We start from the raw sequence: 72089 nt of genomic DNA on the forward strand, positions 1-72089 counted from the left end.
CTACTAACATTTTTCAACACAATTTTCTCTAGGAACATATCAAAATAAACATATAAAAGCAATAACGCAAGCTATTGATCTTACAACATAATTTGCAAAATACTACCAGGACTAAGTTCATGATAAATTTAAGTTCAATTAATCATATTACTTAAGAACTCCCACTTAGATAGATATCTCTCTAGTCATCTAAGTGATTACGTGATCCAAATCAACTAAACCATAACCGATCATCACGTGAGATGGAGTAGTTTTCAATGGTGAACATCACTATGTTGATCATATCTACTATATAATTCATGCTCGACCTTTCGGTCTCTGTGTTCCGAGGCCATATCTGCATATGCTAGGCTCGTCAAGTATAACCTGACTATTCTGCGTGTGCAAAACTGGCTTGCACCCGTTGTAGATGGACGTAGAGCTTGTCACACCTGATCATCACGTGGTGTCTGGGCACGACGAACTTTGGCAACGGTGCATATTCAGGGAGAACACTTCTTGATAATTTTAGTGAGAGATCATCTTAAAATGCTACCGTCAATCAAAGCAAGATAAGATGCATAAAGGATAAACATCACATGCAATCAATATAAGTGATATGATATGGCCATCATCATCTTGTGCTTGTGATCTCCATCTCCGAAGCACCGTCGTGATCACCATCGTCACCGGCGCGGCACCTTGATCTCCATCGTAGCATGTTGTCATTTACGCCATCTATTGCTTCTACGACTATCGCTACCGCTTAGTGATAAAGTAAAGCAATTACAGGGCGTTTGCATTTCATACAATAAAGCGACAACCATATGGCTCCTGCCAGTTGCCGATAACTTCGGTTACAAAACATGATCATCTCATACAATAAATATAGCATCACGTTTTGACCATATCACATCACAACATGCCCTGCAAAAGCAAGTTAGACGTCCTCTACTTTGTTGTTGCAAGTTTTACGTGGCTGCTACGGGCTTAGCAAGAACCGTTCTTACCTACGCATCAAAACCACAATGATAGTTCATCAAGTTAGTGTTGTTTTAACCTTCGCAAGGACCGGGCATAGCCACACTCGGTTCAACTAAAGTTGGAGAAACTGACACCCGCCAGCCACCTGTGTGCAAAGCACGTCGGTAGAACCAGTCTCGCGTAAGCGTACGCGTAATGTCGGTCCGGGCCGCTTCATCCAACAATACCGCCGAACCAAAGTATGACATGCTGGTAAGCAGTATGACTTGTATCGCCCACAACTCACTTGTGTTCTACTCGTGCATATAACATCAACTCATAAAACCTAGGCTCGGATGCCACTGATGGGTAACGTAGTAATTTCAAAAAAATTCCTACGCACATGCAAGATCATGGTGATGTATAGCAATGAGAGGGGGAGTGTATCTTCATACCCTTGAAGATCGCTAAGCGGAAGCGTTTATCAACGCGGTTGATGTAGTCGTACGTCTTCACGATCCGACCGATCCAAGTACCGAACACACGGCACCTCTGAGTTCTGCACACGTTCAGCTCGATGACGTCCTCGCCTTCTCGATCCAGCAAGACGGGCGAAGTAGTAGATGAGTTCCAACAGCACGACGGTGTGGTGACGGTGTTGGTGAAGAACAATCTCCGCAGGGCTTCGCCTAAGCACTACGGAAACTATGAGGGAGGATAAACTAGAGGGGACGGGGTTACCGGCACACGGCTTGGTGTTTCTTGATGTGTCTTTGGTGCTAGCCCTGCCCCTCTATTTATATGTTGAGCCTTGGGGTCGAAACTTGGAGTAAAAGCCTCCACAAAGTCGGTTTCACCCAAAAGGCAAGAGTCCTTCTCGGACTCTAGGGCCAGACGCCAGGGTTCCCGGCGTCTGGACCCAGACGCCAGGGGCCCCTGGACTCCACAAAAGTTCCTTTTGCGCTTTCCAAAAACCTTGTGGGCTTTCCCCTTTGGCCCAAATAACGTGTTCTCGTACCCAAACATTTCGGGAAACATCCGGAACCCCTTCCGGTGAATTCCGGAACTCTTCCGGAGATCAAACACTATTATCCCATATATCAAACTTTATCTCCGGACCATTCCGGAGTTCCTCGTCATGTCCATGATCTCATTCGCAACTCCGAACAACATTCGGTTACCAACATACATAACTCATATAATACTATATCGTCAACGAAACGTTAAGCGTGCGGACCCTACAGGTTCGAGAACTATGTAGACATGACCTAGAACTTGCTTCCGGTCAATAACCAATAGCGGGACCTGGATGCCCATATTGGCTCCCACATATTCTACGAAGATCTTTATCGGTCAAACCGCATAACAACATATGTTGTTCCCTTTGTCATCGGTATGTTACTTGCCCGAGATTTGATCGTTGGTATCCAATACCTAGTTCAATCTCGTTACCGGCAAGTCTCTTTACTCGTTACGTAATACATCATTCCATAACTAACTCATTAGCTACATTGCTTGCAAGGCTTATAGTGATGTGCATTACCGAGAGGGCCCAGAGATACCTCTCCGACAATCGGAGTGACAAAACCTAATCTCGAAATACGCCAACCCAACATGTACCTTTGGAGACACATATAGTACTCCTTTATAATCACCCAGTTACGTTGTGACGTTTGGTAGCACCCAAAGTGTTCCTCCGGTAAATAGGAGTTGCATAATCTCATAGTTACAGGAACATGTATAAGTCATGAAGAAAGCAATAACAACATACTAAACGATCAAGTGCTAAGCTAATGGAATGGGTCAAGTCAATCACATCATTCTCCTAATGATGTGATCCCGTTAATTAAATGACAACTCTTTTGTCCATGGCTAGGAAACATAACCATCTTTGATAAACGAGCTAGTCAAGTAGAGGCATACTAGTGACACTATGTTTGTCTATGTATTCACACATGTATTATGTTTCCGGTTAATACAATTCTAGCATGAATAATAAACATTTATCATGATATAAGGAAATAAATAATAACTTTATTATTGCCTCTAGGGCATATTTCCTTCAAAAAGTTCACCTCACAATGTGTGAGAGCACTTTCAAATCCGAGATGGACTTATTTTCTCAATCTTGGCAAAAAACACACTTGAGACTCAAAACATGATAGTTCTTTTATCCATGTGGATGGTGCTTGGCTCAACCAAGTTTGAGTGGATTATCATGTAGTTTATGTCCGGGTTTAATGGTCCGTTAGTAACATGCTTATGCATGCTATAGAGTTGTCCCTTGTTTGGCAGGTTCACATTAGTTCGTTAATATTTCAAATATTTCCCTCCTTTTAGTAGGATTAAAGATAGATTTTTTTGTAAAAACAAAATACAATAAAGTTGTCTATATGTATCTTAGGTGCAAAGGCTATGGTAATAAAAAAATGCTTTTCTAAAAATGCCATTTTTATAGAGAACGTTCATTTGTGGTATGTGTAAAGAAATCACAAAATGAACTTTCTCTAGCATAAGTTACGGTTCAAGTTGCGAAATTTGTGCGCCAGAAATGCCATTTATATTTTTTACCTCGGAACATATTCGTTGCGCTTTTGAGTGAGCGGTTTTAGCAAAGAGATATACACGTTTCCATGTGCTTCATGTACCAGACCCTTTGATGCAATATTGCTTTTTAACACCCAAAGTCTCTCCTGAAAGAGTTTTATTTTGCGGGTACATTAATTGCATTACTCAAATCACAGTGCCCATACAATCATCATTGGCTGGCTCTAAAGAAACTACCGTCCGAGAACCAACCCAAGTCATCGTCCTGCCTTCAAGTCTACCAAATTTAGCTAGCTATCGCCAACCTTATTTTGTTTGCGATTTACATGAGTGACACAAGAATCACGAAGACACATAAGGTGTTACGAGTTCCTCAAGTTTAGCAGGAACTTTTTGTCGTTGTTTCTTGTCATAAACAATCGGATATGACAATCTTCCTATGTGTTCAGTCCGATGTGCACCCGCATCAAGCGCGCACCACACCTATTCAATCTTGAACAAGCAATAGCTCTTTGATGTAGCTACACTAAAGAATTCGACACCAACATATAGTAGGAATTGCTCGCTATGCTCTCCATATATGAATGCATGGTTTCCTCAAACTTGATAAATTTGTAGTTATGTGCGAGTAACAATATATATCAAGCTTATGGTTTGTTTGTATCAGTTTTTGCTTGTTTTTCATAAATTAACTGGGCAGTTCTCTTCTTCTTAATTAATAGATGAGAAAATTATTTTGCCTCCAAAAGGAATTCCTAAAACCAGAAGGGTACGTGTGGAATCGGTTGTACCACTATGAGACAAGCAATTGGCAATAATTTTGTTCCCTTCGCCTATTGGAATCATAGGAACTCGTAGAATCAACCCGAGAGCAATAGCAATTAATATATTGCAAATAGGAGATGGACACAAAGTGAATATTTGGACGGATGCTTGGATACCTCAATCACCTTCTAGACTCCTGATCATCTTAAGGGTAAACAATTTCCTGTCCAAAGTTTTGGACTTGATTGATCCTGCTATAGGCCAATGGGACATTTTGTTGGTGAAGCGAACTTTTTGACCGGTGGACGCTCATAGGATACTAAATATACCATTACCATCTTTTGAAATGCCTGACTTTGTTGCTTGGCACCCTTTGAAACGTGGCATATTTTCTATCAAGTCAGCCTATCTAGATGTTTGGAGGAGCCAATACGAATCTAAAGCTCCAAGGACAAACCCCTCGAGCGCTGTTGCACCCAACCAGATTTGGAAGTTTATATGGAAACTGCCATGTCGTGCTAAGGTGAGGATCTTCCTCTGGAGAATACTGCATGGTACTTTGCCATGTCGTGTTAGTCTTGCAGATAGACATGTGAAAATTACCACGAAATGCCTGGCATGTGAAAGTGCTGAAAGTATGAAACATATGTTATTCCAATGCAACAAAGTGAAACAAGTATGGAGGAGACTGGGTTTGGAGAGTATCGTTGAGAAATGATGTGTGGTCGATCGAGCGGGAAAAGCTGTTCTGGAACATCTGCTGTCCTTCCCGGTAGACGAAACTATAGTTCTTGGTCAGAAAAATGGTAACTTGATCATAGCTATCACCTACTGGTTTTTGTGGCGGGAGAGGAGAAAATTGTTGCACGGTGAAATGACACAACAACCAGCTCAGATTGTTCTTTCAATCCGCACCCTTGCTGGTAATTTTCTTGCTGTGACTGCCAAACCAGCGAAGGAGAAGAGGAATCCATCGACGAGACTACAGTCGGGGTACACCAAATTAAATGTTGATGCCTCATTTGATCCGGACTTGCTCCAAGGTACAGTGGGCGCTGTTTTGCGCGAGACTACTGGGAATTTTTTGGCGGCAAGCAATAACATTGTCGGTGTTTGCATGGATGTTCATGGCTGAGGCATTGGCTCTTCGGTTTGGTTTAAACTTGGCAATGTCCTTGGGCCGCAACAAGTTGATAGTCAACTCCAACAACATTGATGTAATCTCAACAATTCAAGACGATGGTAACTTATCAGGATACGTCGGCCGGTATTCTCGATAATTGCTATCATATGGATAGGGATTGCACTTATGTTAGGTATGAACAATGCCATAGAGAAATAAACTCTTGGTTTGACTAGGCACCTTCTGCCATCACTCTTATGCTTGTAAGTGATACGGTTAATAAAGGGAGTGTTGAGAGGTTCAAAAAAAGCAATGAAAGGCGGTAAACAAGAGTACGAGTGATTCATCACACAAACAAAAAAAGCGCTGCTATACGTACGATCAAACTTCATACGATTTTGCGTACGAGCAGACTGTTCTGGTGTAGTGGGCCCAAATGTTGGCAACGGGCCTGTGTCTTGTCGTACAAAATCGTATGGGGAAAATATCGTACACAAGGCAGTTTCAAAACAAAAATTGATGTCTTAATTCATGAACATAGTAATTGTATACTTACAGGATAACACATATCAGATCAACTAATGAGTCAAAAGAGGCAGCAAAGTTCCAATAGACTCAAGGAAATTACTCTCTAGACTCAAACAGTTTTCCTCTTTTTATTTCATCTCCCACAGAGCACTCGAGTAATAATGTCATACAGTAACAAGACTAGAAGAACGCCCGTGCGTTGCAACGGGGCCACATTAACTTTAAGAGTTCAATATTACGACATTGACGACTTTTTTTACCATCAAATCCTCTCACACACACTCTCCCTCCCTCTTCCTCACTCTCTATCCCCCGCTCCCTCTCTCTCTAACACACACACATATCCATCTTATTGGGTACGGGACCATAATTCATCTATTTCACACATACACGCTAGTGCATAACAATATGGATTATGTGTATTGTATTTGCCACCAGAACTGAGGGAATTAATTTCATGAAAATCGACCAGCCACAGCTCCAAGAATACGCGGACGAGGTGGCTCGGGTCGGCGTCGGCAATGCACGTCTTCACAAATATTATAACCAGATGTGAGAGAAATCACATGCATAGAAAAGACATTCTGATAGCAATCCAAATACCATACTCAATTGAATACCTAACCTGGACAATACTCTTATTTCTATGCGCCAGAAAAAATGGAATAGCAAAGCTAAGTATGTCTACATACGCTCAGATTATATATAAGAATCTTGGGTGAACAATTGCAAAAAAGCACTAAGCAGCGATAAATTTAAATAAAAAATCCATTAACTATGCAGGCAGCAGGCTTGTTACAATATAGAGAGATAGGAAAATGTCACCTCCAGTAATGTAGCGCAAAGGAGTGGAACGAAGCATGAATGAGCGGTTGTCTGTTCTTCTCCATGTACATGGATCAGCAGTAGAGGCCAAGTATATAAGTACTTGACTGAACTCCACTCTTCGTGTACGGAGAGCCATGTCACCTTCTCGCCGCTGCAGCATGGGAGGACGGCTGGTTCACGTGACCCTCCAGCTGGGGGATCCATGGTGGCTGACCGTCGAGCTCGAGGCAGAGAAGTTGAGGGCAGCAGTGGCGAGATCCATGCCGGCCAACCGGGCGAAGAGGAGGTCGTCGGGGAGGGACACATCGGCAAGATCCGGTCACCACGCGACCTGAAGAGCAACAGTGATCTCCACAAGCTGTAGGCCGACGGCGTGCTCCATCCCCTGCGATGGGGTGACCATGGCGGTGGCCACAGCTCCTCATGCTCGCCTCGATCTCGGTGACACACCCTGAGTGTAGGAGGCAGCAACGACCTCGACGAAATCATGGCCTCCATCCCGGAACGCATGAAGGACCTCGGCCCCGTCGCTACTCCTCCCGCCTTAGCCGCACGCGGCAGCGGACTGTGGGTAGGAGGGCAGGCGGCGTCGCCTCGGCTGACGGCAGGGAGCAGCGTTGATTTCGGGTAGGTGGCATCGCGAGGACGGTCGCGGCCGCGGGGAAGCACCCCGATCATGCTGCCAGGCCAATCCTTCTCCTCCGATCCCCTATCCCCGAAGATTGCGCCGCCGCCCCGGTCGTGTTGTTTCCATATATTATGCCATTTTTCCTGTACCTAAACGAACGCGGGCGAGCGGATGGCAGAGTTTTGGTCCGCCCTCTAAAATTGCTAAACGCACTTTTGGCGAGGATTATTGTTAATAAATGAATTCAATCATGTCGCTCTAAATGAATGGATTCAATCATGTGACTCTAATTACTTCGGATTGTTATGTGCACACTAAGCGGGGTGCAGTTGGGAAAGAAAATGTTTTTTAATTAAAATGATCGAGTGATTTAAGGTAAGGTTAATTAATTTAGATTTGATTTTTAGTGATTGTTAGTAAAGTATGATGCGTCTTTAAAATCTTTTATTTGTTTCCTTAAAATCTATTATTTGTTTTCTAAAGAAATTTACAACAATGGAAGGTATCGATTGATTTGGATAAGTTAGTAAATTTAGATCCGTGATTGCGTGCACGTTTGGAAAGTGCTGATTTGCAAGGAAAGAGCTGAGGGGTAAATAAACCGGTGAATAAGAAACCGGCATAGAAAAAAATCTACGACGGTTAACCTACGAAAAAAAAATCGGACGAAAGTGATGGGACGAAAAAAACCCTGGAAGCGAGACTACCAACTGCTCCATTAGGAGTAGAGATATTTTTTTTGAGACAACAGTAACAAGATATGGCAACGTATCAAGGGTTTCCAGCTGAACCAGACCCAAAACCACGGCCCTCCCCAAACCCGAAGCCCGATCCATTCCCCGATCCCCGACCATACCCTCCGCCCTCGCCATACCCAGACCCGGAACCAGAACCACCGCCACCTCCACCGCCATAGCCCTGCCCGCCACCGTAACCCGCCCCCGAACCGGCGGAAGACCCCGCCCCTGACCCGGCCGATCCGGCGTTGGACCCAGCGCTTGACCCGGCAGACGAGCTGGCACCTCCAACAGAAACCGAGCCGGATCTCGACTCAGAGGTCGAGCCCGCTCCAGCCACGGAGCCGGAGCCGGAGCCTGATCCGGACGCGGACACCCCTCCCGTGCCCGCTCCAACCCCGAGACCAAGGCCGAGGCCGAGCCCGGCGCCCTCCCCGCCGCCCAGGTCAATGCCGAGGCCCATCCTGGCCACGCGCCGGCTCTCGGCCATGCCGCACCCGAACGCCAGCAGCACCAAGGCGGCAGCGATGGCCGCGCTCCTCCGGCAGCTCGCCATCCTCGCCTCGCACCACACAGACACAAGCTCGAACACCTGTGGCTAGCTGCTAATGGCCGATCACCAGTTGTTCACCACCGTCACCGTGTGTCTCGGTTGGTTGCCTTGGGAGATGAAGAAAGTGGACGCGGCTGGCTGGTTATATAGGGGAAGCCGAGTGCGCGATGCCAAGAGGAACAGGACGCGACGCGATCGTGTCGTCTTGGCACTGGCAGTGCGCGCGCAGGCGCGATCGACCGGGCAACTGGTGGTGGTGGTGCGGCAAAGGTGAACACTCTACGTGATCTGATAAGGGTTAGTGGGGGGAGTGGTTGCATGCATGTGATGTGCCGCGGGCGTGCGCGCATGCCGCCGGCGGGGATGCCCCGCGGTTTGGTTCGGCTGTCGCGTCCGGCATCTCTCCTGTTCAGTTTAGCAGATCGATCGGGTAGGCCGGTCGATCGAATGCTCGGGACTCTTCGGCAATATCCATGAGTAGGGTCTGTGGCCATTGTCGGCTTGTCGCCGTGACCTCGCCGAACCTCGTTCACAAATGTTAAGTGTCGTCATCTTGTGATTAATTACCTAATTGTATCGATAGAATCATCACGCATCTCCTGATTATTCTAACAAGGCCGACACTCCAAAGTCGAATTTTAGCTGACCGCCAGATGCTATGCAACGTTTTTCTCCTGGCCAAGGAAACATCCCGCAATCTATGTCTAAACCTACCTAGGAGTATACGAATAAAAGACTGCGTTTCTTTGAAATTTTCATTCGTCCCACACATAGGATTTCTTGGCCCGTCGCCAACAATTATGCATTCTATAAAGTTAGTTAGCTGAGGGTTTTTTTTTATCAAAAGAGAGTTTCCCCTCCGATTTTCATTAAAGAAACCAGCAAGCATCCGACAGGTATTCATACATTGATCCTCTTACAGCCCAAAGATAGATCAAAGCAAAGCAGAGACAAACGGAGAAATGAAAAACAGGGAGGCCACTGTTTTAGACAGCAGGCACTCGAACTACTACAGAAATGATATGCTGAGCCACCCGCCCAGGCTTCCACATCCTGAGCCGAAACACCAAAATAGAGTCTCCCTTCACTGCTGAATTTGAAGAACGCCAAAACGCCACCCTTGTGTCGCCTTATAGACATCACTTGCTACTTGCTCGATCAGTCTTGCTCCCAGCATTAACATTCTTTCTCTGGGTCCCCTCTCTGCAAAATAGCCCAATCAGAAATCCAACCACACATCGTTTTCACAATCCTCATTGGGTCAGAAATCTTTTATCTATCAAAGACAATATCATTTCTACACCTCCAGATCGCCCATAAAAGTGCTGAGGTGCCAACCAAGATAAGCTTCTTGTTATCTTTCTGGAAAAAAATTAGTCAACTCCCAAGGCAGTCATTAAGGTCACTAGGGGTTTGTTTTAGATCAAAAGCACATCTAACTAAAACCCAAATAATTCTGGCTACAGAGCATGAAAAAAAAACAGATGATCAATTATTTCATCTTTACCACACAGCACACAATGTTTATCTCCCTTCCAGCCTCTCCTTAATAGGTTATCTCTAGTAAGGACACTTTTCCTACCAAGAAGCCACGGAGAAAACTTAATTTTAGCAGGTACTTTAGTTTTTCACAGAAATTTCCTGGGAAATCCCACATCAGTCTTAATCAGATGTCTATACAAAGATTTGACAAAGAATTTTCTGTCTGTAGTTAGCCGAGCTGTACAAATACATCCTTCCGCTGATCGATTCGTCGTCGCTCAGCTGCAGAACTGAATTCGTGGAACACATATGGCTGATTTGGTTCTAATTTAAAAGGGGCTGTGGAAAAAATATATATTTGTGTGGGATGGTATAGGCTGCGGCCAAAATATTTAAAGAAGTGGACATACATGGCCGATTGGCTCTAACTGAACAGGGATTCTCGCAAAAAAAACAGGATTGTGAAAATAATATTCGTGGAATAGGGTGCAGCAAAATTAATCTTTAAAGAAGAGAACCAACCTGTTGGGTATTCAATGCTTCGATGGTACTCCCTCCGACTCAATTTTATACGTACTAAAGTTAGTATAAAGTTGAGTCATCTATTTCGGAACAGAGGGATTAGTTTTAACTAGTGCACGGGCTAGCAATAATGAGGGAGTATCTTACTAGCACGACAAAGGGTGATATGCATATATTATTTTCTAGAGTATGATTCGAGGTTAATTTCGGTAATTCTCAGTACCTCCTGTTATTTTATTTTGTCAATTTTACAATCATAGATACCTGAATCATGGTTCATCAGCTTGAGGGTATAATTTGTCTTTTTAATAATCTAAGACTTTAGTTATTTATTATATGTGAAACATGATCATGAAAATTGTGCACATGAAACCTTTCAAAGAATATAAACTGATCTTCCTCACTTTGTTGTTCATCTTATTTTTTAATCAAAGTACACCAAATATACACATGACAGCCTCTGTTTCCGGAAGCGCCGCCTGGGTCTCCTCGAGCCAGGGCCCGGCGTGTGCCAGCGCCTGCCCATTTAGTATTGGGCCCTCGTCCCACGGAGGACATGTATAAGATGTGCGTAGTGTGCATCACCGCCTCACGTCTTCAATAACAATCATGTGGATCAGTCGGCATCCATCACCGACATGTTTCAATTCTAGGTGCCTCCTCGCAAATGCCCGCCTTGCTCAACCAGTTGCCGCTCCTATCCAACGCACGAGGAGAACTCGATCGGAATCAAAATCAAAATCTAAAAACGCTTGTTGTGTCTGACATAAATTGTTTCAGGTTTTTAAGGACTTACTTTCGTTGTTGTTGCAACGCACTGGCTCTTTTCTGCAGATAGTCCTATATAGCAGCCGCAAAAACTTGACGAGACATATAACAACTACTCCATCCGTTCCTAAATATTTGTCTTTCTAGAGATTTCAACAAGTGACCTCATACGGAGCAAAATGAGTGAATTTACGCTCTAAAATATGTCTATATACATCCGTATGTGGTGGTTCGTTTGAAACCTCTAAAAAGACAAATATTTAGGAACGGAGGGAGTAATAGTTTAAGTGCAATACGACAAATAGAACCGAAACAACTAGCTTATGGTAGTACTCTTATTCCACACTGTTTTTGCTCGCATCACCCATTATATGCTGGGGCGGATTAATATGAAAGACAATTTGACTATGTTGGAAAAGGAGCGGGTGACGCTAGTATGTCTTCTGAAGATCAGAATTTTCGGCAGTATTGCACGCACAGATCCATAGAATGGAAGCAATACGTGCTTGTCAGGCAACATATGCAATCACCGGTGCATAAATGTCGTTTGGCGCACAACCCGTATGGTAGATTAAGCTTCTCGTTGTCCACGTCGGCGATGGTTCGGCCTATGGAATAACAAATGAAACACTGTTATGCAAATTATTTTGGATTCCTAAACAAACAATCAAGAACAAGAAATAAAAGAAAGGCCAGAGAAGTAACCATGCTCATGCTCATACGTTGCACAATAGTAGCATAGCATATGAGGTGCAAGAGCAGGGCTAGTGCAAGGATGCGCCTAGTCCTACGTTAATGATGGTTGTGGATGAGAAAATTGTTGTCTCATATACTCACCAACACTGGACCGACCGGACGAGCTGGCCCCTCCAACAGAAACGGAGCCGGATCTCGACGCAGCGGTCGAGCCCGCTCCAGCCATGGAGCCGGAACCAGAGCCTGACCCGGACGCTGGCACCCGTCCTCCCACTCCAAGGGCGGCGCCCAGGTGAATGCCGAAGCCCATCCTGGCCAGGCGGCGGCTCTCCACCATGCCGCACCCGAACGCCAGCAGCACCAAGGCGGCAGCGACGGCCACACTCCGCCGGCAGCTTGTCATCCTCATCTTGCACGGCACCACAGACACACACACCCGAGCTCGAACGCCTAGCTGGCAATGGCTGCTCACCACCGTCGCCCTGTGTCTCTCGGCTGGTTGCCTTGGGAGATGAAGAAAGTCGACGCGGCCGGTTGTATAGGGCAAACCGAGTGCGCGATGCCAAGAGGATCTGTATCCGTTCTGATGAGGTTCGTTGGACGAGGCGGTAATAATGCTGCGGCTCCTACATGCGCGCATGCAGTGAGACACGCTCTATCCTAAGATGTATGTACAGCCATCAGATTACAATGGATGGTGGATATGGGCAGCTACAGCACCCGTACAGTTTTTACTCAACTGCAGAGGAGCCGAACCCGTACCTCATGTAACTTTTGATGGCAGGAGGATTGGATGCCATGTCGTCTTAGCAACTGCAGTGGGCGTGCGGACGCGATCGACCGGGCAAGGTGGTGCGGCAGAGGTACGTACTCTACGTGACCTATGCTCCCCCCCCCCCCCCCCCCCCCCACTCTAGGAAGGTCGCTAGGCCTCGGAGATGGTACGCCGTGATGGCGCCTGAGGCTTGGGCCACGGCCGTAAAGAACCATGAGCATCGCGTTGGTTCCGCCCCCGCGTTGGTGGCCACAAGGGCAGCTTCTGATTGGGCACTAGCAGAAAGAAGCAATAAGATGTTGTGCGACAACATGATGTCGACTGTGCCCTCAGTCATTCGACACTGCGCCCCTCATGATTCCAACTCCGGCTGGAGCATGAAGAGCCAGAGTGAAAACACGGCCGTCACCACAGCGATGGCTGCCGCCGCCAAGCCAAAACACAGAAGGATGCCAGCAACGATCCTTAGGTGGGATCTTGCGTGGCTGCCGATTGTCGGAGCTCCTCCAACAACATGGCCCCCAGCGGCGGTACCTCCAGCAGCGTGGCCACCATCGGCGGCACCTTCGGCAGCACAAGGGGGGCCATAGCCCCCCTACCCTAGAGAAAGTATATGAAATACTATTAATTGGTAAGCCAAAATTTTAATTATCATAGTTTAAGCAGAATATGCCTTTTTGGCCCCCCATAACTCTGCTTTGCCCCCTCAACAATCTCTGTCGAGCTCCGCCACTGCTGATAAGGGCTAGTGGGGGAGTATTGCATGCATGTGATGTGACTACTGAGCATCGAGAACTGTATGCCGTGGAGTAATGCTGCACCTACTTGAACAGTTTTGAGTAACTTATGTAACGAAACGACTCTTTCGCGGTCGATCGCTGCAGCGAGCGAATCTTTTCTTACGGCAACATCAGCGAAGGAAGTAGGACCCACCAGGTGGGATTGATGAACCAAGTCAAAAGTCTGGCTCCGTGAAATCAGTTGATGGGGCCCACTGTCTCCTACCATAAATCTCTCTGGCGCCGTGATTTCAACCGGTGGGGGGCCCGCTGCGTCATTTAATTAACCCTCACCCAGATTTGTTTAAGGAAACTTGACTTTGTTTAGACTGCTGTCCGAAATCGGGCGTTGGAACGAGCGCGCGCGGAATAGCCATCCCCCTTATGTAATGACTTGCGTGCCATTTTTCTGTTGGTTGAAATTAGGGGAGGGGGGCCCACCCACTTGAATTGAGGGGGGTGGAGAGGTTTGCTAGAAAGGAAGGTTATGTGAAGGGAGCACGTAGGATTACCTAGGTCTAGCATTTTTGGTATGTCGTGTTATCTTTGCGTTCGCCTGCGTGCTAGCTGCCATACGTGTTCTTCGACTCGCTCGAGTCAAGGCCACGTCTCTGGTTTGCCAAGCGCATCTCTTTTCTCCTCCACACACACACAAAAGCCTTCTATTTTCGTCAGCGCCGCCGTCGGTCCGCCCCATCTTAGATGGCCTCTAGGCCATGGACGTGCGGAGCATCTCGGCCCCACGTTCTCGTTCTTGTTAAATTCAGCGTCTTGGTTGGGACTATGACGGTGGTGATGTCCCTTAGTAGGAATAATGTCTCCTACGTTTTATCCCCGTCCCGATTGTGAATCTAGCATCGTCAGAGGGCGTATGCAGTTGTGTCTCTGTCGGATCTCATGGGATTCGATCGGTACTGGTCTTCGATGGATTTGTTTGGATCTGGTCTTTGTTCATCTTCGTTTGGGTGTTCATAGGTTTGATCCTTCTGATCTACGACTTCTTACATCGGTGATGGTTGCTGCTCTGGTGCGCTGATCCTATAGGGTTTTAGCACGACGACTTCCCGACTATCTACTACAATAAGGTTTGCCTGGCTCTGGTAAGGGAGGGACGATGATAGTGACACGTCTTCGACTCACTTCTGCGCTTTGTAGTCGTTGCTAGATGGTCTATAGATATGCTTGTAATTTTTATTACCTTAATTGTTTATTATGCTGCCATGATTGAAAATGAATAGATTATAAGTTTCTAGCAAAAAATAAAGAATTGTATGCCGTGTTAGCTTTTCCACTGCTAGCAAGATGATATGTCACCAAAACCATGTCATTGCTCATGTGCACTGCAATGCGAAAATTTACAAACTACTCCCTCTGTTTTCAAATATAAGTCTTTTAACAGATTCCAACAAGTGATTACATACGGAGCAAAATAAGTAAATCTATACAGTAAAATATGTTTACATGCACATGTATGTTATAGTCCATTTAAAATGTCTAGAAAGACTTATATTTAGAAACGGAGGGAGTACTACAATAAGCGTTTACTATGTAGAATTGTTGTACTTCCCAGGCTGATTTGTATCCATGAATTAGAATAACAGCCAACATGCACGCGGAAGTAGATTGTGTACGGACGAGTGGTGTTGCATTATCCATGGGTAGGGTTGGTAGTCATTGTGGCAGGGACCTCGCCGAACCTCATTAACAAATTCTAGTGTCATCATGTTGTGATGTCTGCGATGGCCTTGCCGGAGGCTAGGACAGCACCAAACCCATTGTAAAGGTAGGAAGCATCCTCGTCGGCTCCGTCCACAGCAGCAGCAGCAGTAGGGAGGAGCAGATTGTCCCTGCCCATCATCACCGTTACTCCGATGCGCGTCTGATGTACTCCCTCCGGTCCTTCGTATATAAGATTTGTCTTAAGTCAAACCTGTAAACTTCGACCAAATTTATAGAAAAAAATATCAACATTCAGAATGTGGAATCAACAACATTAGATGCGCCATGACTTTAATTTTCATATTGTATAAATTTAGCATTGTACTGATTGTTAATATGTTTTCATATAAATATGGCCAAACTTTACTAAGTTTGACTTCGGACCATTCTTATATGCACAGTAAAAAGGACTAGAAGGAGTAATGAATTGTTCATCTAAATAATTATTCCCAATGAAACATCCAAAGGGGACTTAGCAGATTGACGTAATTAAAATGTTCGTGCTCTCCCCTGTCCACTCGTATCGCAGTCGAGGTGTGGGCGGACGGTGTGGATGCTCGCTATATATGGGCCGGGATTTATTATTGGGAAACATGCGCTGCAACTTAGTTGAGATAAGCGTACGCGCATGATATGCTGGTCTTTAGCGAGTGACCGAGTGGTACTCCACTAGTGTGGATATGAAAGGAAAGCTATAGCCTATAGTGGACTCAAATTCGCTTGGCTTCGACACGTGCATGCATGCGCACGCAGAGTCAGTGGCGGAGCTTGGGCCAAATCTTTGGAGAGGCAATGGGCTAAGGAAAGGTAAAACTATGAGATTTAACCTGTTTTTACTGAACATACAACACAAAAACTAACAAGTAGTAGGTGATTTTTTTCTTGGGCTAGGGGGGCCACCGCCCAGGTTGGCCCATGAAGCTCCGCCACTGCGCAGAGTAATGGTCGATGAAGCTTTTCCTTTGCACTCCGAAATAATCGTGCTCTGGGCTGCTCAAAATGTTGATGACCAGGTGGTAGCTCTAGCATATTCGATTTCAAATTTAATTACGCACACATGATTTGATTAGCATTTTCACTTATATTTCATGTGTGTTTCCATAACATACCAACATCAGTTTTCGTGCAAGTCGGACTAATGGGACTATTGCATATTGGACCAGGATTTAAAATAAAATATCAATATATACAATAATAAATAAATAAAATATGAAAATAGTCTTCATGATAGATCAAATATGCAAATTTGGCACCGTAAATATTGATATATTTTTCCTAAAAACTTGGTCAAACATGCATATGTTTGGCTTTTGAAAATATTTTGAAATGGAAGAAGTATTTCCTATTCGTTTGGTGCACTTTTTCCCTCGCAGAAATCATATTGGAAATCTAGAAATTTTGTCTGGTTACCACGCTAGCATTACTCTTTGCTCGCCCAGTAAGCTGCCATGCATGCTTGATTTCCTTAGATCCGCCGCATGAATGATGATCAATTGATCATGTGGAATGGAATCGACCTAAGCATCAGTACTGTCGCTTGGGACCATGGATGAGCCGCACCTATACTCGGTGCCGTACATTGCCTCACATCATGTTTTGGGATTTGTGCCTAATTAACGCCCATCATATTTTATGGCAAGCATCATCAACCATTATTTAACAGCTCTAGTGTTCCTAATAAACCTACTACATGACGAGTGTCATAGGGAATAAAATATGAACTTTGTATCGGTGCATGTAGTTTTCTCCATGTGGTCAACACTGTTCAACATTTTGTATTGCCTCGTTATGTGCAACATCATTGTTTTTCTTTTTTTACATGTCTGTGCACCAACATGGTTATTTGGGTCATCTATATCTTTTGAATAATTTATTAAAAATAAAATCATACCAACAGCAGGATAGAGATGGTTATGCGAAAGCATGTGAAATCTTTCTTTTTTTGAGAGCACAAGAGTTCTTTTCTTCTAAGAACACAAAAGTATGATTTTTGCATGAAAAAATAGCATAAACAGACACACACAAATATCGATGTACCATGTGTACACTGTAGCCATTCTATAAATAAATAACCAAAAGTATACTAGTTGGTTTATTTGCATGAGACAACCTGGATGGGAAGCAGCATTGGGGCACCTGCTTGGGCCCACATAGATTCAGAAAAGAAAGGGCGTAGGCCTGGTCCCTTCTAGAATTAGCTTAACCTTTGAAGTTTGAGTGATAAGCTGGCTTGTATCCCCATGGAAACAGTATTAATCGAACGGCACCGAGCGTGGGTGCGGGTAGACCATGGTCCTTAATCTCGCCTCTCCCTAAGCATTCACGTCGACAGACAAGTACATCCGCTCTGCATGTATTATTGTAGTACTCCCTCCGTCTCAAAATTTTTGTCTTCGATTTGTCTACATACTGATGTATCTATTCACATTTTAGTGTTAGATACATCCTTATCTATATAAATTCAAGACAAGAATTTTGGGACGGAGGGAGTAGCATACAGTACTGTGCACTCGCATCTACTCCCTCCGTTCCAAAATAGATGACACAACTTTGTACTAAACTTAGTATAAAGTTGAGTCATCTATTTTGAAACGGAGGGAGTATGGTTGACATCCTTCAGCTAGTCGCCACTCAACCACAACTAATTTCTTGGCGAGCGCATGCGGCATGCAGCTGCATGCCACGGCGACCACGAGCGCCAACTTTTCTGCGCACTCAGACGCGCCCATCGGCCTCGACCTCGCCATTTTCTCAACCCCGGGACGTGTCGCGCAGCCGCAGCCGTGGTACGCCGACGGTCGAATAGCTCACCGGCAGCAACTAAACCCGGCCGCCCACTACACACGCCGTCCGGGAGCACGATCGCCTGCGCGCCGTGCTGCGCGTTGAATTCTCACCGATTCTCATGGAAAAAGGCACGGCTCCCTGGCCACACATGCGCGGAGGCTAATCTGGAGCATACACGCGGATGATTCAACCACACCACTTCGCCACCATGCACCTTATCGGTAGATTGGTAGCACAAGCGCACAGCCTCTCGCTCTCGTCGACCTATAAATTCCCACAAGGTCTGTCGAACTCGCATCGATCATCACTAGTTCACAATCACCGCTACTCACTCACTCGTTCACTGTTGAGATAGAGACAAGAGAGGGCAGTGGGCACAATGGTCTGCATTAAGGCCATTGCTTTTGTAGTTGTACTTGTCGCTGGTGCATCGCTTGCCCCGGTGGGCGAGAGCCGCTCTGCTCGGAAGGACCTTGGTCTCAACCTTGGCATTGGCGGGGTTGGAATTGGTATCAGCTTGGGTGCTGGTGTGGGCGCGGGTGGTTCTGGCTCGGGCTCGGGATCCGGTTCCGGATCAGGGTCAGGTTCTGGTTCAGGGTCTGGTTCGGGGTCGGGCTCGGGATCAGGATCAGGGTCAGGTGGTCTAGGTCTTGGACTTGGTGTTGGAGTCGGTATTGGTGTAGGTGGTGGTAGTGGTGGTGGTGGTTCTAGTTCCGGTTCTGGATCAGGTTCGGCATCTGTCTCTCGTTCTGGATCAATTCCAGGCATAGGATCTGGTTCTGGATCGGCATCGGCTTCTGGGTTAGGCTCAGCCTCAGGAGGGGGTGGGCTTGGGCTTGGGGCTGGACTCGGTATTGGATTAGGTGGTGGTACTAGTGGCTCTAGCTCGGGTTCAGGGTCGGGCTCAGCTTCGGCTTCGGGCTCTGGGTCGGGAAGCGGCTCAAGCGCTGGATCAGGTGCTAGCTCTAGTGCCGGATCAAGTGCGGGGTCCAGTGCCGGATCAAGTGCCGGGTCCAGCGTAGGCTCTAGTGCCGGATAAGTGCGGGGTCCAGTGCAGGCTCTAGCGCCAGATCAAGTGCAAGGTCAAGTGCAGGTTCAAGTGCAGGCTCTAGTGCCCAATCAGAAGCAGGTTCCGAAGCCAGAAGAGTGCAAGGCCACCATTGACGTGAGCTAGGATGAAGACATGATTCTCTAAATACTATGTTAATTCTACAACAAGGCCATACATATATAATGATTTCTACCATGCATGAAGGAAATGATATTTGATGTATTTAATTTTGATAAAGATTAAACAATTTGGTTATATCAAAACTCGTGTATGCTTTGAATAAAGGATCCTAGATGAATCTCAAATGCATGTTGTTTTTCAATTCTGAAATTATATTCTCATGCTTGGGCTCTTGGGTAATTATGTTCGATGCATGATCTACTAACATTAACTTGAACACCAGAGTTGTATCCTTATGTTGCTAGTCAGGCATCAATACCAAAACCACTATATTTCGAAAAGTTTTTGCCTCCAGGTTTATCCACTTGTGTGAAAGTGACTTTTTGATCAGCTGGATGGCGACATGTGTATTATTTTGGTAGATTGCCGTGTAAAATTATGCGGTGGCCATAGGCCTTCGATGAAAATTTTCTTAACTGATTCGCATTTTCTCGTGTGCACTTGGGGTGTCTAGCGATTCTGGTTCAGATGATTGTTTGATCTTGAAAGCAATCTATGGGCGTTTGGGCTGTTGGCGCATGCATTTTTTTGGGATATGGCTATGTATAAATGCATGTGTGGGAGTATATGCATCGGCTAAATTTTTTGAACGTGCTTGCTTCGCTGCCGTGTGCTTCTAGCCGTTTATGTTGTAATTAAGTCGGCCATGCACTGTGTTGGTTTCCAGTTTTGCTTTCGTCATCGGGAACAGACAAGAAACAAGCAAATCGATGCTCAGCAAAGGAACATGGACAAATCAGTCACGTCATGCATGCAGACCAATCAGAACACAATGCTTGGAGATGCGGCCGACCAATAGCTGTCTGACGAAGCGGTGATCGGGGGATGGACAACTACGTCCAGTTACAAGGCACATGAGCAGGCAGCGGGGCGGGCAACTACATCCAATTACAAGACGATAGAGGGATATGGCCAAGACTGCCACCGCACCGCTCGGGCGCGATTCTAGGCCAGATACGGGACATTCCTGCTGTCTCCCTCGCATGTGCACTACATGCATCCCGTCTAATCCACTGCTTTCATTGCTTTCTTATCTGCCTCACCGCTTACTACTCCTTCATTATCTCTTCTTCTTCTGTATGCCTCTGTGGCTTACTGCCCTTAATGATCGAGGTGTTTTCCGGAAGATTCCGGTTGAATCGTCCACCGCCATAAGCATCTATAAATCTCTCCTTCCTCTTTTATGTGGTCATCACTCGCTTTTGCATCTCAACCGAAGCACCACCGAGAAATAGCGTCGGCACAAAACATCGAGCCTCTCTCCGCTTCTATCATGTGTGATGGAAAGGAGCTACGTTTACGGCCTCGTCGGGCATGCCCCTCCCTCCTAGGCTCCTCCAATTTCTTTGGCGTGCAGTACGGAGCAAGCTCGGCCATCGCGAGATGTGGAGCCGTGCTCCAAGGTTCAGAGTGGCTTCACGCGGGCTGTCCCCACGATGCACCTCTGGGCTTGCCGGGGAGGAGCTGCGTCCAGCCTCCTGTTGGGGAACGTTGCAGAAAATTAAAATTTTTCCTACGGTTTCACCAAGATCCATCTATGAGTTCATCTAAGCAACGAGTCATGGGAGAGAGATTGCATCTACATACCACTTGTAGATTGCGTACGGAAGCGTTCGAGGGGACGGTGATGATGGAGTCGTACTCGCCGTGATTCAGATCACCGATGACCAAGTGCTGAACGGACAGCACCTCCGTGTTCAACACACGTACGGTACGGACGACGTCTCCTCCTTCTTGATCCAGCAAGGGGAAAGGAGAGGTTGAGGAAGAAGGCTCCAGCAGCAGAACGACGGCGTGATGATGGTGAAGAGGCAGTACTCCGACAGGGCTTCGCCAAGCACACAACGGAGGAGAGGTGTTGGGGAGGGGAGGGGCTGCGCCTTGGATCAGGTGTTCAGCCCTCCCCTCGCCCCTCTATTTATAGGGGAAGGGGGAAGGGGGCCGGCCCCCTCTAGATGAGATCTAGAGGGGGGGCGGCGGCCAGGGAGGGGGCTTGCCCCCCAAGCAAAGGGGGTGCGCCCCCCTTAGGGTCCCCCCCCAACCCTAGGCGCATGGGCCCAAGGGGGGGCGCCCAGCCCTCCAGGGGCTGGTGCCCTGCCCCACGCGGCCCATGTGGCCCACCAAGAGGGGTGGCCCCTCCCGGTGGACCCCCGGAACCCTTCCGGTGGCCCCGGTACAATACCGATATGCCCCCGAAACTTTCCGGTGTCCGCATGACAACTTCCCATATATAAATCTTTACCTCCGGACCCTTCCGAAACTCGTCGTGACGTTCGGGATCTCATCCGGGACTCCGAACAGCATTCGGTAATCACATACAAGTCTTCCTAATAACCCTAGCGTCACTGAACCTTAAGTGTGCAGACCCTACGGGTTCGGGAGACACGCAGACATGACCGAGACGGCTCTCCGGTCAATAACCAACAGCGGGATCTGGATACCCATGTTGGCTCCCACATGCTCCTCGATGATGTCATCGGATGAACCACGATGTCGAGGATTCAAGCAACCCCGTATACTATTTCCTTTGTCAATCGGTACGTTACATGCCCGAGACTCGATCGTCGGTATCCCAATACCTTGTTCAGTCTCGTTACCGGCAAGTCACTTTACTCGTACCGTAATGCATGATCGCGTGACGAAACACTTGGTCACTTTGAGCTCATTATGATGATGCATTACCGAGTGGGCCCAGAGATACCTCTCCGTCATACGGAGTGACAAATCCCAGTCTCGATCCGTGTCAACACAACACACTTTCGGAGATACCTGTAGTGCACCTTTATAGTCACCCAGTTAGTTGTGACGTTTGGTACACCCAAAGCACTCCTACGGTATCCGGGAGTTACACGATCTCATGGTCTAAGTAAGAGATACTTGACATTGGAAAAGCTCTAGCAAAATGAACTACACGATCTTGTGCTATGCTTAGGATTGGGTCTTGTCCATCACGTCATTCTCCTAATGACGTGATCCCGTTGTCAATGACATCTAATGTCCATAGTCAGGAAACCATGACTATCTGTTGACCAACGAGCTAGTCAACTAGAGGCTTACTAGGGACGTATTGTGGTCTATGTATTCACACGTGTATTACGATTTCCGGATAATACAATTATAGCATGAATAAAAGACAATTATCATGAACAAGGAAATATAATAATAATCCATTTATTATTGCCTCTAGGGCATATTTCCAACACCTCCGTCGCTGCTACTCCGCCGAGCGAGAAACTGCATCATTGTCGCTACCATGTGGAGGTTGTCGACGTCCACCACGGGACAACGAGGTGTTTGACGGCCGACGGGCACACGGGCGAGCTGGTTCCACTTGGGCGCTTCAAAGGCATGGGTGACCGCCGGCGATGTGTCCATGGCGTCGCTGGACACGGTCGCTTCCCTGGAGTAGTCGGAGATGGTGCACGAGATTGGCCACCTGCTTGGCTCGGTCACTTCTCGGTGATAGTAAAAAAATGTATGAAAGAAGGAAAAAAATATTAACTACATACGGTGTATATATAATTCCGACTATTTGCGTCTTTTTACTACTTCATCATAGGAGCTAATCGAATGGGAGGCTACACCAGATGATCTAATCTCGCAATGACTCAGACCATGTTCGGCAAAATAAATCATCACTACTAGAGATGTGTCATCATGTATTTTCCTATTTGTTCACATGCATCATCCTCCTATCTTTTTTTTCCTACATCCATAGTTTTTCATGCGATCATCTGGCATCCTAAAATAACAACGCTTATTACAAAGAAGAAACATAATCCATATAACCGCACTGTATGGAGGGGCGTGGCGTGCCGCCGCGCGGGGGTAAGCTAGTATATACTATTGAGACTTCACTCTTTGTTAAACCCATACTCTACCATGCGCTCTCACCTAGTTGCAATGGCATCAAGATTATGATATTGCCACCAAGTATTATGGAGTATGTATAAATCTACCAGGAACATATTTAACTTTAGAATGATTAAATTATCTAGTATGGTAAAGATAGAAAAATACATAAGGTCCAACTTTTGGTAAATAGTATTAGCTAACACACAAATATTTGTTGATAGCTTGCATGCACAAATTTTTTAGATAATGGGCAATATCTTCTTCGTTTGGAAATATAAGGCCTACAAGTTTTGTCTGAAGTCGAAGCTCTCCAAATTTGGCCAAGTTTATACGAAATCAACATCTACAATAACAAACCAACATCAAAAAAATCTATAATGAAATATGTTTTATAGTGTATTTATTGATATTGTATATATAGAAGTAATTTTTTCTGTATAAATTTGGACAACCTTCGGAAACTTTGACTTAGACAAACCTTATAGGACATACACCCTCTGTATCAAAATATAAGACATTTTTTGATACTATAATATGGAGGGAGTATATTTTAAAACATATGGAGCATATTTCTGCATCAAGCTAAAACAAATTATGTTGGAGTTCTACAACAACTATTTATCAATGCTTATCATCAGCTCCTAAGGGACTAAGGGCGCACATGCTTTGGTGTTTACACACATGAAATACTTGGTTGATTCGGCATTTCAGTGACGAGATATAATTAGTTAAAAAAATTGTTATGAACTAGATGATACCCCGTACGTTGTTGCGTGAATGTTTTGCAATAAATTTGGTTGTATGAAACATAGATATTTGAGGTAATATGAGAACTATAACTGAAAATACATGTGACTTATTGTGTTTGATTAATGTATAGTTGTAAAATATTTGTTAAATATAAATGACATAATAGAATGAAAATTCTCGTGCATGTTTACATGTTGAGGTGGATCTTTTTTTCATGTATGTTACACGATGTGGTGGTATGCTTGTAACTATTTAAATATACTCCCTCTATACACTAACGTAAGACGTTTTTATAGTTCGAATTGAACTGTACAAGCATATTAGTGTGCAGAGGTAGTAAAAGAAAATGACGAGACCGCACCAGAAACACTTAGTGTTACTATCTTATTTTATGTTCACTTAATCAACGGTATATATATTTATCTCACAATTAAGCTCACATGCAGAGAGAAGCTTTTTTGCGGGGACCCATGTATAGAGAGTTGGAGATTAGTTTGGCAACACAGTTTTTGCAAAACCACAGTATTTCAAAACCTCAGTATTTTAATGTGTGGGCAATAAATACTTTAGTTTCTTAAAATTGTAGTTTTTCTCAGTTTTGGTAAGACTGTGGAGGCGTTTGGCAAATGGCAGTTTTGCGTTTGGCAAATAGCAGTTTTATTAAGTTTCTCTGATTTTGACTGATTGTTCTGTTGTTGCATGGATAATCTTGACCATACCTAAAGCCGAACCTAATTCAGCTGCACTCACGGCCGGATTAACTCGTGCTAACGGCCGCCGTATGCATACTGGGCATGAGCACGTTCTCTAGTACTCCTACATGCTAGTATACATTGTGAGTTATCTCTTGTGATCCATCAAAGACGAAGCATTGTGACAGGCACAGAAGGTGCAGCCCGCGTGTCTAAAAGCAGTGGTAAAAAGTGGCCATGACATAAAGATCGAGGGCTCTCATAGGAAAACGGAACGTGGAAGCGTCATACGGCTGCTCGCCGACCTGTTGAATACCTAGAAGAGATCAGGAGCAACGCACCCCTGTACGTGTTTCCGGCCGGCGCTAAGTCATCCGTGTGTGTACTCTGGCCAGATAGATCTATCATCTAACAAGTATTGGTCATAAGAAGATGGACTCAGAGAGACCAATTAGCCAGCGTTTCTCAGTCTTAAAAAAAGAGGTCCCGACCTCTTTTTCAAATACTGCAAAAATACCACAGTTTTAGGGATACTATGGTTTCTTAAACTGCAATATTTTTTCTATCCAAACACCTCAAAGTATTCAATACTGAAGTTTTTTTTTATCGGATTCATATCTAGGTTTTTTTCCCGAAACCTAGGGCTCTCTGGCGGCGCTAGGGTTTGGAGTGGAAACCGATCGGCGGCCGCGGATCTCATCGGCGGGCCGCCCCCGAGGACTCGGCCGGGAGTATGGCTACACCACCAACGGCGGAGGCGGTGCGAGGTGACTCTGGTTCGACCAACCCTCGCTCGGCGAGGGAGAAACTAGAGGAAGCCCTGGGGAAGCTGGATATATCCGAAGAGGAGGCGACTCCCCTCGTGATAGATGATCGACAAGACGGTGCTCCGGTGAAGTGGCTGCTAGCAGGGAAGGTTCTCTACCGAAACCTGTATCATATTCACACCATTGGCAACGCTTTGCGACCGGCGTGGGGAAACCCTAGAGGACTGCAATTCCGATCAACTGGGCCGAACACCTTTGTCGCTGAATTTGAGGCCCAGCGTGATCGAGATAGAGTATGGGCGGGATCGCCATGGCATATCAACAAGAACGCGGTCATCCTGGCTGAGTTCGACGAGTGCATGCGCCCTGACGAGGTTAAGTTTGATCGGCTACAAGTATGGGTTAGGGTTTTGAATCTACCCTACAATCTGCGAGATGATGCATGGTGCCTCCCAATAGCACGGACAATTGACAAGGAGGTGCAGATAGCAAAGTTCGACCACAATGGAGGCTATCTCCGAGCAAGGGTTTCTGTGGATGTCAATAAACCGCTCCAGAGATGGGTGCTAATAGATTCGGCAAGGAGGAAGAAGGTGGATCACTATGATATGCAATATGAGCAGATCCCATACTTCTGCTTCTCTTGTGGTAGGCTGGGCCATTCGGATCTGTACTGCTCTAATCCTGGTTCACGAGATGACGAGAGCTGCCATTTGGGCCATCATTGCGAGCTCCTGACGAGACCAGATATCCAGCAAGCAGCGGCAATTCCTCGAGGGGACAGAAGTCTGATCAGAGTAGCAAGCAAGAGACAAGAAACTCTAGAACAAAAACTAAGCAAGATGGGGGGGAAGAGGTGATTTCGCCCCTGAAGAACAAAGAAAACGTGCGGTATAAGAGGAAAGAGGGACCGACAGCAGTTTACAAACCCAGGCAATCGCTTCTGACGGCGGCGCATATCCCCGAAGAACTTGAGCCGAGCACGAGCACTGCAAGGGGAGAGGATGATGAGGATCTGGTTCGTGAACCAAAAAAGAAGAGGCCAACGCCTGAAAATTCGGCAGAGACCGTTCATCGGTCCTGCCCATCCCAATGATTTGCCTCTCATGGAACTGCCGGGGGCTTGGGAACCCCGAGGCGGTTCGAGAGCTTCGCAATGTTGTGAATCTAGAAGGACCCACACTCCTCTTCGTCATGGAAACAAAAATCAAAGGGAAGAGAGTTGAGGACTTGCAAAGACATCTAGGCTTCGGCGGGTGCTTTGCGGTTGATAGTACTGGTCTAAGTGGTGGTATCGGTCTGTTTTGGTCGCATGATGTTATTGTGGACCTCAATAATTATAGTGCTAGTCACATTGATGTTTCTGTTAAATTTAAAGAGCAAAACTCCTTTCAATGGAGGTTGATTGGTTTCTATGGGGCGCTCCGAGCGGAAGATAGCATCATAGTTGGCGTTTCCTACGCACTCTGCATAACATACCGCATGCGGCATGGATATGTTTGGGTGATTTTAATGAAACTCTCTTCTCTAATGAGCACTTTTAGTCGGGCTGCTAGGCCAGAGAGACAGATGAGAGAGTTCAGAGAAGTCACCGATGAGGTGGCTCTCCAAGATTTGGGGTGGTCAGGCACTCCATATAACTGGGACAATCGTCAAGCGGGTGATGCGAATGTTAAGGCAAGGCTAGACAGGGTCTTTGCCAATGAGGAATTCCGGCAACACTTTCAACACATCAGAATCAGGCATGTTTCTTCTGTCGAATCTGATCATTGCTTTGTTGTAGCGGAGATAAGGGAAAAGATCAATAACATGTCACGTGCAAAGAGACCGTTCCGATATGAAAATGTTTGGTCATCGCATGTGGACTATGATCGAGTTGTCACCAATGTGTGGCAGGAGGTAAATACGGGACCGGGCCTTCAAGGGATTGTGGATTCACTAAGTCACCTAAAGGAGACGCTTGAACCTTGGGGGACTCGCGAGTTTGGCTGTTTAACACGCCGTGTCAGACAGCTACAGAAGAGGCTTGACAACCTACGTTGTCGTTCAGTTGGCCGTGGGCCTACAGATGAGGAGAAAACAGTGGTTCGGCAGCTTCGAGAGGCTCTTCATCAGGAAGAGATCTGGTTACGACAGCGATCACGTGTTCCCTGGCTGAGAGAAGGAGACCATAATACGTCGTATTTCCAAGCTCAGGCTGCACAAAGAAAGCGAATCAACAGAATATAGGGTTTATGTAGATCGGATGGCTCGGTTTGTGCAAACGAAGAGGAAGACAAGGCCGAGGTTCAGGCGTTCTATCATGACTTGTATGAGTCCCAAGGTTGGAGGGATTCTACAGAACTGCTCGATCATGTTCCTGCCAAGGTGACGGAGGACATGAATTTGGAGCTCACAAAACCCTATACTGCGGAGGAGGTTAGGACAGATTTGTTCCAAATGGCTCCCTCCAAAGCACCCGGGGTAGATGGGTTTACTGCGGGGTTTTATCAGCGTCACTGGAGCTTGCTTGGTGAGGCTGTAACCAAGGTAGTTTTGGATTTCTTAAACGGGGGCGAACTACCTGTGGGTCTGAACGACACATCGATTACGTTGATCCCCAAGGTACGACATCCTCAGTCTATAACACAATACAGGCCCATCTCTCTTTGTTCGGTTTTGTATAAAATTGCTTCAAAGTGTGTGACAAACCGATTGAGAGTATTCATGGGGGAAATCATCAGTGAAGAGCAGAGCACGTTTGTTCTTGGGCGGCTCATAACGGACAATGTGTTGGTGGCATACGAAAGTGTGCATACATGCGAAGGCGGAAGAAAGGAAAAAACTATGCTTGTGTTATCAAACTTGATATGATGAAAGCATACGACCGTGTCGAGTGGCATTTTCTGGAGGCAATTCTCACTAAGTTGGGCTTCAATGTTAATTTTGTCAGGCTCGTTATGAAGTGCGTGTCCTTGGTGCGCTTCTCAGTCCGAGTTAATGGTGAGCTACTGCCATTTTTTTCACCCTCATGTGGGCTGAGACAGGGTGACCCAGCCTCACCCTTCCTTTTTTTGCTATGCGCGGAGGGCTTCTCCTCTCTGTTGAAGTTCTATAATCATGGATATATTGACAGAGGAATCAGAGTAAGTTACAGATCGCCTTGGGTAACTCATTTGCTTTTCGCAGATGACAGTCTGATCTTCATTAGTGGAAACACCCAAAGTGCAGTAAGACTGAATGAAATCCTAAGGGTTTATGGTGATGCTTCGGGTCAGTGTGTCAATCGTGCAAAGAGCGCAGTTTACTTCAGCTCCAACACACCGGCCCAGCTTAAACAGCAGCTCAAAGCGGTCCTCAATATTGATGTTGAGGCTTTTAGTGAGCGGTACCTGGGGCTACCCACTGTGATCGGGCGCATCACAAGTGGAACTTTCGATCACATTGGGGAAACAGCTCGCGGGAAGATGCAGGGATGGTCTGAAAAACTGCTTGCGTGTGCAGGTAGGGAAACTTTGCTGAAATCAGTTGTACAGGCCATTCCAACATACTCTATGAGCACCTTTCTACTAACAAAAAAGGTGTGCAAGAGTTTGACGTCACCAATGGCTAAGTTTTTTTGGAGCAGCTCCATCGACAAAAATGCTTTACATTGGGTGTCATGGAAGAATTTGGCTACACCAAAGTGCCAAGGAGGTATGGGGTTTCGTGACCCACAACAGTTTAACATTGCGCTACTAGGGAAGCATGGGTGGCGGTTCATGACGAACCCTGACTCTTTGTGCGCAAGGGTAATGAAAGGCCGCTATTTTCCTGATACAGATTTTTTGCATGCCAATGTTTCCCAAATCAGCATCTGCTACTTGGCGAGCTATCATTGCTGGCAGGAAAGCTTTGCAGGCGGGACTTGTTAAGAGAGTAGGAGATGGGAGCTCTATTGATGTCTGGATGGACAAGTGGATTCCGGGAACCATCTCCATGAAACCTTTATTCAGACCTCCTAGCACTAATATTCAGAGAGTCTCGGATCTCATTGACACCGGGAACTGGTCTTGGAAACAGGACCTTATAAGGACAACTTTTATCGCCCCAGATGCAGATGCTATTCTTAACATACCCATCAGGAGGGGAGGAGGACAAGATTTCTTTGCTTGGGCCTTTGAACGATCAGGCAACTACACTGTTAAGTCAGCGTACCGTGCTCTAATGACTCATAACGAGCATCTAGCTCTAGAAGAAGGGACGGCTACAGGTGCCTCAACGGATGATAAACAGATGTGGACAGCCTTATGGAAACTCAAAGTGATCCCAAAGGTTCGGGTGTTTTGGTGGAGGGTGTTGAGGGGGATTCTACCTGATGAATGTATCCTCAAGCACCGCCACATTTCAGTTCTTGACACTTGTAAAGTGTGCATGGCAAGAGAGGAGGGTCTCATGCATGCGTTAATACAATGCTCCCATGCATGACGTTTCTGGAGCGAAGCTTGTGCTTGGTTTGATCTCAGACTCCCTCGACTACATCGAAGTTCGTGGGCTAGGGACATTCTATGTGGTGATCGGATCAGGGATGCGGATCGCCCAAAAATCATCACCATCATGTGGACGATCTGGCATTCTCGCAACCGGATCAAACATGATGAAGAAGGCAGAGACCCAGCAGCTGCGATGAGATCTACGCGGGAGGCCCTAGCGCTGCTGGAGCTACCCCGCAATGAAGCAGCCGTGCTGCCGGGGCATGGTTGGAAGCCGCCGAAACCAGGTACGATCAAGATTTCATGTGATGGAGCACTCAATGTGGCGGAAGGTCGAGGAGGGGCGGGTGGTATAGCCCGGTCCGTATCTTCGCTCTTGGGTGCTTGGTGCAAACCGTTCGGCAACATCTCCGATCCTCTTATCATGGAAGCCCTATCAATGCGAGAAGGAACGCTTTTTGCAAAACTTCGAGGCCTATCGCATGTGATAATGGAGACTGACTGTCAGGAGTTAGTGCAACTCTGGCATACACGCCACAACTCACGTTCGGTTGTGGCTCCTATCCTAGATGAAATAGGAGAGCTTAGTTGTGATTTTTCTGTTTTTCAGATTCAACATGTATTAAGGTCAAGAAACTTACCGGCACATCTATGTGCAAAACGTGCATGCACATTGAATGTGACCGAATGTTGGCTCGAGGAGACCCCTAGTTTTTTGGTAACTAGCCTTCTGGCCGATTGCCCGGGGAACTCATTTGTTGAATAAAGCTCTCTGATTTACTCGCAAAAAAAAAACTGAAGTTTTTTCAGAAACCATAGTATTTCTACAGAACTTCAAAAATACTTAAGCTCCCAAAGGCACCCTAAATTAAGACCAAGACACAGCCAACCTACCCACTAGTTTTTTTTTTTTGAAGGACTAGTTTTATTCAACGCACGTAACATTAAATCGAAAAACTAGAGGCATCCTTCCGTGCCAGCCAATGAGTGTGGCATATCTCATTGTGAAGCCAGCAGATGATTCGTGCTCAGCCACCGTAAACCTCTCACTACTTCGGCAATATGATAATACGTGTAATAATCGAAGGAGAAAAATTTGAGATTAATTTAAGTCAACTGCAAGGTCGACAATATGGACATCCAAAGATGAAAAGGACTAGCACTAGCAAGCTGGATGATAAGGCTCGCGTCCACCACTATAGCCACAACCATCATGCATCCAGCTATAACGATAAAACTGCAGGGCTAGCTTCTGGAATCCCCCATTGATCAACAAAAAAGGCTGTTCCATTATACCAAATCTCCGCAGGTCACGTCAGCTTCACACACGCAGTGCAGCAACCATATTCCCTCTCGCACCATGCATGCAGGATGCAGCGGCGCACTTGAGACGTGTCACCCCGACGCGCTACGAGGCCTCACATCTCCGTTCCCTTTGCACCGCCGGCCACACACTACGCGCCACTACCCGAGCAAATTAGCCACAGCCACAAGTTCTTCCCACCAAGGGAGCCGCAGGCCGAACCATATTTCTGAAAGCCCACTTCTGGACCCTATAAATAGCACGGCATTGTTCCTAGTGTTTGCATACCAAGGACAAGGAGTTGCAAAGCCTTAGGCAAGAAAGCAAGCCAGCAGCATATACATATTTGAATCACATAGAAGCAAGACCTAGTTCTTAGAGGTTCCGCAACAATGCGGCAAATGACAACCATTTCGGTTGGCATTGTTGTGCTCGCCGCACTTGTTTTGGCATCCGAGGGTCGCATTGCCCGGAAGGACTTAGGTCTGGACCTTGATCTGGGCCTAGGGACCGGTACAGAGGTTGACATTGGCATAGGTGGTGCTATTGGTGGTGCCGGCTCCGGCTCTGCATCGGGGTCTGGTTCTGCGGCTGGATCAGGGTCGGGATCAGCCTCTGGTTCCGGGTCTGGCTCGGGGTCTGGTTCGGGCGCTGCATCATCGGCAGGTTCGGGTGCAGTTTCTGGTGGAGGATCCTATGCTGGGTCCGGTGCAGGCTCGGGCTCAGGTGGAGCCTCTGGCTCTGGTGCTGGTTCAGGCTCAGGTGGAGCCTCTGGCTCTGGTGCTGGTTCAGGCTCAGGTGGAGCCTCTGGCGGAGCTTCTGGCTCTGGCGCTGGTTCAGGTGCAGGCTCAGGCTCAGGTGGAGCCTCTGGCGCTGGTGCTGGTTCAGGCTCAGGTGGAGCCTCTGGTGGAGCATCTGGATCCGTTGCTGGTTCAGGCTCAGGTGGAGGCTCTGGCTCTGGTGCCGGTTCGGGATCTGGTTATGGTCAGGGGCAGGGTAAAGGAGAAGGCCAAGGCCAAGGATCTGGATATGGCCAGGGTTCCGGCTCGGGCCATGGACAAGGTTCGGGCTCTGGTTCGGGTTATGGTGAGGGACATGGTGAAGGTTATGGCCAAGGACGTGGTGCGGGATCAGGATACGGTGAGGGCCATGGCGAAGGTTATGGTCAAGGAAGTGGTGTCGGGCAAGGATCCGGATACGGTGAGGGCCATGGCGAAGGTTATGGACAAGGAAGTGGTGTCGGGCAAGGATCTGGATATGGCGAAGGTCATGGCCAAGGATCTGGTTCAGGCTCTGGCTATGGTGAAGGCTCTGGTAGTGGTTATGGAAATGGGGCTGGCTCGGGCTACGGTGAAGGTCACGGATATGGGTATGGATCTGGACATGGCAAATGATTTCAGACGCAGACTACTTAATAATGTATGATTGTCTCAAGCTTCATATTTACACTTGGACATCATCTATGTGTGTGTGCCTGCGATTCTAAGGAACCGAGTCTAACTAAATTGGTGGGGGGTCAAATGTGTAATCCTATCATCTAGGTTCAAGTCTTTGACTCAAACTTTAGAGTATATGTTCCACCCGTTGTATTAATAGTACATGTAGGTTCTCCTACATGTGCTTTAATATGCACTTATTTATAAATAAATTCCATGTTGAGTGAATAATTTTCCATGTTAAACATGAGTGCAACCAGGGGCATAGCTAGGCCCCGGGCTGCCCAGGCCATGGCCTGGGCGTGGAGAGATTCAACTTCATTGGTTGTAGCTACAGTGATTACTGTATGAACGAAGCTGGCCCGGGGCGTAGTCATATGCGGGCTACGACACTGAGTACAACGCCACATGCATGCATGAGGTATTTGTACGATGCACTGACGCGAACAATAACCTTAAGTATGATGCACTTATGTGAATAGTACTTAACTACATCACTTGTGCGAACAAGGGTCCTGCATGTCGCGTCACATGCGGCAACTACAAATCATCGGGGTTAAACAACCATAGACGGCGATTCTACACATGTTATTGTAATTTTGCTAGGTATGATGCAAACCGTAGGTGATGAAGATCACATCACAGTTGGTTCATTTTGAACTTGTATTAAAAGAACATATGTGAGTGTCACCAATAGTCTTATATGGACCGTGATGCTATAAGGACATAAAAATGTAATACCATGCTTTTTGTGACAACCAAATTGGTTGAGATACTTATAGTAAATGTCGATTAACAGACAAGTATATGACACATAGGATAAATCCTACAAGAGTGTGGTATGTCAGAGTTGTTGCAAACCTGACGTACTATATCAAACTTATCTGCCTAAGGCCTAAGGTTTGGCAAGTGTGGCTACGAACCAAAGGATTTTTTTTCTTCAGGGGTTCTGTATCATAGGATACTCATGACTACTTGGTCGAATATATTTTATTGAAATATATAGAATATCTGCTTGTAGGAAAAAAAATCTTTAGAAGCCCTTTAGATCAAAGGCATGTGATGACCACAAAGACTGCTATGGACTGTTTTCCTACATAGCAATTTTTAGTTGTTTCTCGCCATAGGTTGACCTATAACTTTCCTTTGTGACATTTGTGCACCTTTTCTCTATTCAAATTTATGCCAAAATTGTGTGGAGCATCCAAAGAACATGTTTTACAGGTACTTGTGTTTTGTTTTCATATAGGAGGTGATGATATTTGAATCTTTCGTTTATTTTATTTTATAACCTACACCCCCAAATGTCACTCATAAAAGTTCTTGGAGGATTTATGAAATCAAATGAGTATAGAGGCCACTGGTTCATATAATTGGAGTTCTCAATCTCTCATGAAATGTATTCATGTACACTAATTTTCACGAAATGTTTTCACGTACCCTAAAAGGGTCCAGTCGATCATGTAAATGAGGTCAAAACTCCATTTTGTTCTCCCTCCATTAAGTACAATGGTGTTCTCTCTATATATCTCCGTCACTCACTCTCTCCCTTACATACTGTACTCATAGAATATAATTTTATATTGTATTTATTTGGTAATGTAGATGCTGATATTTTTTGTATAAATTTGTTCAAACTCTACAAAGTTTTTTTTTCTTTGCGGGGGAGACTTAACAAAAAAAAACTAACGTGATAAGCATTTTGAATGGAAGGGAGTATTTACTCTCAAATTTCTGTGTATTTTCCGTGCACCATCCAAATGCATTAACTTCTACTCCCTCTGTTCCCAAATATAAGTCTTTTTAGAGATTCCAACAAGTGACTACATAGGGAGCAAAATTGAGCGAATCTACATTTTAAAATATGTCTACATACATCCGTATGTTGTAGTCCATTTGAAATGTCTAAAAGACTTACATTTAGGAACGGAGGGAGTATATAATTTCTACTTATATGTCTTTTTTTTTGAGGGACTACTTATATGTCTTCAATATGTGGTGGTACCGAGGATTATGCAAATTCAGGGGCTTACCCCTTAAAAAAAATTAGGGGCTTACTGCCCGCCCCTTCCTTCGCACGCAACACCAGCACGTCTGCGCCGGCGGTTGCATTCCCCGCCTTGCACTTGCAGTTGCACTCCCCGCCGCATTCTTCTTCCCTCCACGGTCATCTCCAGCAACCGATAAACCGCAGGCATCCCACGTCCAAAGCGGAAGGAAATCCATGGCCAACCGCGCCGCGCTCTTCCCACGCCCGATCCTAGCCTTCTCCGTCCTCCTGTGCCTGGCGCCGCTGCGCCCCACGGCCGCGCAGGAGCAATGGCCGCGATTCCCCATCGCGCCGCGACCGGCGTTCATGTTCGGCTGGCTGGACGGCAGGGGGTCGTTCCGGGCCGGCGACACCGCGACCGTCATGATCACGTCCTTCGACATCCCCGACGCCAACGTCTCCGAGGTGCGGCGCAAGGCGGCCTTCAAGGTCACCCTGCACGGCGGCAAGGCCGGCAACAGCAGCGTCCTCACCGACGTCGCCGTCCACCTCGAGGGCGACCTGCCGTCCTGGAACATCACCCTCGTCCCGCTGCGCGCCGGGAACTTCATCGCGCTCTTCGAGGAGGAGCGGTTCTTCCTCGGCGTGGACACGCTCAACTTCGCCGTCGCCGCCCGGGACGTGAACCCGTCCGCCTCCCTGGCCTCCTGGACGCACCTGGGGGGCGGCCGCGTCGCCGCCGGGTCCAAGGCGCTCGTGTCGGTCTTCCCCAGGGACGCCTTCGGCAACGGCCTCCCGCGGGGAGCCGACATGCCCTTCGGCAACTGGTACTTCGCCGTGTCGTGGTCCTACGTCAACGGGACGCCCGTCGAGTTCTCGGGTCTCGAGTACAACGGCTGGACGGAGGACGGGTGCATGAGCATCGAGTTCGTGCCGACTCTTGCCGGGGACTTCCTGGTGCACGTTCATGCCGACAACACCAAACTGCGTGGCTCGCCATTGCCGCTCACAGTAAAGCCAGGTCGGTCCTCCCTCCTAACAAACAACGCCTCAAAATCAAATGCAGAACTGCTGGAAACCTAAGTAGTAATAAACCTATTCAATGTGGTCAACTTCTTGCAGGACTCATCGACGTTGCGAAAAGCACGGCCGAGTGGAAGCATGGGACAAACGCCGTGCAGATATTCTCCAAGCTGGAGATCTTCATAAACCAGAGGGATTCGTTTGGAAAGCTCGTTCCTGGGATCCACCCATTTGATGCTGCCGTGGTTGAGAGCGCCTCAAGGCTGTCGGTCCCGGTAGGGGGTCTCCGGATCGAAGCTGTCGCTGAGGGAATTCAGCGGCTCTCCTTCGACGTCGTGGAGCCCGGGGAGTTTGTGCTCACAATCTTTGAAACTCACCTGAAGCAGAGGCTTTCTGATACGGTGTACGTGTATCATGTCTTTGTAGGTATGTTTGCTTATTTATTTTTCTTCTGAGAATACTATCTTGTATAGTTTCATAACTAATGCTGGTATATAAATGGAAATTGTTAGGGTATTGCGATGGATCGAAAAGCATTGTTAACGGTTCTGGTTTGGTGCAATCTGTTGCTGGCTCACCATCATCATTCATGGTTTACCTGCTGGATCAGTATCAAAGCCCTTCTCCGATTGATACCGATATGATGCGAGTGCAGATTCTAAGCAGAAATGACACGTCTGGTGTAAACCCAGTTATAACACCTGTAAGAGAACCAAATGGTAAATGCTAGTATAAAACCATCTTTCCTGATTCCAATTCAAATTTATTATACATTAATGATGAATCCATCTACAGAGACGATATCCACAGATGGACAAACACGTAATTTCAATGTTTCGTATACTCCTGAAATTGCTGGCGAGTATGAAATTTGGGTGCTGTGCGGGAACATAGCGCTGAATGATGGAAAACCCTATAACATGACAGTCTCACCAGGTTGTATATTTCTCCTATGGGTCATCATTTTTAAGATAGTGGAAGAATAACCCCAGGCTCTGAATTTGGAGATGCACACATCCATCCTATGTATCATCCTAGTAGCTCACTTCTACATTCACTCCATATGATGATAATGCAGTAACTGTTCTTTACAACTTTTTGTTTCGTGTAAGTCTGTTTCCTTTTTTGTCCATGGCCATGCAAATAATTTTGCATAAGAACAACGTCTCCTTTATGAAAAGCACAACGTAGTAGCTTCATCTACGTTATTTCAGTCAGAAAATAACTTTGCAATTTCAGCAGTATTACCTGAAGCAACTCACATTGGACGAACTCGAGGGCTGTTTCTGTCTTTTCTGGTGCTGATTGACCTCTGACTTTCAAGAACATTTCCATTTTGCAGGTGCAGTTGACACATCTTTATCAAGAGCTCCAGTGTTTGATCCAAAAGCCAAAAGATCAGTCAGAAACAATGTAACTGTTCGACTTGTTGACTCATTCATGAACCCAGTAGTATCTCTGGAGCCAAAACTGAGGCTTCAGCTAACATCTGCAAATGTAACGGCCCCGATGAACGCGTCAAGCTTCACCGCGGGGGAATTTGTCAACAACAAAGATGGATCATATACTGCTCATTATGTCGCAAGGTATCTTGGTTTATATGGCATGTGTATTCAGTTTGACAGCAGGCAGCTGGCTCCTTGTCCATTCCAAGTCCTTATTCTTCCCGGTAAAGTTTCCATTGCGCGGATGATATTCATGAAAAACATAAAAATGTTGAAGAGCGTTGACTGACTGAAAATGCCTCCCTGCAGACGAGTACTTCTCTGAAGTTCGAGAAGATCACATTTCAGTTTGGGAGGATGAATCTGTTTCCTTTGATATTTTGTCAAATGACTACATTGCAGTAGGACTAGCTGACGTAGTTAATTTATCTTCAGTAAGTTTATTAAACCACTTTTTATTATTTAATTACGTAATGGTGTTCTTTTTACAGTTTATTTTTTGCAAACAGTTCTACTACACATTTAAACAAGGAAACTTGTCACAGACACAAGTATAGTGACACTGCCCAGATTTTGAAATGCCATTGTTCAATCTTACAACAAGAGTGACATTTTCAGCGAAAGTGCCTTTCTGCTCCCGAGCTCATTTGAGCTTGGTGAACAGTAAAATCGAAAATAAATCAAAAAAATCCAAAGAAAAATTGGGAGAAACATTGAAAAAGTTCTAACTGGTTGCAAAAATTCATCATGAAATCACATTCCTATAAGGCGTGGCAAAAAAACAAATTCAATGCTCCAAAATGCTTTTGAAAGTAGCATTTTCAGAGTACCATTTTTTTTTGCCACGCCTTCTAAAAATGTGATTTCATGACGAATTTTTGCAAGCACTTAAAACTTTTGCCAATGTTTCTCCCAAAAAAAATTTGGATTTTTTGATTTCTTTTTTATTTTACTGTTCACCCGAGCTCATTTGAGCTCGGGTGCAGAAACTCTGCGTCCCATTTTCAGTTGTTTCATTGTGCCATTACTCTCTTGCTTGACAACTCTAATCGCATAGTAAATTTGCTCCGTCTTATTTTAGCCACTCCATGGAGGGGTCGTACAGTACAATCCGGGCTATCGGTACACACCTTTTGAACGGTTTTTTGGGAATGACTCCTTTTCATACACAGTATCTGATAAGCATGGCAACGTTGTCAGTGGTACAGTGTTCATATATGTTCTGTGCAGACCACCTCAGTTCATCTCTTTGCCCAAACAACTGCATGTTACAGAAGATATAATTGGCCCAAAGTTTGGGTAAGCTTCATTGCTTCAACTAGATGCTTTCTATTTTTTGTACTTTTTCTTAGCTTTTTGAACTGATCACGCATTTCCATGTTTCGGCAGTGGGTTTCCGGGGATTGAAATGACATATTCAGACACATCAGAGAACATATCGGTTATAGTGAGAGCACAGCACGGCAATGTTCTTCTTGCTCCAGTGCCAATGAAACTTCAACATCTATTTGATGATACGCTTTCAATCAGCAGGGTAGGCAGGTCTAGCCAAGCCTTGAAAATACAAGGGATGGTGGAGGAAATAAATGGAGCGCTAAAATATCTTCAGTATATCGGGTACTAGCCAAGGATCTGAATCTTCCTAGTATTATAGCAGGCCTGGCGTTACAAGAATCTCAAATCCTGCCATCATTTGCAGAAATGAAGACTTCTATGGAGATGATGTTATAATGCTATATGCGAGGAACAGGAATGGTAGGCATCGTGATGAGTTACACGTCTCCGTGGAGCCGGTCAATGATCCTCCGGTTATATTGGCTCCGAAATCAATTTTCTTGGGTGGAAAAGAATCAAGAGATGGATATCAAATCTTTGACAAGCAGAGAGATCCATTTGAGTTCTCAATCGTCGAACCAGATCTTCGTTGGTACCCAGGTGCTTTGTTTTACTCTTTTGGTATGAAACCATGGATTTAAAAATGGATTTTATCCTGCTTAATTATTTTGAGATGTAAAATGATGTTCCCTAGCCTAACATATTTACATTGTTCTTAGGAGACATTAAAAGTAACTAAGAAATAATCTCATGTTGCAGGGAACAGGTCTCACCTTCTGCTAGTGCTCTCCTTCGAAGTCTTTGAAGGAACCTTGATGATGACATTGCCAGCCAGTCTCGTAGGCAGGGCGGAGCTGAAGACTGGTGGCAGTAACCAGTGGCAGTCGCTTCAGACCTATGTGGCCATTGCACATCACTTGGTCTTGAGAGGAACTGGCATCAGGCTGCGCTTGGATGTCGCTGACTGCAACAGCGCAATGCACCAGCTGTTTTACCAAGTAAACACTCTGTCTTCTTGGACTATTTTGGCGATTCGTTCTTCAGCCCATGATTTAAATTCTCCTGATTTAAATTCTCTTGGTTATCTAAGTGACCGATTGTCCGAGAGCTGTAAATGGAGGTATTGAAACTAGAAAAATATGAGATTTTCTCTTGCAGGGTGGTCCAAGCCATGCCACAAGCTTATCCATCACCGTAAACGACCTGGGGAACTATGGGTGCTACCCAGATTGTTCAGAGATGATGTCAAGGCCATTGCAAGCGGAGAAGACTGTCCAGCTGAGCAAAAGGAAAGCAATGAACTCAACAAGAGCCATCTGTGAGTTTCTTTGTGCTTGGTTTGGTGCTGTGGCTTGTGTGGCACACCATTCCTATCCTTGTATTTTTATACTGTGAATACTTTCAGTGACCGGATCGGCAATCGCAATCGAGATCCTGGCAATGCTGTGCCTTGGCGGGGTTCTCCTGTATTTCCTCGTGAAATGCATGTGTGCCCTGAGGATTGAACGAACAAGAGGCCTCCCTGGCAATGAAGTTCGCACATCAGACCGAACCATGTCCCATCAACTTGTGAGTACATTTCTCTAATCCTCTTCGAAACATTCACCGCGCTAGTAGCATCTGTGCAATCATCACTCTGAGCTTCGTTGCCTATAAAGTCTCTGAGAAAATTTCTGTCACTGTTCTTCTGCAACGTGAAAAAGATGAGTTCGTCGCCCTCGGATGATGCTGGATATAGCTCTGCGCCTGCAGCGGTGCTCTCCTTGGGTGGAAACAGATCGGGTTTTAGGCAGCGGTAAGCAATGTTGATTTGCTCTGTACTCAGGATTTTGCCATGCACATTTTAGGAACGGATAAGAATCTTAGACTCCAGCTGTAGCAGTTCAGAGTGGATGAAAACAGGGATCTAATTGACACAGTTTGGGACTTCAGGTCTTGTAGGTCATGCAAGCAGCAGGAACTGGAACTGCAGCAGTTATCTGGGATCAGAAACGATGGAAACCAAGATGCTCAGCCTGTGGTAGACAAGGACAAGTAGAACCCTTGCATGGAATCCAAATTTTCTTCTGTGAACTCCAAACATAATAAGTCTACCTTCAGACGCATATAGTGTAGTAGGCTCATGAAACTGGCAATAACCTGCAGACGCATATGATCAATCAAAGAGAAAGGTGGTTTAGTATAAATTGCCATCATCACATGTTTTCTATTTTTGTCTGTCGTGACATTTCATTCTTACAAGTTCACAATAATCTGGTAAGCACAGCCTTGCATTGGAGAGCAGATTGGTCAATTGGTCAACATTGAGATAGTATCTGTTACTTGCTGTTGGCAAAGATCACTGGATGGCAGTATAGGTGAATATTTTACATATCATGAAAAACAACAGCAGATTTAATAAAATGAATATGCCAACATTTTTATTGACAACCATTACAGATGGTTGTTACGTTGCCTGGATGTATTTAGAAGACACATATAGTTGAAACAAGCTGGAGCAGCCACTGAGAGTAAAGCTCGTCATACAGCGATATTATACAAAAGAATCGCCTACTCACTTGGAGACTGATTCTTACGTCAATCAAGAATAGGCGCATCTTGATTTGCTCCCTGGCCTATTCAGTTGGATCCAAACTGTGTTGGTTTCTTCATAACCTAGCCGAATGCAGTGACAGTATGGACTCCCATGGCCACAAACAAAAACCACTGTGTAGTGCACTACCATGGCTATCCACAAGAAATGGACAGTGAACTATGAGGTGCTGAACAAACTCGCTGGCACCTAGAACAGGAAATGTTCAAGAAATCATTCTAAGATCAGCAGCATCTCAATTCATCAGTATATCAAAACAAATGAAATGTAACTGCCCAAATGAAGCTAGTTATCTAAACATATATCAAAATAAACTGAACAGGTGAATACCACATAAGTGAGCGAATTTGAGCTACCTTTGCATTATGTGGCATGATCTTTATGTCGTGAGGTGGATGAAGCCATGATTCAGGGGCATATGACAAGAAGTTCTCGAGCTTGCTGGTGTAGATATCTGCATATTGATGAATGTGATAGGCAAATGATGATTCCTTTCCTGTGTCTGTAAGGAATGTTGCACCAAAAGAACTATTAAACAGATCTCGCATGCCAGATCGACATTGACGCCTTTCTGCATTCAACTCATCAAGCAATGTTCTGTAAACTTGGCCTTTCTCGGTGCTAACCACAGTTGCATGAACCTTTCCAAGTAGATCATGTATTATACCTAATTTTGCCTGCAGTGTAGGATAAATTTCAGGTAATTTGACAAAGCACCAATATGAATTGGATAGAATAACATGGACTACGAAATTGTATATTTAATACTAGAACAAATTAGCATACTAATGAATAAAAATAGTACTGCCATCTTTCTGATGGACCAATTTGTGGGGTGACACTGCAACTGTGCCAAATGAAACTTCAGGCAGCTATTATAACTTCCAGAAATAGCTACAGCCTAAGAAAGCCACCTAAACATTTACCTTATTAAAAACCTCCTAAACATAATTCCATAAGTTGATACAGTCAACCCTATTAGTTTTACTGATAGATATTTATTAGTTGTCTTCATAGTTCTGATGCCAGATTCAAAATACTTGGTGTAAATTTGGAAGGGAACAGCACACTAGAATGTGTAGGATCATACTAGAATGTAGGATCATACTAGGATCTAATTGGTAACTGCTAATCTATATGAAATAGACACTTGCATATACCTACTATTTTGCAGACCAGATAACAAAGTTATTGAGATATGATATTTACCATCTTATCTAGATACTATGTGTAAAGAGATGATAATTAGGATCTGTATTACTTCAGATTTTTTTATCCAAATGGCTTAAAGTTTTCCTTTATTTAATCCAGCCAGGAATCGTACTGACTATTCGCCCTTCAAAATATATTTTTCTTGAGGAATTGGCAGCTGCGCTGCCCATATATTAAGCAGGAGAAAAACAAACGGAACCAGTTCAGTACAGAGCTCGACAAAGATTGCAACAGGTCATGGGTGAACAAGTACCGCATGCCTGGAGAATGGAAAAGAGCAAACTATTATACAGCTGTGATGTATCTTTGTTTTTGGGGCAATTACCGCATTGGGAAGGGCCAGGTGGTGTAGGAAAGGCTGAAGAGGAGAGATCTTAGGAGAAAGATGACACTATGGACTGGCTGACTAGGTAGGGATCTTCATGCCTAATGCCAACGATTACAATAGCCCTTGATAGACAGAGGGCTCTCCTAATTATAGACAGGTCAGTCTATTAATAAATATCCTAAAATATGAAGCTAGTGAGATAAGATACCAGCTAATAGGAAAAGTTGATGAACAAGTTGCTGTTGCCGCTAGCTCGAGCAGCTCAGGCTGCTTTCCATGGTGCATAACCCCTAATGGGCTAGACTAACATGCACGTGACAGTAGCAATGCTGTTGAAAGAGAAACTCGGTTACATATTCTACAGGCATATTATATACAGACCTGTTGGAACCGGTAGCTGTCACCATTCTGGATTCCTATTTCATCCTGAAGTCAAGCCGTAAAACCTTAATATGTTAGATTGCTGGAAAAAAGATAGTGCTGCTTATACGTCACGGACTACTGGCATATGCAATCTTGCACCTACCTCAAGTTCACGAATAACGGCAGCTGTTCGCCAACCAGCTTTGGAAGGCCCTCTCAAGTCGCTGAAAAGATGATCACCAAAGTATATCACCTAACACATGTTCAAAAAAAGACCTGAGATGATATACTCAGTGTCATATGTGGAGACCGTCCACAAGTCAGTATTGAGTAAACATGTGTTAGTGTGAATGGGATCAGTTTATCAATGGTGGCCTCTGCAATAACTTCACAATATGATAAGGTTATGGCATTACCTAATTAGATTAAGCATGAAACATAGTAAAAAGACTAAAAATGTAACAGATGAACCTAAATCGTGTGACAGCTTCCACTATGCAGTACGCAAATCACCATTTAAATGTGCAAATGTATGAAAAATATTGTGTTGATTTAACATGAAAAAAATGTCACTCTAGACAGAAAAGTTTAAGCTGGGTGAACATATATAGAGGAAACTGATACTTCTTCAGATTCGAAACACCAACCTCTGGGCCTCTCCACTTTGTAATCTGCAGAAAGGATTTTAAACATCCATGGTAATAGACTTCATTTGGCAGAAACTTGTCAACTGCAGTAAATGCTAAGGTGTCCTTTTCAGTGTCATACACCCTATAGATAGCCAGGAAACTTAATTAGGAATTCAGAACAGGAGTGGAATGATTGTGCAGAACATGTAACAACTTGCATCAATATGCAGCCTACTAAGACCTACTCACTCTGTTCCTAAATACAAGTCTTTTTAGAGATTCTACTATGAGATTCTACTATGGACTACATACGGAGTAAAATGAGTGAATCTACACTCTAAAATATGTCTATATACATCTGTATGTAGTTCACATTGAAATCTCTAAAAAGACTTATATTTAGAAACGGAAGGAGAAGTACTTTGCTAAGGATAAAATGAATATTTTTCTTTAGTAGTGTAGAAATGTTCCACAGGACCTGAATGGGTGGTCTGAATTATAGAAACTTGGTTTATTTGCCTGCGCAATCACAACGTCAAAAAGCTCCCTCCAGGAATTCCCATCAAAATGCTGGTCCTGCTCAACCAACCAATGGACAGGTAAAGTTGATAATATGCGAATGGAGAAGAATGGCCAGAGAAACAAATCACATGTGATACCCTTCATATTTGGAACAACCGTCTCATGAGGAAAATTACGAGAATGGCAGAACAAAATATACTACAACTACGATGTAGTAGTAAATCAAGCTATTAAAGAAATATGGAAACAAATGAAGAATTTGCATGCAGAAAATTGGCTTGACAGTTTCACAATCACAACTATGCTTCAATGGGTCAAGGCAGCATAAAAATCTCTTCTACTGAACAGAAATATTGGATATCAAATTCTCAACTTCAACTAGAATTATTTTTCCTTTAATGGTAAACTATGCATGGAGAAAGCACAAAAAAACATATTTAAATATAGAAAGGACCTCTAGTAAATAACTCATCCCTCCATCCACAAAGTAGAAAGGTGAGTTGGTAAGAAGAAACAGCTTTTTCCCCTTCTCTCGTAGGGTCTTTAAGAAACGAAACACCTGGCTCTGCAAGTCACAAGACAAAATGAGGCAATGGTTTTAAAGTTGCATGATAAAAAAAACATGAACACATAAAAGAATGTCATAAGACGAGAAACAGTATCAGGTTAAAGCGTTAGTGAACAAGACTTTAGCTAAAAAGAAGGGGGGGGGGGGGGGGTCAGTATTCAAACGCCATAACCAGATGCAGTACCGCTTACATTTTTTAACAGAAATTTCTGAGGCTCTGAAAGAACTTTTCTGTGAACTAAACCACTTCTGTGGACATGCTGAATCGCTTGGTTTACATCCTCATATACATAAGGAGCATCAAACTCCAGCTTGGCATCTACGAAGTGCTGAACAATATCTGCAATGAGGCATGCCTGAAATGAGCGTGTTTTTATTGTCAGAAACAGTTATTAAGCTGTGCATAGTATATGAAGCTATAACTGAGTGCAGGATAACTCTCAGTGTTTTATAAACGACCTAGGGCAGATCACTGTGGAATATATCTCTGCAAGGGAGGTGAGCACTCAGAATGACATGCACAATTTTCCCAACGAGAATTATCAGACACATCCAAAAATGTGTATGAATATCCTACAGATAAAACATCCATCATCTATACATCAAGCATTAACTACATGGGAGATATTGTGTGTGCGCACTACTTAGTCCAGATATGTGCACTGACCAGTGATGGTGCTTTGCTAGTTGAAAAGTATATCATGTGTGCACGCTACTTAACTCAAGCTATGTGTAACAACTACTGATAGTGCTTTACTACTTCAAAAAAAATGATATAAAAAGAAGTGAACAAAATGAATATGAGAGCAGGCTTGGATCAATTCAAAATTACCTCGCTAAAACAGAAAACATCCATCAGCCCAACAAGCTGACGAGCTTGATCTCTTCCGATATGTCTTGTGCCGTAGAGTTCTTTTATCTCAGTTGAACTTAGCTGGTCAACAAACACCCAGGTAAGATTTTCCAACACCAGGACGAACATATATCACCAACAGACAATGTTCATTTGTCTGCATTTAACTTCAAAATCAGTAAAATGAATAGTGGTGGAGAATCCTATTCTTAATGTTCTAGCAGCACCATTAAAGGTCCACTAGACCCAATGTCCAAGCTTGAATTCAACAGTCAAACCAGCGCAAGGCAACCAATCACATATGGAATGGTCACATTAGTGAGAACCTACATTTTACATGTGAATACTCATAGAAAGTTTAGTGAACTCCTAACCTTTCGTCTTCCAAAGAAGCAGCCATCGGGTTCAATAGAACCGAAGAAATCAAGCTTCAGAAGGCACCCTTTTAGTTTGTCATAGTAAAGGCCCCTGACAGGAAAGCTACTGTCGTAGTCGTACTGCAAGCAGCTCTCTGGATACTTCAACTGCAGAGAATCACCACCCACATACCCCCAATTCAGCAATCAAGTAATGCAACAAAAGGACCATAAAGAACCAGGAACAGCCAAACCTCATTGACCAGGTGCTTCTTGGCGAGATCATAGATCAAGCACTGCAGGTGGTCGGAGTAGTGCGACAGCGTGTAATCGTAGTCGAAGCCATAGACTTGCAGGTCGTCCAGTTTGACGTTCTTGTTCACATAAATGCCTGGAACCCCGCGAACCCAGCCAGCAAAATCAGTAACCATTTCAAGGCACACGGTGGTCGGGAGGAGCGAACGCCCAGACCTTGCGGGTTCATCTTGGGCATGTCCTTGATGGCGTCCGGGATGCTGAGGTAGTTGCGCTTGGCGTCCTCGAACTCGCGGCGGATGCGCTCGATCTCGTCCTCGCCGGCGCCCGACCCCAACGTCGAGGAGAGCGTGCTCAGGCCTCGGAGACCTGGAACAAGAAGAAGAGAACACCCGGTCACCGGGTTGTAAGGCCCCATCCTGCGGAGCGGCATTACGTCGAACGGGCTGAAGGCAAGAGCGCGGTGACGGGCAGGCTAACCTCGCCGGCACCGCGGCACCGTCCCGGAAAGCGCCGAAAAGAGGCGGCATGAGGCGAGGAGGCGGAGACGCGCGGCCGGCGCCATCTCGGTCGGTCGGCCGGTCGATCGACGGCGAGGGGAGAGGAGGGGAGGAGACAGCGAGCCAATAAGGCGGGCGGGAGAAGGCTGGTTTTCCTGGGGGCGGTGAAAAGTGACGCGGTGCGGTGCCGCCACTGACATGCGGGACCAGGTGCACGGAGCGAGTTGGCTCGTGTCGGCCACGTGGGCACGGGGCTTTTCTCGGTGCTGTGCAAAGCCCGAACCGCCCCACACTTTCCGACGCCAAAGGCCCGTGACCGTGAAAGCTAAAAGAACGGAAAGTAGCCACTACTCGGGTGTACTACACCAGAAAATTAAAAAACGTGGGCATGTGGACACTTTGAGCATTGTTTTTGTTTTTTTAGCGAGAGCTCCTCGAATGTTGGCTGAAATTTTGCAATATGCTCGAACATTTGATATAGTTTGATGCACTCAAAAATACGACTAAAATGATCTCTGGAGATAGCACCCACTGCTCCAAACATATCACCTCACCCGACTCTTGCGTCCACGTTGAACTTGAAGAAACTCGACGGTGATGCTGACCAATGTGATGGCCGGCCCGCAGTTGCATTCGAAATAACTCTATTGGGTGTAATCACTTGCAACTCTCACAAGTATGGTGTAATTAAACCATGGTTTGCAAAAGGACTCTGAAATATACCTTCATGTATTGTTTTTCTCGAGCACTCCAGAGCGCCCGAAGTATGACAAAATCTTCTATTTGCATAACTTCATGCATGGTAAACATCTCCTCGCAGTATCCTCTTGTACTAAACTTAGTTGATCGATGACGGGTTCCGAAGAAAGAGGCTAGGTGATGCGCGACAGGGGCAGCTAAGGAGGGCGTGCCTCCAAGTATCGTGCGCTGCACACAAGCTGCATGTTGTATGTAGTTGCCATATTTCTACCCTACAAAACCTCTCCGGAGGGTATAGAATGTCGTGGCGAACGCTAGATAAAAACTCGAAGTTTCGCCGGGACTTTAATCTTTCATATAGAACTCCTCTCCTTGGCTTCTCCCTTAGTATGGGGCTAACCCTTCTAGCCAGTTCTCTTTGCATATGTAATATGGGAGGTCTTCCTATGAGGTAGGGGCAAGCCCACTCTACACCCTAACTAAGCTTTACCACTTTAGCTCAACATCGCCTTTAAGCGCGGGCCAAACTCGGTCTGTTCCTCTTGATCCTGAAAAGCTAGCACACTTCTCTATAGCTATTTTAGTTGTACTTTGTAGTCTTTGAGTGAAATGCACTCATGCATAAGAGCAACTCTAGCAGACGCCATATGGCTCAGATCGACATAATAAATGCCAATATGAAGATTTTACATCAAAATGGTACTCTAGCATAATTGTCATATGGCTCTTGTTCGGCATAATTTATGGAGCTTGCTCCATGAACAACCTCGTAGCCTTCATTTTTGAAGGTTGGGGAGGTCCAATATGGAGATAGCTCCATACCCGATCGGCAGAGCGGGGGAGGGGTTCAGCTTCTTCCTCCCACGCGCCACGTCGGGTTTCGAAGTTGACGAGGCACGTACACACACCACCACGTTAAATAATCAACGGTGAATGGTGACGGGATGGCTATCGAGCCACCCATTGATGGTGTTCACCCCCCCCCCCCTCGAATTCCCAAGGCGATTGTTCAACCCCCTCCAAGAAATGTGTGACCTTTCGTGCCTCCTTTGCCACTTTTATAAAAACTTCCCTCTGATACCATTTTAATTTCTCCTCGATGGCACGTGATTGAAGACGGGCATGGCATAGCAGGGGAGCGGGCCAAGGTGATGGTACGGGGGCGAGTGTAGGTATTGACTTGATGTGTCCAATCATGCAACACCAAGGCCGAAACTCATCGTTTGTCATGAGCATGTCCTTCACCCACTTTTCGGGCACCATCACCTTTTAACAAAGCTCATTTTATTCGACAAAGGGTGGATTTATTCACTCAAAATAAAAGCATCAACTTGATAAAATAACGAGTACATACCCGACCTCTGCATAGTTAAGATGCACACAACCAACACCAACGCACACACATATAAAAAATTATGTTAGGAAAGGAAAGTCGTACAAGACCAAAATGCCTATTCGAGGAAAAAATAGAGGTGCTCAAAACAATGATCCACAAACTATAACAACGACCATATCCACACCAACTATCTCTTGACACTACAAGGACAACAAGAAAGGTTCTTCAACAACAAAAACTGAAGGAAATATGCCCTAGAGGCAATAATAAAGTTGTTATTTTATATTTCCTTATTCATGTTAAATGTTTATTATTCATGCTAAATGTTTATTATTCATGCTAGAATTGTATTGATCGGAAACCTAAATACATGTGTGACTACATAGACAAACACTATGTCCCTAATGAGCCTCTACTTGACTAACTCATTGATCAAAGATGGTTAAGGTTTCCTAACTATGGACATGAGTTTTCATTTGATAACGGGATCACATCACTAGGAGAATTATGTGATGGACAAGACCCACCCGTTAGCTTAGCATATTGACCGTTCAGTTTTATTACTATTGCTTTCTTCATGTCAAATACACATTCCTTCGACTATGAGATTATGCAACTCCCGATACCAAAGGAATGCCTTATGTGCTATTAAACTTCACAACGTGACTGGGTGATTATAAAGATGCTCTACAGGTATTTCCGAAGGTGTTTGTTGGGTTGGCATAGATCGAGATTAGGATTTGTCACTCCGAGTTTCGAAGAGGTATCTCTGGTCCCTCTCGGTAATACACATCATAAGAAGCCTTGCAAGCAAAGTGACTAATGAGTTAGTTGCAGGATGATGTATTATGGAACGAGTAAAGAGACTTGCCGGTAACGAGATTGAACTAGGTATGAAGATACCAACGATTGGATCTCGGAAAAGTAACATACCGGTAGACAAAGGGATTAACATGTGTTGTCATAACGGTTCGGCCGATAAAGATCTTTGTAGAATATGTAGGAACCAATATGAGCATCAAGATTCCGCTATTGGTTATTGACCGGAGAGGTGTCTCGGTCATGTCTACATAGTTCTCGAACCCGTAGGGTCCGCACGCTTAACGTTCGATGACGATTTAGTATTATATGAGTTATGTAATTTGGTGACCGAATGTTGTTCGGAGTCCCAGATAAGATCACGGACATGACGAGGATTCTCGAAATGGTTGAGAGGTAAAGATTGATATATATAGGACGATAAGTATTCGGACACCAGAAGTGTTTCGGAGTGTATCGGGTATATATCGGAGTACCGTAGGGGTTACCGGAACCCCCAGGGAGAATATATGGGCCATGAGAGGGAGCACACCAGCCCACAAGGGGTGGCGCGCCCCCCTATGGCAGGAGGCCGAGTGAGAAGGAAAAGAAGGGGTTCGCCTCCCCCCTTCCTTCTCTCTTCCCTCTTCCCTTTTCTTCAAGATGAAATAAGGCACGGGCGCCACTTGGGGAAACCCCTAGTAGGATTCGAATCCTACTTGGGGCGCCCCCTGGCTGCTCCCTCCTCCCCCACCTATATATATGTGGGAGGGGGAGCCTAGAACACACAACATCAATTGTTAGCTGTGTGCGGTGCCCCCCTCCACCGTCTAATCCCACGGCCATATCTTCGTAGTGCTTAGGCGAAGCCCTGCACGGATCACTTCACCATCATCGTCAACACGTTGTCGTGCTGACAGAACTCATCTACTACCTCGACGTCTTGCTGGATCAAAAAGGCGAGGGACATCATGCTACCTCTTGAGCACTACATTGGTTTTCCCTTGAAGAGGAAAGGGTGATGCAACAAAGTAGCGTAAGTATTTCCCTCAGTTTTTGAGAACCAAGGTATCAATCTAGTAGGAGGCTACACGCAAGTCCCTCGTACCTACACAAACAAACAAGAACCTTGCAACCAACACGATAAAGGGGTTGTCAATCCCTTCACGGTCACTTGCAAAAATGATATCTGATAGAGATAATACTGAGATAAATATTTTTGGTATTTTTATGATATAGATTGGAAAGTAAAGATTGCAAAATAAAGTAGATCAGAAACTTATATGATGGAAAATAGACCCGGGCGGCATAGGTTTCACTAGTGGCTTCTCTCAAGATAGCATAAGTATTACGGTGGGTGAACAAATTACTGTCGAGCAATTGATAGAAAACTGCATAGTTATGAGAATATCTAGGCATGATCATGTATATAGGCATCACGTCCGCGACAAGTAGATCAAAACGATTCTGCATCTACTACTATTACTCCACACATCGACAGCTATCCAGCATGCATCTAGATTATAAAGTTCATAAGAACAAAGTAATGCATTAGGCAAGATGACATGATATAGAGGGATAAACTCAAGCAATATGATATAAACCCCATCTTTTTATCCTCGATGGCAACAATACAATACGTGCCTTGCTGCCCCTGCTGTCACTGGGAAAGGACACCGCAAGATTGAACCCAAAGCTAAGCACTTCTCTCATTGCAAGAAAGATCAATCTAGTAGGCCAAACCAAACTGATAATTCGAAGAGACTTGCAAAGATAACCAATCATACATAAAAGAATTCAGAGGAGATTCAAATATTTGTCATAGATAAACTTGATCATAAACCCACAATTCATCGGATCTCGACAAACACACCGCAAAAAGAGTTACATCGAATAGATCTCCAAGAAGATCGAGGAGAACATTGTATTGAGATTCAAAGAGAGAGAAGAAGTCATCTAGCTAATAACTATGGACCCGAAGGTCTGTGGTAAACTAATCACACTTCATCAGAGAGGCTTTGGCGTTGATGTAGAAGCCCTCCGTGATCGATTCCCCCTCCGGTGGAGCATCGGAAAAGGCTCCAAGATGGGATCTCATGAGAACAGAAGGTTGCGGCAGTGGAAATATGGTTTCGTGGTGCTCCTAGATGTTTTCAGGGTATGCAAGTATATATAGGCGAAGGAAGTCGGTCAGGGGAACCACAAGGGGCCCATGAGGTTGGGGGGCGCGCCCACCCCCCTAGGGCGCGCCTCCCTGCCTCGTGGCTTTCTCGTTTGCTTCTTGACGTCCACTCCAAGTCTCCTGGATTGCGTTTGTTCCAAAAATAACTCTCCCGAAGGTTTCATTCCGTTTGGACTCCGTTTGATATTCCTTTTCTGCGAAACACTGAAATAGGCAAAAAAACAACAATTTGGGTTGGGCCTCCGGTTAATAGGTTAGTCCAAAAAATGATATAAAAGTGTATTGTAAAGCCCATAAACATCGAAAACAGGTAATATAATAACATGGAACAATCAAACATTATAGATACGTTGGAGACGTATCAAGCATCCCCAAGCTTAATTCCTGCTCGTCCTCGAGTAGGTAAATGATAAAAACAGAATTTTTGGTGTGGAATGCTACCTAGCATATTTCTCAATGTAACTTTATTTATTGTGGCATGAATGTTCAGATCTAAATGATTCAAAATAAAAGTTCATATTGACATAAAAATAGTGATACTTCAAGCATACTAACAAGTAATCATGTCTTATCAAAATAACATAGCCAAAGAAAGCTTATCCCTACAAAATCATATAGTTAGGCCATGCTTCATTTTTGTCACACAAAATACTCCCATCACGCACAACCCCGGTTTCAGCCAAGCAACTGGTTCATAATTTTTAACGCGCTTCAGCTTTTTTAAGTGTCACGTAATACATGAGCATAAGCCATGGATATAGTACTATGGGTGGAATAGAATATGATGATGGAGGTTGTGTGGATAAGACAAAAAAGAGAAAGTCTCACATCGACACAGCTAATCAACGGGCTATGGAGATGCCCATCAATTGATGTCAACATGAGGAGTAGGGATTGCCATGCAACGGATGCACTAGAGCTATAAATGTATGAAAGCTCAACAAAAAAAACTAAGTGGGTGTGCATCCAACTTGCTTGCTCACGAAGACCTAGGGCATTTTGAGGAAGCCATCACTGGAATATACAATCCAAGTTTTATTATGAAAAATTCTCACTAGTATATGAAAGTGACAACATAGGAGACTCTCTATCATGAAGATCATGGTGCTACTTTGAATCACAAGTGTGGAAAAAGGATAGTAACATTGTCCCTTCTCTCTTTTTCTCTCATTTTTTTCATTTTGGTGGGCTTCTTTGGACTCTCTTTTTTATTTGGGCTTCTTTGGCCTCTTTTTTTTCATAAAGTCCGAAGTCTCATCCCGACTTGTGGGGGAATCATAGTCTCCCTCATCCTTTCCTCACTTGGGGCAATGCTCTAATAATGAAGATCATCACACTTTTATTGATTTACAACTCAATACTTAGAACAAAATATGACTCTATGTGAATGCTTCCGGTGGTGTACCGGGATATGCGATGAATCAAGAGCGACATGTATGAAAGAATTATAAAGGTGGCTTTGCCACAAATACAATGTCAACTACATGATCATGCAAAAGCAATATGACAATGATAGAGCGTGTCATGATAAACGGAACGGTGGAAAGTTACATGGCAATATATCTCAGAATGGCTATGGAAATGCCATAATAGGTAGGTATGGTGGCTGTTTTGAGGAAGATATAAGGAGGTTTATGTGTGATAGAGCGTATCATATCACGGGGTTTGGATGCACCGGCGAAGTTTGCACCAACTCTCAAGGTGAGAAAGGGCAATGCATGGTACCGTAGAGGCTAGCAATGATGGAAGGGTAAGAGTGCGTATAATCCATGGACTCACATTAGTCATAAAGAACTCATATACTTATTGCAAAAGTTTATTAGCCCTCGAAGCAAAGTACTACTATGCATGCTCCTAGGGGAAGGGTTGGTAGGAGTTAACCATCGTGCGATCCCGACCTCCACACATTAAGAATAGTATAACTAAGTGAGCTATGACTCTCCATAGCGATTTGGACCTCGCAGCCATCGGATCGCTATATTGTACGATGTAGATCGTCCCTAGGTCCTTCAAGCGCTTTTCGCACCGTCTCGTGGGCCGATGCTCCGTAGAATGAGCTCCCGTTCCTATCCGTAATCGGGCCGTGAAACGCCTAGGCCCAGGTTGTGCTCAGGTTTCTGTCTCAAAGAAGAAGAAAAAACTTTGCCTAGGTTTGTGTTGCCAGCGTTATCCCTTGGATTACTGCTTCCTTCGCATGCGATGCGCCGCTGCCGTCCTCCATCCCGTCGGTGAGCTCCTGCTGCGCATCGGCTTCCGCGTCTATGCCCTTCACTCGCCATGTCCTCTTCCTCTTCAGACCCCTTACTGTTTTCTCTCTTCTCCTTCGATCTTTTGTCTCACGAGACCTCGCTCGCGAACCCTAGCAGCAGCTCCTCCTATCTGTACAATTGCATCAACAGGCTGTAGTCTCCCCCCCCCCCTCGTCACTGCAAACGGAGGGCTTGGGTGGAGGAGAATGGTGGAGGCGGGAAGGTGGCGATGGCTATCATGGAAGAAGAGGTGCGAGTGGTCATGGTCAGGGCCACTTCGATGGCCGACGGCGGTTGCCCTTCCGTTGTCCGCCTTCCCTTGTAGCTCAATCATGGAGTCGATCTCCAAAGCGATGGATGCCATCGAGTAAGCATTCTCTGCACCACAGCCACACCATCTTCCCTTCTGACCGTATTGGTCTCAAGGCGATGACCATAATACTTGTCCAGCAGCAGGCCATGGCCGAATTGCTCATCTCTGTCATGGGTTTCCTCCCGTTTGCATAGCTTCATGAATTTTGTGGAGTCCAAGAACAAGCCTGATTCAAGTTGTGATATAATCCCTCTCAATTCCAGAGCAATACCCTGAAAAATCAGGGTTTACTTGTGATTCTGAATTTTGGAAGAGAAGTGCTACCCCATGCCACCGTTCCAATCAAAAGCTGGTAAATCCTACTTTTGTTTCTCCTCATGCTTCAAATTATTAGTTGATTGTAAAATTTAATACATAAGGTTCATTTGTACAAACATTTCTTTTGGACCCAAAGGCCATGTTTGGTTTGAGATATAATTGTCTCTATTCTCATATAGCAATTTGTGTACCTAGCTGATTTTAACTAAATGTAAGTGTTAGGAAGGATTTACATCAGTCCATGATGTTTTGATCGATTGCTATTTCCTCCACTAAATTACAGGATTGTCCCATGACACTAACAAATGCGCTCTGAATGATGCATTCTCTCAGCATTGCCATCTTACCAAAGCTACTAATATATCTGTTTTAATCCTATTTGGTGGTTTATGTTTATTAGAGATTGTGCTCTGACTAATGGATGTGTCATTCAACGGAAGTAATATGCATGCCATCATGTGAGTACGAAAACGGAGTTTCTTCAAGTTCTCTTTAGAAAATGAAGCAGCAATAACATTTGAGAAGATGAACGATGCACGTTTGATAGGAACACGCTGCAGCAAAAACTTTAGTTGAAGCATGATGGCTGGCATGTAACAATGTCTTCTTACCTCTGCCTCGAATATCTTTACCAGAGCAGGATACAAATCTGTATGTGTAGATTCACTTAAAATTAGAGACTATATATACTGAAGTTAAAATATTAAACCCAACATTCTTATGTCATTTGTGTACTTCCCACGGTAGCTCATAATTTTCACCCATCATCGATCTTTTAAATGGTTTCCTTATCTGTCTATCTCACTGGTTTGCAAAGGATTTGTAAAATCTATAAGTGTAGATATTTGATGATTGTTTGGACCGGCCTCTTCTCTAGGGGTATTCAATATATTTTTTGCCTTGGTATTGAAAATATATTGTAGGCCATGCTACAAATTGAGGAGCTAAATTCAAATCTTTATTGATAATTATACATTTCTTTTCCTCATAAAATATTTATATTGTGTTAAGATAGCGGGCACGGCAATGCACGCCTTGATGTTCTAGTAAGGAAGGCAATCAAAAGAGCACCCCATGCTACAAATTTGTTACACAACTTTTACCATACGTGCATGCTATGGGACATGCCAACTTCAACACAAGTATTTCTCAATTTCATAATTACCCAACTAGCATGACTCTAACATTACTACCTCTATATCTCAAAAAAATTATTAAGCATCAAATTGCTCATAGTGTTCAATGCACTCTATATGATAGTTTTTATTATACCCAACTTGGATGCCCATCATATTAGGACAAATTTTATAACCAAAGCAAATACCATGCTGTTCTAAAAGACTCTAAAAATAATATAAGTGAAGCATGAGAGATCAATAATGTCTGCAAAATAAAACCACCGTCGTGCTCTAAAAAGATATAAGTGAAGCACTAGAGCAAAATTGTTTAGCTCAAAAGATATAACTAAAGCACATAGAGTATTCTAATAAATTCTGAATCATGTGTGTCTCTCCCAAAAGGTGTGTACAGCAAGGATGATTGTGGTAAACTAAAAAGCAAAGTCTCATATCATACAAGACGCTCCAAGCAAAAACACATATCATGTGGTGAATAAAAATATAGCTCCAAGTAAAGTTATCGATAGACGAAGACGAAAGAGGGGATGCCTTTCGGGGCATCCCCAAGCTTAGGATTTTGGTTGTCCTTGAATTTTAGCTTGGGGTGGGTCTTGCCACTCCTTATTCCATAATCCATCAAATCTTTACCCAAAACTTGAAAACTTCACAACAAAAAACTCAACAGAAAATCTCATGAGCTCCGTTAGTGCAAGAAAGCAAACCACTACTTAAGGTACTGTAATGAACTCATTATTTATTTATATTGGTTTTAAACCTACTATATTCCAACTTGCCTATGGTTCATACCCCCGATACTAGCCATAGATTCATCAAAATAAGCAAACAACACACAAAAAACAGAATCTGTCAAAAACAGAGCAGTCTGTAGCCATCTGTAACTTTCGAATACTTCTGGAACTCTAAAAATCCTACCAAAATAGGACGTCCTAGGGAATTTGTCTATTAATATACTGCAAAAAGAATCAACTGAAAATCACGTTTATGTTATTTATTAAAAGTATTCTCGTGCGTGCAAAAGTTTCTGTTTTTCAGCAAGATCAAATTAACTATCACCCAAGATGATCCTATAGGTTCTACTTGGCACAAACACTAATTAAAACATAAAACCACATCTAAACAGAAGCTATATTTATTATTTAATTCTAAACAGGAACAAAAATCAAGGAACAAAAATAAAATTGGGTTGCCTCCCAACAAGCGCTATCGTTTAACGCCCCTAGCTAGGCATAAAAGCGAGAATAGATCTACGTATTGCCATCTTTAGTATTCAATTCATAAGTGGCTCTCATAATAGATTCATAAGGTAATTTGATTTTTCTTTCTAGGAAAGTGTTTCATGCCTTTCCTTAATGGAAATTGGAATCTAATATTTCCTTCTTTCATATCAATAATTGCACCAATTGTTCTAAGGAAAGGTCTACCAAGAATAATAGGACATGAAAGATTGCAATCTATATCAAGAAAAATAAAATCTACGGGCACATAATTCCTATTTGCAACAATAAGAACATCATTAATCCTTCCCATAGGTTTCTTAATAGTGGAATCCGCAAGGTGCAAGTTTAGGGAGCAATCATCAAATTCACGGAAACCTAACACATCACACAAAGTTTTTGGAATCGTGGAAACACTAGCACCCAAATCACACAAAGCATAACATTCATGATCTTTAATTTTAATTCTAATAGTAGGTTCCCACTCATCAGAAAGTTTTCTAGGGATAGAAACTTCCAATTCAAGTTTTTCTTCATAAGATTGCATTAAAGCATCAATGATATGTTTAGTAAAAGCTTTATTTTGACTATAAGCATGAGGAGAATTTAACATGGATTGCAACAAGGAAATACAATCTACTAACGAACAATTATCATAATTAAATTCCTTGAAATCCAAAATAGTGGGTTCATTGCTATGTAAAGTTTTGACCTCTCCAATCCCACTTTTACCGATTTTAGCATCAAGATCTAAAAAGTCTGAATCATTGGGACGCCTTTTAACTAAAGTTGACTCATCTCCAGTCCCATTATTACCTAGATTTATATTGCAAAATAAATATTTAATAGGGGACACATCAGTCACTTTTAGATCTTCATTATTATTTCCTTCTAACCCTACTGGTTTGGCGGCCATCTTATTAACTAAGGTGGCCTGTTTATCAGAAATTTGGGCTATTGATTTTTCAAGACGAGCAAACTGAGAATTCAAACCATAAAATTCCTTAGACATATCATCAAGCTCTTTATTCATGTATTGCATAAAGCATTTTTGTTCTTTAAGCTTGTTTCTAAAGAAATCATTATGCTCAAATTGTAAAGTCATAAAGCTTCTAACGTTGCTTTCGATCTCTTCCAACCTTCTAAGGTGAAGATCAGCGTTTTTAGGCAAGGCCATCAGGGCAAACAGGCACACAAGAGGCAAGCGAAAAAGAGGCAAACAGAAAAGAGAGGGCGAATAAAACAGCAAGGGTGAAGTGGGAGAAAGGAAAACGAGAGGCAAATGGCAAATAATGTAATGCGAGGGAGAAGAGTTGTGATGGGTACTTGGTATGTCTTGACTTGTGTGTAGACCTCCCCGGCAATGGCGCTAGAAATCCTTCTTGCTACCTCTTGAGCACTGTGTTGGTTTTCCTTGAAGAGGAAAGGGTGATGCAGCAAAGTAGCGTAAGTATTTCCCTCAGTTTTTGAGAACCAAGGTATCAATCCAGTAGGAGGCTACACGCAAGTCCCTCGTACCTGCACAAACAAACAAGAATCTCGCAACCAACGCGATAAAGGGGTTGTCAATCCCTTCACGGTCACTTGCAAAAGTGAGATCTGATAGAGATAATAATAAGATAAATATTTTTGGTATTTTTATGATATAGATTGGAAAGTAAAGATTACAAAATAAAGTAGATCGGAAACTTATATGATGGAAAATAGACCCGGGGGCCATAGGTTTCACTAGTGGCTTCTCCCAAGATAGCATAAGTATTACGGTGGGTGAACAAATTACTGTCGAGCAATTGATAGAAAACTGCATAGTTATGAGAATATCTAGGCATGATCATGTATATAGGCATCACGTCCGCGACAAGTAGATTGAAACGATTCTGCATCTACTACTATTACTCCACACATCGACCGCTATCCAGCATGCATCTAGAGTATTAAGTTCATAAGAATAAAGTAATGCATTAGGCAAGATGACATGATGTAGAGGGATAAACTCAAGCAATATGAAATAAACCCCATCTTTTTATCCTCGATGGCAACAATACAATACGTGCCTTGCTGCCCCTGCTGTCACTGGGAAAGGACACCGCAAGATTGAACCCAAAGCTAAGCACTTCTCCCATTGCAAGAAAGATCAATCTAGTAGGCCAAACCAAACTGATAATTCGAAGAGACTTGCAAAGATAACCAATCATACATAAAAGAATTCAGAGGAGATTCAAATATTTCTCATAGATAAACTTGATCATAAACCCACAATTCATCGCATCTCGACAAACACACCGCAAAAAGAGTTACATCGAATAGATCTCCAAGAAGATCGAGGAGAACATTGTATTGAGATTCAAAGAGAGAGAAGAAGCCATCTAGCTAATAACTATGGCCCAGAAGGTCTGTGGTAAACTACTACACTTCATCGGAGAGGCTTTGGCGTTGATGTAGAAGCCCTCTGTGATCGATTCCCCCTCCGGTGGAGCGCCGGAAAAGGCTCCAAGATGGGATCTCACGGGAACAGAAGGTTGCGGCGGTGGAAATAGGGTTTTGTGGTGCTCCTGGATGTTTTCAGGGTATGCAAGTATATATAGGCGAAGGAAGTCGGTCAGGGGAGCCACAAGGTGCCCACGAGGGTGGGGGCGCGCCTCCCTGCCTCGTGGCTTCCTCGTTTGCTTCTTGACGTCCACTCCAAGTCTTCTGGATTGCGTTTGTTCCAAAAATAACTCTCCCGAAGGTTTCATTCCATTTGGACTCCATTTGATATTCCTTTTCTGCGTTAAAATTGGCAAAAAAAAACAGCAATTTGGGCTGGGCCTCCCGTTAATAGGCTAGTCCCAAAAAATGATATAAAAGTGTATAGTAAAGCCCATAAACATCCAAAACAGGTAATATAATAGCATGGAACAATAAAAAATTATTGATACATTGGAGACGTATCACGTCACCAAACTGAACATGTGCAGAACTCGGAGGTGTCGTATGGTCGGTACTCAATCGGTGGATCACGAAGAAAGTTCAACTACATCAACCGTGTTGTGAAATGCATCGGCTTATAGTCTACGAGGGTACGTAGACACACTCTCCCCTCTCGTTGCTATATATCTCCTAGATAGATATTCCGTGAGTGTAGGATTTTTTTTTGAAATTGCATGCTACATTCCCCAAAAGTGGTATCAGAGCCAGGTCTATGCATAGATGATATGCACACGTAGAACACAAAGAGTTGTGGGCGATGATAGTCATACTGCTTACCACCAACGTCTTATTTTGATTCGGAGGTATTGTGGGATGAAGCGGCCCATACCAACCTTACATGACCACGTTCATGCGACCGGTTCCACCGACAGACATGCAACTTGTTTTGCGTAAAGGTTGCTGATAACCCACAAGTATAGGGGATCGCAAGAGTTTTCAAGGGTAGAGTATTCAACCCAAATATAGATTCGACACAAGGGGAGCAATAGAATATTTGATGGTATTAGCAGCTGAGTTGTCAATTCAACCACACCTAGAGATTAATTATCTGCAGCAAAGTGATTAGTAGCATAGTAATATGATTGTTTTGATGATAGCAGCAGTAGCAACAGTAATGGTAACAGTGATAGCAGTGATTTTGTAGCAAGTGCGATAGTGACAGTAGCAATAGTAACTTAGCAGAAATAATATAAGATAAATTCGTAAGCATTGGATCCGTGACTCGTTGGAGGATATTCATCATGAGACAGTTATAACCTAGGGCGATACGGTACTAGCTCCAGTTCATAAATATAATGTAGGCATGTATTCCGTAAATAGTCATACGTGCTTATGGAAAGAACTTGCATGACATCTTTTGTCCTACCCTCCCATGGCAGCGGGGTCCTATTGGAAACTAAGGAATATTAAGGCCTCCTTTTAATAGAGAACTGGAACAAAGTATTAGCACACGGTGAATACATGAACTCCTCAAACTACGGTCATCACCGGGACTGGTCCCGACTGTTGTCACTCCGGGGTTGCCGGATCATAACACGTAGTAGGTGACTATAACTTGCAAGATCGGATCTAGAACATGGATATAATGGTGATAACATAAACAGTTCAGATCTAAAATCATGGCACCCGGGCCCAAAGTGACAAGCATTAAGCATGGCAAAGTCATAGCAACATCAATCTCAGAACATAGTGGATACTAGCGATCAGGCCCTAACAAAACTAACTCGATTACATGATGAATCTCATCCAACTCCTCACCGACCAGCGAGCCTATGAAGGAATTACTCATTCCCGGTGGGGAATTGGCGATGCAGATGTGTTGGTGATGACGAAGATCGAAGATCCCCCTCTCCGGAGCCCCAAACGGACTCCGGATCTGGCCTCCCGATGAAGAACAGGAGACGGCGACGGCTCCATCTCGTGAAACGTGATAATTCTTTCTCCCTCATTTTTTCTGGAATAATGTGATTTTATAGCGTTGGTTTCAGGGTCAGCGGGGCCACCTGGTGGGGACAACCCACCTTGGCATGCCGGGGGGGGGGCAGGCGCGCCCTGGGGGGTTGTGCACACCCAGGTGCCCCCCTGAGGTGGCTCTTGGATCCAGAAATTCTCTTTATTGATATAAAAAATCCTCGCAAAGTTTCGTTCCATTCCGAGAACTTTTATTTATGCCCCAAAACAACACAATCGTAGTTCTGCTCAAAACAACTTCAGTCCGGGGTTAGTTTCATTCAAATCATGCAAATTAGAGTCCAAAACAAGAGGAAAAGCGTTGGGAAAAGTAGATACGTTGGAGACATATCAACTCCCCCAAGCTTAAACCTTTGCTTGTCCTCAAGCAATTCAGTTGATAAACTGAAAGTGAAAAAGAAAAACTTTTATGAACTCTTTTGCTCTTGTTTCATAAATAAGCTTAAACAGCACCCAGGTTTTCAACAAAGATTATAACTAACCATGTCGACAATAACTTTTAAAAGTTATATTAACTCATTGTTGGGGAATGCGGTAATTTCAAAAAAATTCCTATGATCACGCAAGATCTATCTAGGTGATACATAGCAACGAGATGGGACAGTGTGTCCACGTACCCTCATAGACCGAAAGTGGAAGCGTTAAGTAATGCAGTTGATGTAGTCAAATGTCTTTGCGATCAAACCGATCAAGTACCCAACGCACGGCACCTCCACGATCTACACACGTTCAGCTCGGTGACGTCCCTCGAACTCTAGATCCAGCTAAGGCCGAGGGAGAGTTCTGTCAGCACCATGGCGTGGTGACGACGACGATGATGTTACCGGCGCAGGGCTTTACCTAAGCACTACGACGATATGACCGAGGTGGAAAACTGTGGAGGGGGCACCGCACACGGTTAAAGATCAAATTGTGTGTCTATGGGGTGCCCCCCTCCCCATATATAAAGGAGGAGAGGAGGAGGCCGGTTGGCCACAAGGGGCATGCCAAGCAGGGAGGATTCCTAGTCCAAGAAGGAGAAGAAGGGAAAGTGGAGAGAATAGAAGGAAGGAGAGGAAGGCGCCCCCCTTCCCTTGTCCAATTCGTACTAGGCAAGGGGGGCGCCACCTCTGGTCGGCCCTCTCTCTTCGCCACTAAGGCCCATTAAGGCCCATTAATCCCCAGGGGGGTTCCGATAACCCTATAGTACTCCGGTTTTATCCGAAACTTCTGCGAAACACTTTCGGTGTCCGAATATAGTCGTCCAATATATCAATCTTTATGCCTCGATCATTTTGAGACTTCTCATCATGTCCGCGATCTCATCCGATACTCCGAATAACCTTCGTTACATCAAATCACATAAACTCATAATACCAATCGTCATCGAACGTTAAGCGTGCGGACCCTACGGGTTAGAGAACTATGTACACATGACCGAGACACGTCTCCGTTCAATAACCAATCACTACTAAAAAAATACACTTCCGTGATGATACGTGTTGGTCATAGTAGGTCACGTTTTTTGTCATGCATGTACATCCATGACGATTTTATGACAGAATCAAGATAGTCATACATGTGTTGTCGTAGAAGTGTTCCATGACATTACCAAAATTATCATCACAGAACTATCCACTTCCATGACGATAAATCGCGCGTCATAGAAGTTCTTTCGTCAAGGGTGACCGACATGTGGCATCCATCGTAACGGAATGCCGTTAAGCTATCAGGTCTGGTTTTGGATCCGATAACCCGTTAACAACCCCGACCAATGGGGATTTTCCACGTGTAAAATCATCATTGGCTAAAGGAAATACGTGCCGGCTCACTGTTGGGACAGATGTCATCCAGTCATTGGACCCAAGGCGCCTATGATACGTCGACACGTGGCACGGCCCAATAGAGGCCCATTCATGTGAAAAGGCCGGCCTGTTTGACTTGGTCAAAAGGTGGCGGTCCTGCCCACGGAAAGCCTGTTAACGACTTGTTCGCATATAGCCCATTTACAGCCCGCTAACCCAGGGCCCGTTACGACCTCTCCGAATTAGGCCCAGTAGCGTCATCTGGTCCATCCAATATGATTCCAGCCCGTTTTAACTTTCGGCCCATGTATGGCCCATGACGACTTTCGGTCCATATGAGGCCCTTTGTAACTCTTGGCCCATTAACGGCCCATGGTGAAACTGGCCCGTAATGAACAGTGTATCACTTTATACCCATTAACGACCCATTATTCCATTGGGCCGTTTCCAGCCCAAGTTATCTTTCGGCCTTCTCAGGGCCCATTTATTCTTGGGCTCATTTCCAGCATTCGGTTACTTACGGCCCGTTACTGTCATTTTCTGCTCGTGGGCCAAATTCAGCCTCTCGTTACAGTCGGCCCGTTTGTGGCCCGTTAATACGTTGGGTCGTTTTCATGTCAAAAAAACCCATTGGGCTGTTTTCATAGAGTTATAAAATACGGCCTATTAACGGCCCTTATGGTCCACGAATAGTATGGCCCATGATTGGCGAAATGATGATACGCCATGTAGAAGGCCCATGGATCCTACGGCCCATAGAAGGCCCATGGATCGCACGGCTGGTAGAAGGCCCATGGATCCTACGCCCCGTAGAAGGCCCATGGATCCTACGGCCCGTATAGAAGGCCAATGGATCCTACGGCCCGTAGAAGGCCCATGGATCATACGGCCCACAGTAGGCCCATGGTTACAACAGTCCGTGTGTTGCCATGATTATTTTGGCCTAGTTACCAAAAATAGGTTATTGTGGCCACTAGAAAAACACAGAAAAAGAACAGTAGTGACTACAAGCAAACAACTAAACAAGACAATAAGGAAATAAATAAGCAAGCAATTAACGCTAGCCTATTACCGCTATTACACATATTACATCCACTGGGCATCAAAGTTCGCCACCAGTGCAAATATAGGGAACAAATCAGCATATTACATACACTGGCAGTCAAAATTGGCCACCAGTGCAAATAAATGCGACAGCAAAACAAGAGCATAACTGAAATAACTTCAGAAGAGCTCAAGAAATATTATCCTGGGTATCCACCATGCTGGCAATAAGCTTAGCAAGCTTATTAGCTTTGTCCTTGATATGTCTCCAATGTATCTATAATTTATGAAGCATTCATGCTATTTTATTATCTGTTTTGAATGATTACGGGCTTTATTATACACTTTTATATTACTTTTGGGACTAACCTATTAACCGGAGGCTGATACGTCTCCAATGTATCTATAATTTTTGATTGCTCCATGCTACTTTATCTACTGTTTTAGGAAATATTGGGCTTTGTTATCCACTTTGATATTATTTTTGGGACTAACATATTAACTAGAGGCCCAGCCCAAATTTGCTGTTTTATGCCTATTTCAGTGTTTCGAGGAAAAGGAATATCAGACGGAGTCAAAATGGAACGAAATCAATTGGAGAAGTTATTTTTGGAAGGAAAGCCACCCGATGGACATGGAGTGCACGTCAGGACATATGGGAGGTGCTCACGAGGGTGGGGGGCGCGCCCTACCCCCCTGGGCGCGCCCCCTGCCTCATGGGGCCCCGTAGCTTCACCGACGTACCCCCTGCATCATATATACCTACGTATTGTAAAACTTCCAGAACAGAACCTAGATCGGGAGTTCCGCCGCCGCCAAGCCTCCAGAGCCACGAAAAACCAATCGGGACCCTGTTCCAGCACCCTACCGGAGGGGATCCCATCACCGGAGGCCATCTTCATCATCCCGGCGCTATCCATGACGAGGAGGGAGTAGTTCACCCTCGGGGCTGAGGGTATGTACCAGTAGCTATGTGTTTGATCTCTCTCTCTCTCTCGTGTTCTCTCTCGTGTTCCTCTATGGCACGATCTTGATGTATCTCGAGCTTTTCTATTGTAGTTGGATCTTCTGATGTTTCTCCCCCTCTACTCTCTTGTGATGAATTGAGTTCCCCCCTTGAAGTTATTTTATTGGATTGAGTCTTTTATGAGAACACTTGATGTATGTCTTGCCGTGATTATCTGTGGTGACAATGGGATATCATGTGCCACTTGATGTATGTTTTGGTGATCAACTTGCGGGTTTCGTGACATTGGGAACCTATGCATAGGGGTTGGCACACGTTTTTGACTCTCCGGTAGTAGCTTTGGGGCACTCTTTGAAGTACTTTTATGTTGGTTGGATGAATCTGAGATTGTGTGATGCATATCGTATAATCATGCCCACGGATACTTGAGGTGACAATGGAGTATCTAGGTGACATTAGGGTTTTGGTTGATTTGTATCTTAAGGTGTTATTCTAGTATGAACTCTTTTATAGATCGATCCGAAAGAATAGCTTTGTGGTGGTTTCGTACCCGACCATAATCTCTACATTTGTTCTCCGCTATCAGTGGCTTTGGAGTGACTCTTTGTTGCATGTTGAGGGCTTGTTATATGATCTATCTATGTTATTATTATTGAGAGAACTTGCACTAGTGAAAGTATGAACCCTAGTCCTTGTTTCCCATCATTGCAATACCGTTTACGCTCACTTTTATCACTTGTTACCTTTCTGTTTTTATTATCTCAAATTACAAAAACCTATATCTACTATCTATTTTGCACTTGTCTCTTCATCTCTTCGCCGAACTAGTGCACTTATACAATTTACCATTGTATTGGGTGTGTTGGGGACACAAGAGACTCTTTGTTATTGGTTGCAGGGTTGTTTGAGAGAGACCATCTTCACCTTACGCCTCCTACGGATTGATAAACCTTAGGTCATCCACTTGAGGGAAATTTGCTACTGTCCAACAAACCTGTGCACTTGCAGGCCCAACAACGTCTACAAGAAGAAGGTTGTGTAGTAGACATCAGAGGCCCAACCCATATTGCTGTTTTATTGCCTGTTTCAGTATTTCGAAGAAAAGGAATATCAAACAGAGTCCAAACGGAATGAAACCTTCGGCAACATGATTTTTTGGAAGAATATCACCCAGGAGACTTGCAGTTCACGTCAGAAGACCCTCGAGGAGGCCAGGACATAGAAGGCCCCCCTACTCGGCGCGCCCCCCTGTCTTGTGGGCCCCTCAAGAACCTCCCGACCGATTTCTTTCGCCTATATAAGCCTACGTACCCTAAAAACATCGAATATCAAGATAGATCGGGAGTTCCGCCGCCGCAAGCCTCTGTAGCCACTAGAAACCTCTCGGGAGCCCTTCCCAGCACCCTGCCGGAGGGGGGATCCTTCACCGGTGGCCATCTTCATCATCCGGGCGCTATCCATGAAGAGGAGGGAGTAGTTCACCCTCGAGGTTGAGGGTATGTACCAGTAGCTATGTGTTTGATCTCTCTCTCTCGCGAGCGCGTTCTCTCTTGTGTTCTCTCTATGGCATGATCTTGATGTATCCCGAGCTTTGCTATTATAGATGGATCTTATGATGTTTCTCCCCCTCTACTCTCTTGTGATGAATTGAGTTTTCCCTTTGAAGTTATCTTATCGGATTGAGTCTTTTATGAGAACACTTGATGTATGTCTTGCCGTGCTTATCTGTGGTGACAATGGGATATCATGTGCCACTTGATGTATGTTTTGGTGACCAACTTGCGGGTTCCACCCATGAACCTATGCATAGGGGTTGGCACACGTTCTTGACTCTCCGGTAGAAACTTTGGGGCACTCTTTGAAGTACTTTGTGTTGGTTGAATAGATGAATCTGAGATTGTGTGATGCATATCGTATAATCATGCCCACGGATACTTGAGGTGACAATGGAGTATCTAGGTGACATTAGGGTTTTGGTTGATTTGTGTCTTAAGGTGTTATTCTAGTATGAACTCTATGATGGATTGAGCGGAAAGAATAGCTTCACGTTATTTTACTACGAACTCTTGAATAGATAGAACAGAAAGGATAACTTTGAGGTGGTTTCGTACCCTACCATAATCTCTTCGTTTGTTCTCTGCTATTAGTGGCTTTGGAGCGACTCTTTGTTTCATGTTGAGGGATTGTTATATGATCTATCTATGTTATTATTGTTGAGAGAACTTGCACTAGTGAAAGTATGAACCCTAGGCCTTATTTCCTACCATTGCAATACCGTTTATGCTCACTTTTATCGCTTGCTACCTTGCTGTTTTTATACTTTCAGATTACAAATACCTTTATCTACCATCCATATTGCACTTGTATCACCATCTCTTCGCCGAACTAGTGCACCTATACGATTTACCATTGTATTGGGTGTGTTGGGGACACAAGAGACTCTTTGTTATTTGGTTGCAGGGTTGTTTGAGAGAGACCATCTTCATCCTACGCCTCCTACGGATTGATAAACCTTAGGTCATCCACTTGAGGGAAATTGGCTACTGTCCTACAAACCTGTGCACTTGCAGGCCCAACAACGTCTACAAGAAGAAGGTTGTGTAGTAGACATCAATCCTGTTTGGCGCTAAAATCCTCCAACGCTTGCTGTTGCACCACAAAGTATGCATCTGAATGCTCCAGGGACTTCCGCAGTCCTTCCGCTTCTTGTCGCAGCACAACTGATCGATGTCTTTCAGCTTGTAGTTGAGACTCAAAAAACTGAACTGATTCAGACAGTGAGTTTGAATAGCTTGTGCAAGCGGTAGTGGCCAGTAACTCAAACACTAAACCAAGACAGGACTTTGGTCGTCTCACTGTCTTCAAGATAGTCTTCCTTAGCTGTTTTATCAGCTTTGTTGGAGACCAACAAGGATGTGTCACTATCCTGAACCTTATCTGCATTACTTCCTTTACCATTACTTAATAAGGCACTCTTCCCCAATATTCTGTCAGCATTCTAAAAGAAGAAACAAGCAGACACATAACAGATTTAGCATGTACTAGTATATGAAACTCATTTCGGTGAACCAGTTCATTAGTAAGGTGGACATGATTAAACTACCAAGTCTTCTATTGCCAAGTACTAGTACATAATAAAAGCATCAAACAAACATATATCTATGTCCTATGGTCATTGCATTGTCTTGCCAAATCAAAATAGAGACACGGTTCAAACCATATCAGTTCAAGACAAAGCAGTAGTGAAAGAATACAAAGCGTGGGAAACTACATGGTACAATAAGATTTCAGATGGGTACCGCGGGTCTACATGTACAACAACACTATTGGCTCAGTTGTGATGCTAGTAATGTGCATGATATGAGAAGTCAAATGTATACACAATTGAAATTGAAATCCACAGAGCTATTGATAAGAGTAAACCTATTAAAGAAACATGCGTGAACATACCTACTGTGCCATTGGAGTCTCGATTGGATCCTTCAATTTAAAAATAAGTTTGTATGAGTAAATACAGTGATACAAGAGCAACACAGTATGCACGATAGCAAATTAGCAATGGAATCTTAAATTAGAACAATTGTTCTTTAGGTTTAGGCACTTGTTCTACATGAACATAGTACAGTAAGACGCAAAAATACAATACTTAAAAATATAAAATGAGCTCATAGACCTTACCACATTCTTGGTTTGGGACCAGTATAGAACAAGGCGTTCCCAGTTATCGTCCAGTAAATGTGTCTTAGGAGAACGTCGGGGAATTTGATGAGTTTCTTTGCCGGTGAAGTATGTTTTCTTCAGGTAATTCCGATACTGCCACCAAGCATTCTTGAAGATAATAGGGGTATTAGCACATGTTACCTCATCCCGAGTTTCCAAATCGGTCCTTCTCTATAGAGAAAAATGGGAAAATTTGCTGTATTATAACCATCATGGAGGTAGGATGTATGGGACAAAGCAAAGTAATTGCCATGAATAACATTACTTACACATAACTCCTGGACAAACACCTCATCTTCAGTATAATATTTCCAAGATGGGAAGATACGCACATACGATTTAACAACATCAAATGCGATAGATGCTAAACTACGACTAGCTGGTTGTCTTCCTCCACAGGAATAGGCGTACTAACTGGTGGAGTTGGGGTTCGCCATGGTAGTATTGGCCCTTTGGGCACTGGAGCTGCCTTACTAACTACTCTTGTTTGGGAGCTTTGTGGTGGAGATGGTGTTGTGTCAACAGGAACTGGGTTACTATCTGCTGGGGTTGGGGTTAGATTGGGTGAAGCTGGTTCTCTGTCCATCACAGTAGGGGTACAATCTGCGAGAGTTTGGGTTATGTGTGGTAGGCTGGTTCTCGTGCATGTACAACCGGGGTTCTATCTCCACCAAGAGGTAGCACTGTTTTATTTGAAGACCGTGTTTTTAGTTCGCTAGATACTGGCATCACCGGCTCCAATTCAAATGGCTGATAAACATGAAACATAGTTGAATGCACATACATTTCAATGATATAATTTTCACATTATGCATGTCATGCACTATTAATCTTGTCAATAGTCAAAGGCGGTCTTAAAAAACGCATGCATTACGCCCTATATAGATGGAAGGAGGGAGTATGAATCCATGTTATGTCCAACTAAATTTTTTCGCTTGCTATATAATGCATGTAACCTACTCATACCAACATTTTAGTGCATTCGAAATGTCTATACTACCGCTGCAATTCGAACTGAATTTGAATTCGTTTCTCTATTTCAATAAGAATCTACAATCATGATTGTTGCCAACTTCAACCATCATTCGTGTATTACCTTAATAACACACCACATGATTACTAAAGAGATAGATATGAACTATGTGTACTACATGAACTCGAATTCTATTTTTTGAATACACTTGATGTTGATTCCAAATAATAGTACATTTGATGTACTAACCATATATTTATAATCTAAACCATGTTCCATACGTACACCGTGTTTATCACACAAAGTATAGTGCCCCGCCCCCTACATTATGACAAGTATTTAGATCTGAGCTGCAAAAGCCACACATTAGCCCAAATTAGAATCAATGTTCTATATATTATATGTAGTACTAGCAAGATGCCCATGCATTCCACAGAGCATCAACATGATCAAGGGGAGGCCTAATTTGTTCATATGGAGAGGGGTGTGGGTATCTTTTTTCAAAATTGCCATAGTTTCCTTCCTATCCGTCAGATATAAATCGGACGGCTTATATTGCAGGATGACAGGCACACCATCATCAACAACTCCGTTTTTATAAGAGTAGAGATAAAATATATTATATGTAGTATAACATGTTCATAACCACACCATGTGTATCACCGTTATATATATTCACACATGCGTCAGTTTAAAACACTATGATAAATTCTTCAAATATCCGAATTCGCTTTTTATAATGAAGTATGATCTCTATTCGTCTTTTACACCCACACAATCCTCTTATCTTTGTAGCTAGCACTAACTTTCTCTCGTGCATGCACACGCCCGCATCCCTCTCACCCTCCCTCAGCATTCTCTAGCTCTATCATGCAAATTCGTCTTTTCACTTTAGGTCGTTCATCCACGGTGTGTGTGTAGGCCCCCCAGCTCCTTCTTTACGACACACATCGATCAAATGCCTCTCTAGCCAGGTGTGCCTAGCACAAACACAAGCTTCCCCTCTTCTCTTTATCACCGTCCATGCCTCACTCCCACCACTCTTTTCATTGATCTCGTACTCGCACACTACTTCCCCCTCGATATAGTATGCCTCTCGCACCACCTCCTAGATGCATCCGTCTCTCTCTATCCTTCTCCCCATGCCTCATTTGCTTCTAACACACACATGCATGTATACCAATCGATATCCCAACATATACCTAGGTCGACTTTAACTATTCCCCCCCCATCGATCGACGTACCTCACAAGTTATGTCTCTCATTTCTCTGACAAAGGACGATTGATCTTCCTATGTAGTTACGTCTGCTTACCACAGCCATATCGTCCCCCTCATCATTCGTGCATGCCTCCTGACCCTTCTATCACACGCACGTGCACAGATAGGCAGCCATCCCCTCTCTTATTGATATTGCAGGCGTGCCCTCCGTTTGTCTAGCAAGCCTATCCCACCATTTGTTAGAAGCAACTCCACTACCACCCCCTCCAACACTCTAGCTCTGTTCTCTCCCAACCTTATTCCTCTCCTACACATATGCATGGATGCCGATCGATCTCCCTTAATACATGAGGTAGATCGATCTCCCTTAATACATGAGGTAGGACTCTCTCCTCCTCCACACATATACCAGCCATTGTACCTCTATAGTTAATTAGGCCTCCCTCCCCCCACACTACACACCGATAGTCGAGCGATGTAGGTAGGTATCCATGCCACAGAGACAAACTGCACCTGTCACCTCTCACGTTCCAGTAGGCCAACCACTCTACATCTTTGACGTGGGCACACACAAATTCGATGGCACTCTTTATCGATCGCGCGCGCGCACACACACACATCATCCCTCTCTTCGATTCTATGGACACCTCAAGCCGATGATACCTCCACTCTCTTCTCGTGGATTGCCCCCTATATATATATGATATATCCAAGACTCTATTTCACACACATTGCATATGTTACATTTTTTGATTGACCCCCCCCCCCCAAAAATTCTCACGAACCCACACACTATATCTATCTACGTTTGTATCTCTCTTACACAACCCCACATAGGTGGTGTACGTATACAAGAAGAGAATAGGTGCACCATGCACGTACTCAGGCTTCGTGCCCAGCCACACCCGCGCGGGTACACGGTGGAGCTCATTTCTGTACGAAATGGCAGCCCACGTGCTAATTTGAACGCGTGTAGCGGTTGTTTACCTACGGAGGTCGTGTACCACGCGTGCACGAAAGAAAGTTTGACTTGATGCATTGGCGTGTTTTTTAAATA

General features: G+C 44.4%; 4 protein-coding genes across 5 annotated transcripts; 3 read left to right on the forward strand and 1 right to left on the reverse strand.

Moving 5' to 3' along the window:
- The first annotated feature begins 18502 nt into the window (after positions 1–18502).
- Positions 18503–19487, forward strand: LOC123116215 (cell wall protein IFF6). The gene has a single exon (XM_044537204.1). It carries the CDS (start codon positions 18559–18561, stop codon positions 19216–19218), a length of 660 nt encoding a protein of 219 aa, XP_044393139.1. The 5' UTR covers positions 18503–18558; the 3' UTR covers positions 19219–19487.
- Positions 19488–31524: 12037 nt separating this feature from the next.
- Positions 31525–32895, forward strand: LOC123112064 (fibroin heavy chain). The gene has a single exon (XM_044532983.1). The coding sequence runs from the start codon at positions 31621–31623 to the stop codon at positions 32620–32622; it is 1002 nt and encodes a 333-aa protein (XP_044388918.1). The 5' UTR covers positions 31525–31620; the 3' UTR covers positions 32623–32895.
- Positions 32896–34756: 1861 nt separating this feature from the next.
- Positions 34757–40823, forward strand: LOC123112065 (protein GAMETE EXPRESSED 2). Of its 2 annotated transcripts, XM_044532984.1 has the most exons (14): positions 34757–35675; positions 35777–36103; positions 36190–36396; positions 36473–36613; positions 37020–37346; positions 37432–37556; positions 38204–38421; positions 38512–38739; positions 38822–39057; positions 39217–39455; positions 39616–39775; positions 39863–40026; positions 40161–40252; positions 40390–40823. In XM_044532984.1, the coding sequence occupies exons 1-14, from the start codon at positions 34889–34891 to the stop codon at positions 40493–40495; spliced, it is 3357 nt and encodes a 1118-aa protein (XP_044388919.1). In that variant the 5' UTR covers positions 34757–34888; the 3' UTR covers positions 40496–40823. The 2 variants fall into 2 exon arrangements, with proteins under 2 accessions (XP_044388919.1, XP_044388920.1); XM_044532985.1 differs by lacking the exon at positions 36473–36613.
- A 27-nt stretch (positions 40824–40850) lies between these two features.
- LOC123112066 (5'-nucleotidase domain-containing protein DDB_G0275467) lies at positions 40851–46876 on the reverse strand. The gene is made up of 13 exons (XM_044532986.1): positions 46617–46876; positions 46353–46505; positions 46136–46272; positions 45900–46049; positions 45505–45606; positions 44864–45028; positions 44559–44669; positions 44061–44158; positions 43601–43724; positions 43117–43206; positions 42972–43016; positions 41407–41727; positions 40851–41239 (listed from the first exon to the last, which is right to left on the reverse strand). The coding sequence occupies exons 1-13, from the start codon at positions 46834–46836 to the stop codon at positions 41210–41212; spliced, it is 1746 nt and encodes a 581-aa protein (XP_044388921.1). The 5' UTR covers positions 46837–46876; the 3' UTR covers positions 40851–41209.
- Between the last annotated feature and the right edge of the window lie 25213 nt (positions 46877–72089).

This window comes from Triticum aestivum, chromosome 5B (genome assembly GCF_018294505.1).
Source record: "Triticum aestivum cultivar Chinese Spring chromosome 5B, IWGSC CS RefSeq v2.1, whole genome shotgun sequence".
NCBI classification, from domain to species: Eukaryota; Viridiplantae; Streptophyta; class Magnoliopsida; order Poales; family Poaceae; genus Triticum; species Triticum aestivum.

What these genes read in the sequence shown, in the direction of transcription:
- LOC123116215 (XM_044537204.1), top strand. Translation starts at nt 18,559, where the DNA reads ATGGTCTGCATTAAGGCCATTGCTTTTGTAGTTGTACTTGTCGCTGGT.
- LOC123112064 (XM_044532983.1), top strand. Translation starts at nt 31,621, where the DNA reads ATGCGGCAAATGACAACCATTTCGGTTGGCATTGTTGTGCTCGCCGCA.
- LOC123112065 (XM_044532984.1), top strand. Translation starts at nt 34,889, where the DNA reads ATGGCCAACCGCGCCGCGCTCTTCCCACGCCCGATCCTAGCCTTCTCC. An exon ending in ACCTGTAAGAGAACCAAATG is followed by an intron (nt 36,397 to 36,472) that starts GTAAATGCTAGT and finishes ATCCATCTACAG; the next exon opens with AGACGATATCCACAGATGGA. An exon ending in TAACATGACAGTCTCACCAG is followed by an intron (nt 36,614 to 37,019) that starts GTTGTATATTTC and finishes TCCATTTTGCAG; the next exon opens with GTGCAGTTGACACATCTTTA.
- LOC123112066 (XM_044532986.1), bottom strand. Translation starts at nt 46,836, where the DNA reads ATGTCAGTGGCGGCACCGCACCGCGTCACTTTTCACCGCCCCCAGGAA. An exon ending in GCCCAAGATGAACCCGCAAG is followed by an intron (nt 46,273 to 46,352) that starts GTCTGGGCGTTC and finishes GCGGGGTTCCAG; the next exon opens with GCATTTATGTGAACAAGAAC. An exon ending in ATGTTTTCTGTTTTAGCGAG is followed by an intron (nt 45,029 to 45,504) that starts GTAATTTTGAAT and finishes CGCTCATTTCAG; the next exon opens with GCATGCCTCATTGCAGATAT.